Genomic DNA, 72,089 nt, shown 5'->3' on the forward strand with positions numbered 1-72,089 from the left:
CATCCCCTGGTGGATCTCTAGTTTTCTTAACCACGGATAAGAAAGGGTTTTGAGCTTGGGGCAGTGTGGCATAGGGGCCCAATCCCTGCCACTTAGCCAGTTCCTTCATTTCTGTGGACTTCCATTTCCTCATCTGTAAATGTGAGGATAAGAACACTATCTCCCTCCTAAGATTGATGTGGGGAATAAAAGCTGTGCCATGTACTAATCCCACCACACAGAAGGTGCTCAGTAAATGTCTGCTTACATAATTAGCAGTAGAGATAGCAACATCACCTCTGGCTTTAAGATCTTTGATTCCACAATCTGCTCTGAGCCCTGAGAAAAAGGGGCTTCTGTACCCTCCTCCTCCCCCACTGGTTCAGACTCTTGATTCCCTCTGGGGCTGGCTTTGGACAGTTGCACTCAGGTCTCTGGGGTAGACTGGGGATGTGTGTCTGTTTCCTTTCTCAGCATCTGGTTCCAGGCACTTGCAAACCTGTGACAGCTGAAACCAGGAACTAAGCACCCAGAACAGTCTCACGCTGAGAGTTGGGGCCAGTCCTTGGGACAACTGTGAAATATATGATCACAGGGTGCAGAGATGGAGTGGGCCTCAGACGTCATCTGGTCCCTGATCTGACCACCCTTCCAACCTGTGGAGCTACCCTTCCTCTTCACCAGCTCTGTGTGAACAGCTGTCTGAAGACCCACCATCTACAGCTTGAGGTCCATGGAAGCAGCCCTCAGATGACTGTCGGCTTGAGCCCTGCCTGCCCAGACCCAATCTGTGACCAAGCCATTGTACAAAGGCTTCAGCTGCAAACCTCACCCCTCTACTAGAGACCATGGGGAAGACATCCATCCTAGCAAACTCATTCTCCTCATGCTCAGCCAGGAACCACAGTCTCTTCAGGTGTCCTTGGGCTCCCAGGCTCCATCCCCACACTGCTCTGTTCATTTGCTTAGTTGGCCTGCCCTGCTTCCCCTATCCATTTATCTCCACCTCTCCCTGACAGTAAGTGCCTCTGTAACTTTGGCCTTTTCATTGGACACTCCTTTCTCTCTGCCTGCCTTCTTCTTGGGGCGGGGGTGGAGTTGGGGGGTGCTGCTCTTCTCACATACCATTCTCAGGGTCAGAGGATTAGTCTGCAGTCCTCCTGGCTCCCTTAAGCCACACTTACATTCCCTTTCATCTGATAAAAGCCTTGGCTCCTTCACACTCACATCATTCACTCCACTTCCCATCCCTGATGCTTCCTTGGGCTTCTGGTCAACCATTTGCTCACTGACCATCTTGGCTCCTGTAGTTCTTTCCACCTCAGCTTCTTCCTGATTCCTAGGCCCTTCATCCTCCGTGAGGGTAACTTTTCCAAGATCCCAATCTCAACCTCATTGCCATGAACACTTTCTTACCTCAGCTACCCATTCCTTTCCCATAACAAAAAGGGCTGCTGCTGCTAAGTCACTTCAGTCATGTCCAACTCTGTGTGACCCCATAGACGGCAGCCCACCAGGCTCCCCCGTCCCTGGGATTCTCCAGGCAAGAACACTGGAGTGGCTTGCCATTTCCTCCTCCAATGCATGAAAGTGAAAAGTGAAAGTGAAGTCACTCAGTCGTGTCCGACTCTTAGTGACCCCATGGACTGCAGCCCACCAGGCTCCTCCATCCATGGGATTTTCCAGGCAAGAGTACTAGAGTGGGGTGCCATTGCCTTCTCCAACCAAAAGGGCATAACCCCCCAAATTCCAAATTCTAGTATCTCACTCCCTGGTCGTAATTGTTTCTCCTTCCAGCTTACTTTCTTAAGGTCTCCTGCAACAATTCTTTGACCTCATCGTGCACCCAGGCCTACAGGGACCAGTTCTTCCCCACTACCCGTCAGTGGCTTCACTTCCCTTTCTGTCTCAGGTTCCTTCACTGGACTCACTCCCTTGAACACACCTCCAACTCCCTTGCTCCTGTTGGCCTCCTTTGCCCTATACCTTCCTTGCAATAACATTTGGCCTCAGTGCAGGGCTCTTGTGTTTCTAGAGCTTCTGAAAACATATAATTTCCTTTGGACATCTGGGTGGTCACTACGCTGTAGGGCAGGTAGGAGAGCAGGAATTTCTATTCTGTCTTATGTATAAGGTACTAAGGCTGAAAGAGGTGAAGTGCCTCTTCCAGATTCGTCTAAAGCTGAGCCTCAAACCCAAGTTTCCTGGCCCCAAGGCCACCTCACCTCTCAAAGGCAGCTCTTCTAGAGTAGGTTGGGATTTGGATACTTGGTGATGAGTGTGTGAGTGGGGGAAGAGCACCCCAACAGAGGGGAGAATGTTCCCTAGTGATGGTGGGGGCAGGAAAGGTGGAAGTCTAGAGAGATCAGGCCCATGGTGTTCCTTACAGGCCTCACAGTGGCTGAGAATTCTCTCACAGGCTGTCTTGCAGAGGTGCACCGGCCATGAAATGCAAAACCTGATGCCAATTGGTAAGGCACACTGTCTGAAATAGAATTCCTCCAGCTTCCTGGCCTTCTGCAAATCCCATTTCTTTCCTTGTCAGAGCTACGGGGCTGAGGGCCCTGCCCCGCTCTGCACATCAAAGACACCGCCCATTTTCCCCACACATCTCTCAGAGGCTTTTAACCAGCCTCTGACAATAAAATCGCTTTTAAATAAAAACCAAGACTCAATATTCGGCAGGAAAGGGATTAACAGGACCAGTCAGGGGATGACATCATGCTATTTTTGTTGGCACTTACCCAGCTCAACTGTGAGGAGTCTGGGTGTGGAGGGAGGAGATACATATATACATACATATATTTTTTTTCTTTATTTTTCTTTTCAACTGACTTGGCTGCTCTGAGTCTCGGTCTGGAAAATCTGGGGAGCTAGAGGGAGCTGGCAGGGCTTGGGATGATCCTCTGTCAGGTCAGGGCATCTGCCAGCTGGAGGGAGGTGAGCACACCAGGTCTGCGGGGACAGAGCAGAGACGGGTGGGCTTTCTGATGTGTCATTTTCCTGGGGCCTCAGGCAATGGGCAAGGAAAGGCCCCATTTGGTGATCAGGCCCTCAGCTTAGAGAAAGGTGCCCTCCAAAGTGGGCAAATGTACAACCAGTGGTAGAGACAGATTGATCTAGAGAACTAGGGCCTGGCCCATCACCCACAGCCCTCTGGGTGATGCCAACAGGCCATGCCAGAATGACAGAGACCTGAGGGCCTTGGAGGACACCTGCTCCACTGGTTCCCAAACTTAATTTTTTTTGTTGTTAAGGAACTCCAGCTTTAGGTGGCCCACTGCGTGCTGAAGACTGAAAGAAGACAAGCTACAAGGCTTGGAGCCTTCTGGCTGTACTCCCCTGGTTCCTGGGACTCCCTTGGAATCTAACACCAAACATACAAACCCAACATTTCTGAGCATTCATTTGTGAACACTTACTTAGTGCTTCCTCCATGCCTGACATTTCTCCAGGTATAAGGGGCACTCTGGTGAGCAAAACCAGGCACAGTCCCCCCAAACCCACCCCATGAGGCTTACCTTTTGGTGTTGATTCATACTCGTTAAATAAATAATGACAGAAATAAATGTTAACTATCTCCACCCCAACATGCTTGAAGAAATTCACTTGTTTCTTTTGTGCCAGATTCTCAGTACTCCAGGCTCTGGACCACCTAGCCTTTCCAATCTGGTCCCACACTTCCCTCCCACCTAACCCCCAGCACCATCCAGTCCTCGATGCATTTTTCCAGGCTTAACTTGTGTTTCCTACCTCCGGGCTGCCCCCGCTCCTCTTTTCTCCTTTCTCTCCCACCAGACATCTCCAGTGTGCCTGGAAAACCCCGGACAGCCCCACATGTCTGAAGTCTCTTCCACTGAAAGTGACCTTCCAGCCCTCCTCATCACCACTGCCTGGCCCTGGGAGAAGGGGTGCTGCCAGCATTGGCTGAGGAGCAAGAAACCTGGATGGGATCCCCATCCTGCTGCCAAGATCTCAGATGAGTCACCCAAGCTCACAGAGGAACTCACCCATGAACTCACCTCAAGTCCAGACGTGTCTGATCATCTCAGGTGTGCCCAGCTCCTCACCTGGGGAAACTCCTTGAAGGCCAGGGTCCATTCTCTCTTTCATCTTCTCCCAGTGCTTTGAGCTCATTTGAAGCCAAACATGACACTTGTCCATTGGCTATGCATCTTATTGGGTGCTCCTGGGCCCATGTCTCTCACTTGCTCATTTGCTGCTCAGAGCTTTCTTCTCCTGGGAAGACTGAAGAAGCTCCTGCTGGGGTCTCATTCAGACCCCTAAACATCTGTTGATCACCTTTTGCTCTCCAGATCCTGTGCTCGGACGGCATCTTCTCTTCCCTTCAAAGAGTATAGGACCTAGGCGAGGAAGCAGGCAAGTAAAACCACAGTGCTGTTGTTGTGGACTAGGTGGATCAGGGATTCCAGCCAGCTGTAGGCCCCCTCCCTCCTCCTTTCAGAAGGTGGCATTGTTGAAACTATAGGGGTGATCACAAGGTTGGGTTATCCCCCTGTCCTCTCAGGCCCTCCCCTAGTATTGGCATGTCTGCTTCCTGGAACCCTGAGTTACTGGGTATTTGAGAGACTATGAGTCCCTCTCCTCTGAGGCCAGCAAGTAGATGAGCACTCTTTTGTGACCCCATTTTATTGGGCTTCCTGAAATAGCCATGTCAGACTGAACAAGGCATAAGTTGAGTTCTCTACTGAAGAAAAGACCCTGATGCTGGGAAAGATTGAAGGCAGGAGGAGAAGGAGACGGCAGAGGATGAGATGGTTGGATGGCATCACTGGCTCAATGAACATGAGTTTGAGTAGGCTCCTGTAGTTGGTGATGGACAGGGAAGTCTGGTGTGCTGCAATCCATGGGGTCGCAAAGAGTCGGACACGACTGAGTGACCGAACTGAACTATTGAAGAAGTTGTGGCCACTTTGGCATTATAAAGTAGAAGAAGAAAAGTCCTGTTTCTTATTTGTAAATTTATTTTACAATGTTGTACAGTACATTACACACCCATACATACACAACTGGAACAAAAGTGTCATAAAATCACACTTGTCTCTTTCCCCTGGCTATTCTTGTACATGCAATGGACTCTGTACGTTCTTTCTTTCTTTTAAAATTTCATTGAAGTGTAGGTGATTTACCATGTGTGTTAATTTCTTCTGTGCAGCAAGGTGACTCAGTTATATATTGTTGTTGTTCAGTCACCAAGTCATGTCTGGCTCTTTGCAACCCCTGGACTGCAGCACGCCAGGCTTCCCTATCCTTCACTATCTCCTGAAGTTGGCTCAGATTCATGTCCATTGAATCGGTGATGCCATCCAACCATTTTATCCTCTGTTGCTCCCTTCTACTCCTGCCCTTAATCTTTCTTTTTAAAATAACATGATTTTTATTCTGTTGTTCAAGTCCCTCCAATTTTTAAACATTTCATTATTTAGCATGCATTACTTGTACTTTTTTTAAAAATAGATTTTAAGGATAAAGAAAAAGAGTGCTTATTTGATTTGGACATTTTATGTTTAATGGATATATTACCATTAACAGGCAGATGAGAGTGAGTGAGCCTCAGGAGAGGTAAAATGATTTCAGGGCCCTTACTATAAATGAAGATATTTGACAATGGAATTCTGAGAAGGTGGAGGGAAATACATGTGTGTGTGTGTGTTTTAGAATCCATTGATAAAGGACTTGTCCCAAAGTATGACAATGGGAACAGAATTGGCTTGATCTTCTCAATTCAAAGTCACAAATAAACCATAATGGAAAAGAATATAAAGAAGAATGTATGCATATGCATAATGGAGTCCCTTTGCTGTACAGCTGAAATTAATATTGTAAATCAACTACGCATCGATAAAAGTAAAAGCTAAAGTCACCATGGTGCTTGTGGGAAGTGTCCTGAAGGACTTCAAGGTCATGATTTGGAACATCCTGTTGGGAGGATGTTTAAATTACACTCACCTGGAGAAGCATCTGACGTGTTGGAGACTCTAGTGCCATACTGTACACAACGATGAAGGCTCATCAGTTTTGAAAGTAAGTTCGGTGACCTTCATCTTCTTGACCACTCAGGTTCTGAGGATTTAGGTCTATTTCTTATTCATTTGGATTTGCTCCTGAGTTTTAAAGGAAAGGCACTTAAAATAAAGTCCAAAGCAGAGGTCCCAATGACCTTCTCTTACACTCAACCTGGTTCCCCGAACCCTGAGCTTCCCCCACACTTTAGCAAGGGTCCAGGTCATCCCATCTCCACCTGGCTCCTTGGGAAACCTCTTCCCCTTGCCACTAGAAGTTTCCAACTCTCTGGCTCATCCTTTCTAGCCCCTCCTGATACTCTGGCCTTGGGACATTCATTCTAAAGGATTACCCTTTCAGCTATTTGCTCAGCTTTCTCTATCCTTTCCTCTCCAGGCTCTCTTGTGGCCCTTCAAATCCTGGGGCCCAGCAGGAACCAAGGAGGGAAAAGTTCCATATACTGTAGTCCATGGTCACCAGAGGACATGGATTCTTCTCTTTGGATTTCTTCTTAACATTTCCATCAATGTGAGCTGCATGCATGTGGGTACTGTGATCTAATAGCACCATGAAATCATGAATATACTCTTCTCCCCTAAACAGTAATTAATGTTGGAGAGATAGTACTGTTTAAGCCACAGAAGAGAAATTTAGCTGTTCAGTGGGTGCTTGAGACGGCCCATACCAGCTTGCAAAAGGTGACTGATACGTTTTCTGGCATTTGCAAGTCAGTAAGCAATGGCACCCCACTCCAGTACTCTTGCCTGGAAAATCCCATGGATGGAGGAGCCTGGTAAGCTGCAGTCCATGGGGTCAATAAGAGTCGGACAAGACTGAGCGACTTCACTTTCACTTTTCACTTTCATGCATTGGAGAAGGAAATGGCAACCCACTCCAGTGTTCTTGCCTGGAGAATCCCAGGGATGGGGAGCCTGGTGGGCTGCCATCTCTGGGGTCTCACAGAGTTGGACACGACTGAAGCAACTTAGCAGCAGCATAATAAACACATTTTATTGAAAACAAAATTTAATAAACACTAAAAATATTTTACTTCCTTATTGTTTTATGACACTTAACATCTGTGTTCTTGCAGTTACTCACATCTACTGCATTTATCCGGTGTTAACTTCATGGCAAATTATGTCCTAATGCATGAGAACAGAAGAACTCTTGTAGTCTGTGGAATCAGAGAGATTTGGGCTCAAATCCTGGCCCATTAATGACCAGAAATGGTTTCTTTTCTTCCACTTTATTTTCCAGTCTCTGAAACAGGTTAGTGAGCAATAGCACCTCCATCACAGGGTTATTGTGAAAATTAACTGATATAATTACAAGCCAGCTGACTCCGAGAGGACAGGTATGCTTCCCTTTACCCACCTCTGCTCCTCCCTGCCCCTGGGATTCTGTAAAGGACGAGGAGGCTGCGCCATCCGCAGGCAGGGCCCTCAACCCTATGTCACAGCTCCTGTCCTCACAGCTCCCTGCTCCCACCTCTTAGCCCTTCAGTCTTCACTAGCAATGCTTCACATCACCCATCCTGGGGTGCTGCATTCTCCACCATACTCTGCCCACACTTCAAAAAAATATTTTTTTGGTTATACACCATAGCATGCAGGACCTTAGTTCCCCTACCAGGGATTGAACCTGTGCCCTCTGTATTGGAAGGCCAAGTTTTAACCACGAGACCACAAGGGAAGTCCTTCTGTCCATAAACAGTCCTGCTTTGTAAACAGCTGCTTTCTTTAACTCTCCTCAAATTAACCTGACATGAGGGTCCAACCTACTTCTTGCGGGGCCTTATGGAGAAACTGAGCACAGCACCTGGCACCTAGTAGGTGCCTCACGAATGGAGCAGAAAACTCTGTTCCTTGTTAAAGGGATACCTGGCATATTAATCCAGCAACACTCCCTGATGTAACGTGCACTTATCTGCATTGACAGAGGAGTCACTGGACCTCCAGGGAAGTTCTGCTACTTATCACATGTTATTACTATTTTTTTTTTATGAAGCACCTGTTGCGTGGCAGTCACTGAGGTCTCTGGGGATTAACCTCTTGCCTATTGGTTTCAGCAGGGGAGGGGCTTGCTGGTGTTTCCTCTCTCATGACACCTACAGGCAAACTCACCAGTCTCAAGATGATGTACCAGTCAGAGCTCTCACCCAGGACTGAGCAGTAAGTCATTATCGGGAAAAGTGGGTTCCACTCACTGTGTGTTCTCTGGGGAGGACACACACACAGGGGTAGGTGGCCCTGTCAAAATGGGCCTTTTTCTGGCCCAAACCTAGGTGTGAAGCTGTATGCCAAAGGCTCTCTCCCTAAGGGAGAGCCTTGGATGGGGGTGGAAGGCTGGGTTCTAGTGCTGTTTAGCTGCTGCCTTTCTGCGGGTGGACAGTGATGGTCTTGGTTTCTTTCTCTGTAAACAGATGCTTGGTGGATTAGTTTTCTGAGGCTGCAGCAACAAAGGACCACATACTGAGTGGCTTAAAACAACAGGAATTTATTCTCTCACAGTTTGAGAGGCCAGAAGTCCCAAGTCAAGTTGGCAGCCAAACATCTGAGCTGGTTCCTTATCAGTCAGATTTGCCATGCCTTGTAGGTGTGTGTATTTGAGTATAATATGTTGTTAAAACTAGACTCTTACCCATCAATTTTGGATAGTTAATCAGTTATACTTCTGGACTCCTGCTGACACAGCTAAAGTCAATTGTGAAATACTTAAAGATCTAAATAAAACAAGATAGACTTTCAGTTAATCAGCATGCTGATTAAAAAGAGAAAAGTTGTCAGCAGGGTCATGCTCCCTCTGGAGTTTCTATGGCACATCCTTCCTTGTTCTTCTGACTCCTGGTGACCCCTGGTGTCCTTGGCTCATGGTAGCATCCCTCCAATCTCTGCATCTGTCTGCACTTAGCCTTCTTGCCTCTGTGTGTCCTCTCTCCTTCTTCTAAGGACACCAGCTATTGGATTTGGGACCCATCCAGATCCAGTATGATCTCATCTTGAGTTTTAATCACTTACATTGCAAAGACCTCATTTCCAAATAAGGTGATATTCTGAGGTTCATGGTGGGCATGAGTTTTGGGGGGATACTATTTAACCTGCTAGAGTTGTGTTATAGGCTTTTAGTAGTTCTTACCAGTTTCAGCTCTTTGGAAGTTGGTGGGTATGTGGGATTCCCTAGTCAGGCACCTCTCCTTGGTTGGGACTCCCCTGCAAAAGACTGGGCGAAGCAGGATGTCCTCTGAGCTCTGTGGAGAAGAACCAAGAATTATTGGTGGGACGAATTACCAACAAGCAGCATGACTACCACTCAACAGCAGATCACATTCCCCTCTTCTTTTCTCTACTGTCACGACTTGGCCCTTCCACCCTCCTCTCCCTCCCCATTCCCTTCCCCATTCTTCCTACTGGCCCCTATTGGAGTCTGTCTGTGTGCAGGGCACCGAGCTAGGCACACCCATCATTTCTCTTCCTCCCAGTGGTGCAATGAAACTCGTAACACTACCATCCCCACATAAGTTATAAACCTGAGCATGTGTACAGCTATGAAGTGGCAGACCCAGAATCTGCCCATAAGTCTGACTGATTCAAAGATCTCATGCTCTTGCCACATACCTGGATGCTTAAGCAGCAGGGAAACAGGACTCAGCTCTGGCTTTACTTGGATGACACTTGTGTTCAAGGTGACATTATGAAACTGGCAAATTAATTTATAGAACTTCCCTCTGAGTTGTCGTCCTCATCTTTTCTTTTCTCCCTGTGCCCCCAACCCCCATGGTGGTGTCTAGGACCCCAGAGTCTGCTCTGGCCCCTTCACTTTCTTAGGTCCCTCCCTCCTACCCAGGTAGCAATGTCTGATGGCAGCATATGGTGCTGCCCACACCTCACCCACAACCCTCCAAAGGTCTCTGCGTTTTCATTAGCATGTGGGCCTATGTGTGTGGAAACCCATTTTCTCTGCTCACTTTTCCTACCTTGTCCCTAATTCCTTCTAAGGGAACGCGGGCTCTGCCTATTTGACCAGGATAGACATTCCTGCTGCGCTTTTAGAGCTTTTACCATAATAGTGTGCGGTCTAAACTTTTATTACACAGTAGTTCTTTCTGGGGGTTTCCCTGGTGGCTCAGTGGTAAAGAATCCACCTGCCAGTGCAGAAAACGGGGGTTCCATCCCTGGGTTGGGAAGATCCTCTGGAGAAGGAAATGGCAACCCATGTTCTGGAAAATCCCATGGACAGAGGGGGAGGAAAGGCAGGCTATGGTCCATGGGGTTGCAGAGAGTTGGACATGTCTGAGCACAGCACAGTTCTTCTTTGAGCTTAAATATAAACTTTTTATAGTTTTTTTTATAAAATTTAAATACATACTATCGGAGAAGGCAATGGCACCCCACTCCAGTACTCTTGCCTGGAAAATCCCATGGATGGAGGAGCCTGGTAGGCTGCAGTCCATGGGGTCGCTGAGGGTCGGACACGACTGAGCGACTTCACTTTCACTTTTCACTTTCATGCATTGGAGAAGGAAATGGCAACCCGCTCCAGTGTTCTTGCCTGGAGAATCCCAAGGACAGAGGAGCCTAGTGCGCTGCTGTCTATGGGGTCGCACAGAGTCGGACACGACTGAAGTGACTTAGCAGCAGCAGCAGCAGCAAATACATACTATAGCCAACTCCTAAACAACAATACTTATGGAAACAGGGATTTTGTGTGCTTCATAGTTTTTCTAATACTTTAAACAGTTTCTTTTTTTTCAGCCTATTGTCTTCTGTATTCAGTGGTGTGGGGGTCACCGTTTGGTGAGTGATGATGAACTTAGTGGTGCTACCATGTCCTGCTGCCCAACTGAGGCACCCTCCAAGGATGCTGGGTTTTTTCTTGGAGGGTCATATCAGTAAAGATCAAGAGCAAAAGTTTGGGGGTTCATACACTGATGTAACTCTTTTGGAAATCAGTCTGGAGATGTGTATTAAGAGCCTTATAACATTTAAATTTATATTTCTAAAAAATAATTCCTGAGATATAACAACTCTCAAAGAAGGAAATATCTGATTTCATAACTCCATTTATAATAGCAACCATTTAGACATTGATCTAAGGTTCCAATGATTGGGACAAATCATTTGTGGTGTATCCTTAATGGAACACTATGCAACTACCAAAATGATGCTTATTCTATAAATTAAGTGAAAGAAGCAAGACATACACAGTCAGGATAAATACACAGGATAATCATTACTATGTAAAATAAAATTTGCATAAAAGACTTGCAAGAGATGTTGCTGAATGTTAGCAAAGGTGTTTGGAGAGTGGGACTACAGATATTTTCCCCTTGATTTTCTACTTTTTAAAAAAAATAATTTCCAAGTTTTAAAAAGTAAGCTTAAGAAGAGGGGATTAAACCACTGATAAAATATTTATGTATCTTCTAGTTCCACCCTGTGAACAGAGATAGTGCCATTCAGTCCAAACTGAAGTCTCCAAAGAGAAAATGAGGCATAACATGGTATGTAAGTGTGTGAATGTGAATGTGTGCGTGTGAGTGTGGATGTGTGTGAATGTATGTATGAATGTGTGTGTGTGAGGGTGCAGGGGTAAGTCGTATGAATGCCTCCCACTACAGATCAACAGGGAGTCCCCAGGGAAAGGAGACCCCAAACCCAATCCCCAAATGTCCCATTGCAACCTGCACACCATGGCCCTGGCAGTACTTGTAAACACATTGTCCTCTAAGAGCAGTGCCCAGCTGACATCTCAAGTTACTTCCCAGGGCCAGGGGAGAGAGTGGAGAGATTCTCCAGGGGTGGGGTGCCTCCTCCTGGATGTCTTCAGACAGTCCCTTTGGCCATCAAGTTTCTGAAAGGCCAACAAGTACCAGGGGGGCCCCAAGGTAGGCTCTGAGTTAGGCACGTGGGAGCAGAAAACAGGTGTTGAGATGAGAACAGGTGTGAACTAATGAGAATAGAATAACCGTAACAACCAAGGAGCTACTCTTTACTGAGTGCCTATAATGCATACAGTAAATGTGATACCAATTTTATCTCTTTCAACCTTCATAACCACCCTAAGGGACAGGATTATAGCCCCTATTTTGTGATGAGAAGACAGATTCAGAGAGGTTAAGTAACCTGCGCAAGGTCACACAGTTGGAACTCATACGCAGGTCTCACTCACTCCAATTTTTTCAAAGCTGCTGCCCTGACTCCATGGAAGGGATCTAAAGCTATTCACCCTCTCCCCTGCTTTACAGGTCTGTTGAAGTGTTGGGTAATTGGGGGTGGTAATGAGTCAAGCAGTGGCTTTTGGGGGATATAAACCGCAAGTGCTGCTTTCACTTGCTTAATTAAGTCAAGTTCATCTTAGCCTTCTACAGGCTGCCAACATGCTCAGCCTGGAGAGAGCCAGCATCCATGGGAGGTGCTGAGATGCTGATGTATATGTATGTGATCTCTTACGGCCTCAAAGACCAGCTTACATGTACTTTATTAAGAAGGTAGTCATGTTGATTACCTTAATATTAATAAGAACTATGGTTAGGAGCCCCCTTTCTCCCTGGCTCCCTTTCATGCATCAGGTTTCAGCCTGCAGTGCATAGTTGTGGTTAAATTTTCAACCCCTAAAACAGAATAGAAAAGACGATGACAGCTATAACCACCGGCCTCACACACACACACACACACACTCTCTCTCTCTCTCTCTCTCTCCTTCATGCCATAACCATTTGCTGAAAATGCTGACTTAATCATATCAACCTAATTGCTAGGTTGAAATAATGATAATGATGATGATGATGATAATAATAACAGAATTGCTTTCAAATTGTTTTGAGCAATGTTGCAACATCAAGCTGCCATCCTCATGCCCCAGGAAAGAATTTGCATTTTAGGATTCAGTTCATATCAGGCAAATGACTCCAGGAAGGTAAATGCAGTCTTTAATGAGGTTTTTCTTGCCTAGAGTGAAATCTTACTTCTTTCTGTAAAAGCAGGTAAATGCCAATTTTCTAGGCAGGATTTGGGCCCAAAGTCCAAATTTGCAATTACCAGAGGGTAGATTGTGCAATGAAATCCTGGGCTCTGATTTAAAGTGGCCTCCTTGCATTGTAGCTGTGGTTTCAGTGGGGGCCATGACCTGGTGGGTATATGGCTCCCTGGCTCTCTCTGACATGGAAATGGTTTGAGCTTCTGTGGCACACCTCTGGAAACCAGAGTTGGGGGGCTTCCTTCCAGCCATGGCAGGTAGGCCACAGTCTGAAATGTTCCAGGTAATTAAAGACATAAGGGTGGAGATGAAAACCCCAGTGGTCCTTCAACAAAAACTTTCTGAGTGCTGACTGTGTGTGGCTCTAGGTAGTGAAGAAGGCTACAATGTAGCCTCTACTCTGCAGAGTTTATAGCTGTTGTAAAGGAGAAACGTGTACACAAATAATTATTTGTGATCAAAAAGTGCTCTAGAAAAGAGATGCTGAAGGAGCCAAGGGTAAGCTGAATCAATGACATTTGAACTGGTTCTTAATGTATGAAAAGAAGTTAACCAGATGCAGGTCAGGGTGGGGAGGCAGATGTAGGGTACGCAGGGGAAGAAGGCATTTCAGACAGAGGCAATAGAATAAAATAAAAGCAGGAAGAAATCAAAGGTATGTTAGATTAACATGTATACACAGCTGTATATAAAATAGATAATCAAGAGAGGGTGGGAGGTATGGAGAGAGTGACATGGAAACATACATTCAGTTCAGTTCAGTTCAGTTGCTCAGTCGTGTCTGACTCTTTGCGACCCCATGAACTGCAGCACGCCAGGCCTCCCTGTCTATCACCAACTGTCGGAGTCCACCCAAACCCATGTCCATTGAGTTGGTAATGCCATCCAACTATCTCATCCTCTGTGGTCCCCTTCTCCTCCTGCCCTCAATCTTTCCCAGTATCAGGGTCTTTTCAAATGAGTCAGCTCTTTGCATTAGGTGGCCAAAGTATTGGAGTTTCAGCTTCAACATCAACCCTTCCAATGAACACCCAGGTCTGATCTCCTTTAGGATGGACTGGTTGGATCTCCTTGAAGTCCAAGGGACTTTCAAGAGTCTTCTCCAACACCACAGTTCAAAAGCATCAATTCTTTAGTGCTCAGCTTTCTTTATAGTCCAACTCTCACATCCATACAGGACTACTGGAAAAACCACAGCCTTGACTAGACAGACCTTTGTTGACAAAGTAATGTCTCTGCTTTTGAATATGCTATCTAGGTTGGTCATAACTTTCCTTCCAAGGAGTAAGCGTCTTTTCATTTCATGGCTGCAACCACCATCTCCAGTGATTTTGGAGCCCAAAAATATAAAGTCAGCCATTGTTTCCACTGTTTCTCCATCTATTTGCCATGAAGTGATGGGACTAGATGCCATGATCTTAGTTTTCTGAATGTTGAGCTTTAAGCCAACTTTTTCACTGTCCTCTTTCATGTTCATCAAGAGGCTTTTTAGTTCCTTTTCACTTTCTGCCATAAGGGTGGTGTCATCTACATATCTGAGGTTATTGATATTTCTCCCGGCAATCTTGATTCCAGCTTATGCTTCCTCCAGCCCAGCATTTCTCATGATGTACTCTGCATATAAGTTAAATAAGCAGAGTGACAATATACAGCCTTGATGTACTCCTTTTCCTATTTGGAACCAGTCTGTTGTTCCATGTCCTGTTCTAACTGTTGCTTCCTGACCTGCATTAGTTTTCTCAAGAGGCAGGTCAGGTAGTCTGGTATTCCCATCTCCTTCAGAATTTTCCACAGTTTCTTGTGATCCACACAGTCAAAGGCTTTGTCATAGTCAATAAAGCAGAAATAGATGTTTTTCTGGAACTCTCTTGCTTTTTCGATGATCCAGCAGATGTTGGCAATTTGATCTCTGGTTCCTCTGCCTTTTCTAAAACCAGCTTGAACATCTGGAAGTTCACAGTTCACATATTGCTGAAGCCTGGCTTGGAGAATTTTAAGTATTATTTTGCTAGTGTGTGAGATGAGTACAATTGTGTGGTAGTTTGAGCATTCTTTGGCATTGCCTTTCTTTGGGATTGGAATGAAAACTGACCTTTTTCAATACATTACCATTTGTAAAATAGGTAGCCAAGGAGAATTTGCTGTATGACTCAGGGAACTCAACCCAGGGCTTGAAAACAACCTAGAGGGGTTGGATGGGGAGAGAGGTGGGAAGGATATTCAAATGAGAGGGGACATGGGTAAACGTATGGCTGATTCAGGTTTATGTTTGGTAGAAACCAACACAATACTGTAAAGCAATTATTGTTCAATCAAAAATAAATAAAAAGAAAAAATAGATAATCAGCAGGTACCTACTGTACAGCACAGGGAACTATACTCAGTATTTTGTAATAACCTATAAGGGAAAAGAATCTGAAAAAGGAGGAGATACATACATATGTATAACCGAATCCTTGTGCTATACACCTAAAACTAACATGATATGGTAAATCAATTGTAGTTCAATTTAAAAAAAAAAGGTATTTGAGGAATAATCTCATCCAGCACTACTGTAACTCTATCTGCTCTAACTTTCAAGGCTTCCAACTGCATCAGAGCCCCATTTTCTCGGTATATCCCTGTGCTACAGGATGGTGTGGGGTGGTAATTGTGTTTATGTGGCTCTTTGCTATATAATACCTTTTTGTCATTCAGTTACAAAATATTTAAAAATTTCCATGATTATTGTTTATTTGACTCATTAATTATTTAGAAATCTATTTAGAAATTTTAACACCTGGGTTTTGTGTAGAAATGTTTTGGTTTCTGACATAACTTTATTCCACCGCACAGAGTATGTGGCCCATACACTATCAATTCTTCAGTGCCGTTTGATATTTCTTTTATGGCCTAGGGTACATGATTAATTTTCCAAAAATTTTATTTAAAAAGCTATTTATTCTTTACTTATGAGATGTAAGGGTCATAAATTTGACCCACAGTTCAAATCTTCTACAGCCTTTCTAATATTTTTGTTTGGACCCTTTCTGAGATAAGTGATTAAAATCCATCACTATGATGTGGATTGTCAATATTTCCTTATAATGTCAGTTTTTGCTTTATGTATTTTGAGTCTATGTTGCAAGATGAGTATAGGTTCAGGATAGTTATATTTTTGGGGTGAACTGTTCCCTTTATCAAGACCTTCTTTATTGCCAAGTTTCTGTCTTCAGGTCTATTTTGTTTCAAATTAATACTGCTAAATCAACTTTCTTTTAGTTAATATTTACTTGGTATATTTTTCCTAATCTTTTGCTTTCAACTTTCTTCACATGTATATTTTGTGAATAACTTTAGCTAGATTCCAGTGCCTAAAACTGGTAATTATTTCTTGAACGAGTGAATGAAAAAAAAAGTAAATCCAAACTGAAAATTTGTCCTTTAGCAGATAAGTTTAATCTGTTTGCATTTGTTGTTGTTACTGATATATTTAACTAACCTCTATCGCTTTTTGTTTTCTAGTTACTTGTGTCTTTTTCCTTTTTTGCTTTGTTGCCGTCTACTGGATAGATTAAATATCTTTTCCTTTTTTTCTAGCTTCAAAGTGATTCTTTTACTCCTTAACTGAACAATGGCACAATCACTTTTCATCTTTGTGTTACCAAGAAGAAAACAGAGAACAACTATCTATCAACTGTCTTTCGATGGGCACCGTGTTAGACATTTACTATGTACTTTGATCAGCACAGAACTCCTCTAAGCTCAATATGAGTATCCCCATTTTGCAGACAGGAAAATGGAGACTCAGAGAATTAAGTCACTTGTCCAAGGCCCCACAGCCAGAGACCAGCAGATCTGGGACTGGAACCCATTCTGGGTGACCCTGAAGGCTATGCACGTCCCCCTGCAGGCAACACTGCTGGCAAAGACTAACCTCAGACACCGAAGGGCAATTATCAAGGTCTTTCTTAGTCCTCACAGTTGTATTCTGATCAGCAGACCTCGTTATTGGTGTCTCAGTGATAATTCAGAAATGGAAATAAATAAACACAGGCCCGAGTACAAGTTCTCAGCAAGAGAAAGTCAAAAGCTGAGACGTGAGCAGAGCTCTTAAAACCCTCCAAAATGAAATCTTTCAAAAGCTGGATTACTCCTGTCAATATTTTTTTTAAAACAATATCTCAGAGTTGACCACTTCCTCGGTTTGGGAATGTTCTTTCTTTTCCAGGGCTTCCCTGGTGGCTCAGATGGTAAAGAATCTGCCTGCAATGTGAGAGACTTGGGTTCAATACCTGGGTTGGGAAGATCCCCTGGAGAAGGGAATGGCAACTCACTTCAGTATTCTCGCCTGGGGAAACCTATGGACAGAGGAGCCCAGTAGGCTATAGTCCATAGGGTTGCAAAGAGTCAGACATGACTGAGTGTCTAACACTTTCTCTTTTCGTAGTGGATAGCTGTCCACAGCCAGAGCCCCTTAATAAACACACACAAAGAACTGTCCTTCTTCCCACTATCTCTAAACACTGGTCTTTGGGTATTTGTTCTTTCTTCAAGTATTTGATTTCCTCCCTCTAGGAAGAAGGGCCATGAAGTCAGTGTTGTAGGAAAGTTGGGACAGAAGCTTCTGAGGCAGTACTGCATGCAGTAAGCTTTCAATGAGGTCACCCATGGAGGAGGTAGGGGCCATGAATCAGATTACCCACAATCCCCTTGGCTCCCAGCCTTCCCATTGCAGTATACAATGCCCAGTGGAATGATAATCTTGAATGTCCCACTGATTTTGCAGGGGTACAGGTGCATCTTTGTCTGAAGGACTGGCAGTTCCTTTTCAAGATGAGAGTGTGAAAGAATGTGACCAAATTCCTGAAATACCACTGAGGGACAACAGGCATGCCCAGCAACAGCACTGGAGCGGGTGGTTCCCAAGAGTGCAGCCCAGGGCTGGCCACAGGGCCTTACTGGGCTCTGCCTGGGATTTCATCTCTAGTGGAGGCACGTGACAAAGATTGGCTTTTGAGAGGCATTTTTCAAAATGCAAACCACCTGAATCAGTATTGCCTAGGTGGGGGAAGGAGAGCAAGTGAGCTTTTTAAAATGCTAATTTGGGGCCCCAGCCAAGACTTACTGGGTCAGAGTCCTATTGGATTCTGCATCCTGGGGGACCCCAGGAATCTGCATTTTCAATAAATGGTCCAGGTGATTTGGTACTGAGTCTAGATTGTTCTTCAAGGGCTCTCTGCAGGTGTCCGAAGCTTCTGGTGGGGTTGCCAAGCTGGTGGGAGCAGGCTTGTGGGAAGTGGACAGGAGTCCTGAGCCCCACTTTGCTTTCGGTTTGCTGTGTGTCCTTGACCAACTCACTTCATCGCACTGGGCTTCAATTCCTTGCCTGTTAAATAAGAGCCTACAGAGCTTTTAAATTGAGGGACCAGGTGAAAACTAAGAACTCGGGTCTCCATTTTGACATATGAATTTGAAGTGAGAGCAGGACTTCTGTCGTTTACTTGCTGAGTTCATGTCCAACTCTTTCTGAACCCATGGACTGTAGCCCACCAGGCTCCTCTGTCCATAGCAACAATCGCCAGTCCCTTCTCCAGGGGATCTTCCTGACCCAGGGATCAAACTCAAGTCTCCTGCACTGGCAGGCAGATTCCTTACCACTGAGCCACCTGGGAAGACCTGAGAGCAGGACTTCTGAAAGGAAATAATACTTATGGCTAATTTTTATTGTGGGCTCACTGTGTTCCAGGCACTGTTGGAGAGATTGATGTATATGAGCTCATTTTCTTTTCCCCACAGCCCAAAGAGGTAGGTATGTTCCTATTCCCATTTTACAGATAAAGAAATTGAGGCAAAGAAACATTAAAGTCATGGAGGAGGCAGAAATGAGTTCCAAACTCAGACAGTGAGACTCCAGAACCCTTGTCCTTAACAACAGAGTTATACCATTCTCAGCCACAACTGTCCTGCTGGCAATCAGAAATACCGGACACAGTTAAGAGGCCTGATCATCAGGCAAATGTGGCAGTTGTCTAAACAGAGGCGACAGGTGCAAAGCCAGAGAAGCGTGGAAAGAGCATCAATAAACATCTGTGACTAATCAACCAAAGGGGACACAGCCTTACCACTTCTACAGGATTGTAAATGTGACTCAGATGGTGGGAATTTATAGCATCATGACAGGTGAGAGGGGGATCTGAAGGGGGAAGCAAGGCCCATTCTAGAGCCCCCTCTCCCCACCACCACCTGCCCAGAACACTGTGGGGTAATAGCTTCAACTACACCCTTTTCTTCATAGAGGTCCAAGGGCACAGATGGGTCCCAGCTTGTTCCAAAGACACATTCAGGAAGTTACAAAATGAGCATGAAGCCACGCCTCCTTCATCAGAAGAGACTTGGCTGGCAGGTAACACCAGGACCTGATGTAGCAGCAGGCAGAGATTGAGCCAGAATATGATCGTGGGTAAAGCAAGTCCCTGAGGAAGGTTTGGCTACAGGGAGTGCTGTTTCCTGCTGCTGAGTGAGTGAGGGGCTGCATTTTCCATGGGAGTGAAGGACCTCACCAGGGACAGATGCCATTCCCGGACTTTCTCATCCTTGCAGCTCTCCCTGGGGAGGGAGGGACGCCTTGCATGGAACCCAGGGATCTTTGGGAGTCAGACCCACCTACTTTCCCAACCCCATGCTCAGCCTCTGCATTCCAGCCACATCTATGCCCTTTTACACTTTGGTATCTTTCCTCTGACTAATTAAAAAAAAAATTAGAATACTTTTTCTTACTCTGGCAGTCTGAATGCACTTTATCCTTCAAGACCTGTCTCAACTCCTCTGAGAAGCCTTCCAAAACTGCAACACTCCCCCTCCTCGGATTTCCTCTCTCCTCAGAGCTCCCATCACAGCGGTGGCAGACCACTAGCACACACTTGTCCTTTGGCATTGCTAAGAGTTTTTCATGTGTCCTTCCTGTGAACACCAAGCTTCTCCACAGAGAAAGCTCTGTATCACACTCAGAGAGAAGCGCTCAGTCAGAGACACATAATTTTGTCATCCCAATGCCTGGTGAAGGCTCAGGAGACGTGGTTCAATCAGTGAACACCTGATTCAAGAAGGGGGTCCGAATTTCTGTAAAAATGGGCCTGTAGTTTATGGGGACCTTTAGACTTTATTCTGGGAATAGGGAAGGACAGACACCTGAAGAGCCTGGCCAGATGCCACGTGTGCAGTTCTCAAAGAAGTGCCAGATGTGGGTGCCTCTAGGCCGCCCATGGCCACTTCCCCTCTTGGGTCCCCAGTCCTCAACTCACCATCTTCCTGTCTGTCTGTGAGCCCAGGTCTCTCCCTTTGTTCCAGTTCTGGAAATTACTCCATCTCTTCTAGGAAGGCTCTCTTGCTGAAATGGGATGAGGGAGACAATGTGAGCTTTCAAAGCTTCAAACAGCCTTCCCCTCCCTGACATTTCAGATTAACTGGCAGAGTGAATTTGGGAAAGCCCAGAAGAGGCCAAGTTTTGCCTCTTAGCCCCATTAGAGCAGCTGACACCCTAAACCCTTCATTAGAATCTCCTGGGCCATTCTGGACCTATTGGATTGGAATCCTCAGGGCACTGGCCAGGAACCTCTGTTTTTCTATTTTTCACAAGTACCTTGGGCACTTTTTTTTCTTAAAATAACCATCAGACAAGTTAGAAAAACCGCTGTGTTAGAGTTTAGCTGCCAAACAGATAAATAAACTTCTGTGAGCTCATTATGTGAAAGTGGTATGTATTCATCATCTACATAGTGAACATTTGTTGAGCACTTAGGGGCTTGGCACACTTTTAAGCCATTTACATGTATTAACTCATTTGTTCTCTTTAACAACCCTGTGAGGCAGGCACTGTTATTACCTTCACTTAACAGATGAGGAAATTGAGGCACAGAGAAGTGAAGTAACTTACCCAGGGTCCCTCAGCTGGAAAGCAGAGAGCCAGGATTAAAATCTAAGCAGTCTGTGCCCGGAGTTTATACTCTTAACCTATGACACACAGAAGATTAGCATTATTAGAGCAGGGGCATGCTGCTACATGCTGTAGACAGTGAGTAAACATTCATGGAAAAGAGGAATTGGAAGCAGACCTAATGGAATGTTTGATTTATTAGCCTTTTCACTCAGAGACTGCCAGGTCCCCAACATCAATAACTTGTTCACTTTTACAGCATCCGCAGGGAGAAGCTCTGGAGCCAGCAGTGCTCTTTTGGTTCTGCAGTTGAAGAAACCAAGCCAAGGAGGCCCAATAGGCAGACTTCAGCATGGAAACCAACCTCCATCCAACTGATGAATGGGAGTCTACCATCTAATGCTCTGCAGCCACAGACCCAGCTATGGGTCCCTTTCTTATTACACAATTGACTTAAGGCCACAGGAATCTAGTGCAATAAATCATTCATGAAAATATGTAAATCAGATAACCAATAGGATGTCAGGCTAAAGCTGGCTTCTATTGCCATGACACCTCACTCTCACAGGCTTGGTCAGTGGTTGGACTTCACTGCTCTGGACCTTAGGACAGTATTCCTGCCCACCTCCTCTCATGTCCCCTGGTGAATCCAGATGAATTCTAGAATGTGTTCCAGCTGCTGCTAGCTGGAGGGAATCACATCCAACTTAGGAAAGTATTGAGATTGGGACAGGGTAATCTCAGCTCCACGAAAGCCCACAACTCCATTGTCTGGGCAGAGACTGCGGGCCCTCTCTTCCTTCTCTGGGTTGTGGAGAGAATGCCTGAGTGGAGGTGAGAGATGGAGAGGATGTGGAGGGCGAATGAGCTCCCCAGCAGGGCTGGCTCCCTCTGTTGGGCCATGTACCTGGGGCTACTCCGGTCATAGGCAAGAAGCAGGAGATAAGTCTCTCCTAACTCCCCTGAGATCTCTGGGGCTGGGGTGGGGAGAGGGAAGGTGGTCTCACCAGTGAGAGCTGGCCTACGGCTGTACACCAGGCCCCATCCTATAATTCAGTGCAGCAGACAGCTGCCTCTGGGATGTGACTAAACAGAATAAATTGACTAGACTCCTCATGGCACCTCAGCTGTCTCTGTGCCTTATTTGTCACCACTATGACCATTCAGCCCTCCCTGAGGAGGCCCCTTCAAAATGTATCTTTAGATCTGAGAGGGAAGCCCTTGGTGGTGATGAAGCCAGGTGTACACCTCAGCCCCTGTGTTAGGCATCTGGGATGGAGCAGATGTGGGCGCTCAGAAGGGGACCTGGAGAAGAGAGTTGCAGGGATATAGGAAGGAAGCAGGGGAAGAAGAAGTGAAGAAGCAGAGTTAGAACTTCACAGCTGTGTCCCTATACTGCCCCAATCTTTCCAGCAGAACACTGGTTTACAACTTTGGCTGCACATCAGAATGAAGTGGGACATGTACCCAAGACAGCCTCTTCCCATCAAAACCCAGATTCTGACTTCAGTGGTCATCAGTATTCTTTATGGCTCCCTAGGGGGTTCAGATGTAAGCCAGGGTTGGCCCTGCCCTCACCACTACCCTGAGGGTGTTTGTAGGCTTCACAGGCAGGCTGCTGCATCATTTATTCCTAGGCTAAATGTGGGCCCAGCTTCAGTCTGTGGGAAAAAGCAGTTTGTTTTTTAAAAATCCCTCCACATGGGGAGAATTTGCATCCCTAAAGTTCTGTGACTCTAGCCTGTGAGCTCTGTGAGGTAGAGACCACTCCTGCCTTGTTTTCTTGGGACCTCAGCATCTCTTACGGATAGCTTTTTAGGGGGTTTCCCTGGTGGTCCAGCCGTTAAGACTCTGACCTTTAATGCAGAGGACTCAGGTTTGATCCCTGGTTGGGGAACTAAGATCCTGCATACTGTGAGGCAACTAAGCCCAAGTGCCACAACTGCTGAGCCCTCAAGCTCCAGAGCCCACACTCCACAACTAGAGAAGCCCGGGCAATGCAAGGAAAGATCCCACACGTCACAACAAAAAGATCACGCACGCTGTGTCAGTATCTGACACAGCCAAATAAATGTTGGAAAAAAAAAAAAGAATGGCTGTTTGGTATCAGAGTTTGCTTCAAACCCTGTTTTCCTGAAATCTTTTGAGTTGGGGAAGCTCATTGCTGCAAATGATCCTTAACTTCTTCAACAGAAAAATGGGTTTAGCAACAATGAAGTTTACCTCACTGTGTTGTGAATATTGAGTGGGGTTGGTATAGGAAAGAGCTTGGGAAAGCCTGATTCAAATGCAAATTGTTTCACTGCCCTCTGGCTCTAACAAATGAGCTATTCATCCTTTATAAACCTTTTCAAATATCACTGTTCTGTGAATTCTTCAGAATATTAACCACACACTGTACACAGAATTCTATAAGGCACATATCACTCTATATTCAGCATTGATGTTAGTCAGTGGCTCTTGAGCTCTTCCTCTGCCAGGCTCTGGGCAAAAGGTTCACTGCAATGATGTATTTTTCATTCCAGGCAAGAGAATTCGAGCTCCTGAAGGGCAGAGGCCATACGGTGAATTAATCAATCTTGCACAGTTCCTAGAAGGGTTTTGCTTCTGGGAAATTTTTAGCAACTAAGATTATGTGTTTTTCAGTCTTAAGTAACTCTTGGGGATTTATAGAAAAAGTGGGATTTTGGAGTTGGGAGAAGAGAGAGCAAAGGGAGTTGGGAGAAGAGCAAGCAAAGGGAATGGTGAGTGGGGGCAGATGGCTTTAGGATGCAGGCAAGGGATGGAGAAGCAGGTGACTTCTCCTCCACATAAGGTCTCTTGAACAGTCTGGCTGCTTTGGAAGGAAGACATCATTGGTGGAGGGCCAAGGCGATGAAGCCCCAAGAACTTATGAGAAGATTAAAGAAGAGCCAGTTAAGCATGGTGGAAAAGTTAACAGAAGACAACCCTGAACTGGATCCCATCTGAAGGTTCACAGTTTTCTGCACTCTTGAGATCCCAAAGGGACCCAGTGGAATGAGACAATATCTCAGAATCATGAAACTGAAAGGCATCAGCTTTAACTGGAAGAAACAGTAAGTGTCTTATTGTGTAGGGTAACAGCAACAGAGTTTAATTGATTATAAGCCTTTGATGAGAACTTTTGATGAAATAGGCTTTCCAGCAAAACCAGTGTCAACACTGACAAAGACAGTTCCAAAGTGCATTCCTCAGACATGAGCTCTATAAGATGTTAATAGGAATTGTGGGGACCTCCCTGGTGGTCCAGTGTCTAAGGCTCTGTGCTCCCAATGCAGAGGACCCAGGTTCAATTCCTGGTCAGGGAACTAGATCCCACGTGTTGCAACTAAGACTTTGCATGCCACAACTGAAAATACTGCATAACTAAGACCCAGCACAGCCAAATAAATAAATAAAAATAAATAAATAAATAAATATTTAAAAAAAATACGAATTATGTCAAATAGGGACTCCTATGGTCAATCAGTTTGGGAAATACTGGGTTATACATGTTTAAACCCTAGTTTCCCTCTTTTTTCTTTTTTTAATTGCAGCTTGTCTCAGAATCTCTAAAATGGGACTATACCTTGTGAATCTCCAAGAGGCATATGTAATATTTTCCAAATTAGTTCTAGCACAGAACTTCTGGTCTCTTCCCTTTCCTGTAGCACAATTCATAGCAATAGTATTCCACAGAACAGATTTTGGGACATGCTGCTATAAGCTAAGCTCACTTGTACAAAAGGCAGCTATAAAAAATTCTAGACAGAACATCAATGAATTAAATTAAATTCAAAAATTTCTCCAGGAAAAACTAGTGATATGATTCTAGAGATATAAAGATATTTAATATTAGGAAATTAAAGGTAATTCCTAATATTAAGAGGTAAAATTTTAAAATATGATAATCTCAACAGATAATGAACATATATCTGAGAAGTTTCTATATCCCATCTTTATTTAAAAGACTAAAGACCCAGATTAGAAAAATAGTTCCTTAATGGGATAGAAATAATCCATAGTAAATTAAGAAATATTATTGATTTTCCTGATATTATTAAACATGGTTTTTTAAGCTATACAATGATTCACAAAACAAAATTACACATATGGAGGAGAAGATAAAATTATCATTATTTGCAGATGGTATAGTTGTCTTCCTAGGAAAAAAAGGGAATCAACTGATAAAGCATTAGAATCATTGAGAGAGTAAGAGATGCAGGATAAATTTTCCAAATCAATTCAAATTAGGAGAAGGCAATGGCACCCCACTCCAGTACTCTTGCCTGGAAAATCCCACTCCAGTACTCTTGCCTGGAAAATCCCATGGATATAGGAACCTGGTAGGCTCCAGTCCATGGGGTTGCTAAGAGTCGGGCACGACTGAGCAACTTCACTTTGACTTTTCACTTTCATGCATTGGAGAAGGAAATGGCAACCCACTCCAGTGTTCTTGCCTGGAGAATCCCAGGGACAGGGAATCCTGGTGGGCTGCCATCTATGGTGTCACAAAGAGTCGGACACGACTGAAGCGACTTAACAGCAGAGAAAATAGATGCTTCCAACAAAAACTTTAAAATATTAAAAAAATAAACCTCAAAAAGAATATGTAGGACCCATCTGAAGGAAACCTTTTCACTTTATTGAAAGATATTTAAAAGATCTGACTAAATAGATAGCCATACAATATTTACGGAAAATCTGAATATTGTAAAAATGCCGATTTTACCCAATTTATAAGTGCAATAAACTTGCAGTCCAAGAAACTATGGCTTATTTGTTTATCACAATGAATCTAAAACTTATAAAGAAAAAGGGTTGAGAATAAATTTTTAAATCTATTTAAAAAAACATCTTTTGGCTACACTGCGTGGCATGTGGATTCATTTCCTGTCCAAGGATTGAAGTTGCACCCTTTGCATTGGAAGCATGGAGTCTTAATCACTGGACTGCCAGGGAAGTCCTGAGAATAATTTTTTAAAGGTTGAAATAAAAGTGATGATGGAGAATTCAAGCCATCAAGGATTAAAGTCTCTTATAGAATAACGATAATTTAGTGAGTGAAACTTGCTCAGTCATGTCCGACTCTTTGTGACCCCATGGGATAGTCCATGGAACTCTCCAGGACAGAATTCTGGAGTGGGTAGCCTTTTCCTTCTCCAGGAGATCTTCCCAATCCAGGGACTGGACCCAGGTCTCCTGAACTACAGGTGGATTCTTTACCAGCTGAGCTACCAGAGAAGCCCAAGAATACTGGCTGCTGCTAAGTTGCTTCAGTCGTGTCCGACTCTGTGCGACCCCATAGACGGCAGCCCACCAGGATTCCCTGTCCCTGGGATTCTCCAGGCAAGAACACTGGAGTGGCTTGCCATTTCCTTCTCCAATGCATGAAAGTGAAAAGTCAAAATGAAGTCGCTCAGTCGTGTCCGACTCTTAGCGACCCCATGGACTTCAGCCTACCAGGCTCCTATATCCATGGGATTTTCCAGGCAAGAGTACTGGAGTGGGGTGCCATTGCTTTCTCCACGAGAATACTGGAGTGGGTAGCCTATCCCTTCTCCAGTGGATCTTCCTGATCCAGAAATTGAACTGGGGTCTCCTGTATTGAAGGTGGATTCTTTCCCAACTGAGCTATCAGGGAAGAACCTTATAATAATGTAAGCACTGTGGTATTAGGGAAGAATTGGCAGGCACAGTAATGAAACACGATAACCTTGAACCAGACCCTAGAATGTATGTGTATCATACACATGTATGATACATCCATGCATGCATATACACATACATATTAAGACAAAGAACTGGAAGGAAATATATTGAAGAGTTAATGGAGGTTTGTCTGGGTGGTTGGATTATGGGTTTTGACTTTCTTCTTCATATTTTTTATACCTTTCAAATTTTCTGTGATGGACATGTGTTCATGATCTAATCATAAAACAACAAACCTGTGTGTGTGTGTGCACGTATGGTTAAAGACTGCACACACCTCAATATGGAAATCCCCTGGGGAAAAGTCCCCTTTTTGTTGCCATTCCAGTCTCTGCCTCTCCGGTGTGAGCTGCTTTGAATGAGGAGGGGGTGGGAAGGAGGGATGGGGTGAGGGGGACCAGGGCCTCTGGAGAGAGGGAAGGGTGCAGAGCAGAGCAGGGGTGGTTGGGATGAAATCTGCCAGCTTCACAGTTTTGCCCTAAACTAGGAATTACAAAGTCAAGAAACAACAGAAAGGAGACAGCTGTTTTCCTTGGCAGAGGAGCTTTGCTCTGAGGTTATAACACTGCCCTGAGAGTTGTAATAAATGATGGTGAGTGGAGAAAGTGATCCTGACTTGATCTGCAAAAATTGCACCTTGGGATTTCAATAAAGGTTCCAACTGGCAATATTTAGTAGGGTGTTTGTGGAAAAGTTGTCCTTAAACCTGGGGTGGGGGCTCTGGAGTTGCTGTAAGTACCCATGGGCATCTGGGCTCTCTGACTGAAGAATTGCTCCAAAAGCCATGCATGGGGATGGAGAGATATTATAGAGACCTTTGTTACTATGGCAACTGCTCAGTGGACCACCCTCCATCTGCCTAGGGAGTGGTATGTGGTCCTGATAGTAGGGCTATCAGTATTCTTGTGGAGAAGCAGATGGGTCTGCATTCAAGTCCTGCCTTGGATAAGGGAGGGTGGCTGATCACGTTCCTTAACTTCTGCTGGCTGTGACGTCTCCCTCTGTGGCACAGAGACAGTCACCCTTATTTCTCCTTACCCCCGCCCCCTACCCCCAATTGGAGCTTTCTGAAACACTAATTAGGAATTCAGATTTGGCTGAGAGGGAAAGGAAGAAGGAAAATGAAAAGCATAGGTAGCATTTGAGCAATAATCCCCTCTGTGACCCCAAACAAACTTTGTCAAAGGCTGTAATTTCTGAAACAGCAGCCCTGGAGGTGGTGGCTGGGCAGTCATTTGAGGGTGGGGGTAGGTAAGAAGGGAACACTCGGGACGCTGCTTCAGGGTCATGGGACGCTGGTCATGGGACTGTCCTTTGGTTAGAGAATCACAGTTTTTACAACTGGAGGAGGGGGCACTCAGTCAAACAGGGAGAGATGAGGAGCTCAATAATTAACACTGAGTTAACATGGATTCTAAAATGAGGTCCCAGCACAGGGTTCTTTGCAGTGTGACTTTGGTCTGGGAAAAGCCAGATAAAGGCGCTATCATCACTATGAGGCTTCCCCTTTCTTTCTCACAGTTGTTCAGAGCTAGTAAATGCCAGAGGAAACATGATTTGAATCTTCCTTGGTTTTAATTTTATTTAATTTTGAAATACAATTTCAGGAAAATGTCTAAGTCAAGATGGCTTTGTAGGACAACCCTTTCAGAATTCTGTTTTCAAATGCTGAGGAAAGAAAGCCTAGATATAAGTTCAGTTTAGTTCAGTCGCTCAGTCGTGTCCAACTCTTTGTGACCCCATGAACCACAGCACGCCAGGCCTCCCTGTGCATCACCAACTCCCGGAGTCTACCCAAACCCATGTCCATTGAGTCAGTGATGCCATCCAACCATCTCATCCTCTGTGGTCCCCTTCTCCTCCTGCCCTCAATCTTTCCCAGAATCAGGGTCTTTTCAAATGAGTCAGCTCTTCGCATCAGGTGGCCAAAGTATTGGAGTTTCAGCTTCAACATCAGTCCTTCCAATGAACACCCAGGACTGATCTTTAGGATGGACTGGTTGGATCTCCTTGCAGTCCAAGGGACTCTAGATATAAGGGAAACCCCCAAAATTCACAGGAACATTTAACATCCCATTGTTCAGTGAACAGCACAGGACACACATATATGCACTGCTATGTATAAAATAGGTAAACAACAAGGGCCTACTGTATGGCCACACGGAACTGCATTCCATATTCTTGTAATAACCTTTAAGAATATGAAAAAGAATATGTGAGGCTTCCCTGGTGGCTCAGGTGGTAAAGAATCTGCCTACAATGCCGGAGTCCAGGGTTCCATCTCTGGGTCGGGAAGATCCCCTGCAGAAGGGAATGGCAACCACTCCAGTATTCTTGCCTGGGAAATCCCATGCACAGAGGAGCCTGGTGGGCCATGGGGCCACAAAGAGTCAGACGTGACTGAGTGACCAACACTTTACATATAAAAGCAACACAATGTTGTAAATCAACTATGTTTCAATAAGAAAAAAACGCAGAGGACACAAACCTTCGAGGCGGGATAAATGAGCTGGGGCACGGAGCTCTGCGGCTGGGAGCAGGAGGGGGAAAGAGGCCATTCCCTCTCCTTTTGAGAAATGGTGAGTAAAAGTACCCTGCGTCAGGGAGGGACAAAGCCAGGCCCCCTGTGCGTGACCAGGGAGGGCCCCCAGACCTGTGAAAGGAGGCTGAAGGCAAGTAGCACACTGTGCCGGTACTGCCTCCCTGAAGCTGCGGGCCAAGGGAGGCAGAGGAAGCAGGCCTGGCCGGGTAACCAGGACCTGGGCAATGTCAGCACCTTGCCAGAGTCAGCCCCAGAGAAAACCCAGAAACACCCATATTAGACTCGGCTGTGAACTGGGAGCCCTGGGTCAGGGCAGAGGCAACAGGACAGCCAGAGGGAGAAGGGGTGACCAGAGAGGGAGGAAAAATGCACAGTGAAACACAGCAAACTCCAGCTCCAGAGCCATTTGCAAACCTCAGTTCCAAACTAGGAGGCAAAGGGATGTTAGAAAAGAGGGTCACCAAGCAGGAGAAGTGTTTCAAAAGGGATACAAAGGGAAAGAAACTTGAAAACCCAAGACTTTTGTAAAACAAAAAGCAGGCAGATAGGAGGCAAGAGAAAGACGGGTATAAAGAAAAAACAGCTATAAATTCTATCATTGAAAATATAGTTACTGATAAACTCAATAATCAATGTCAAGTTTAGTTGGGTGTAGATTCACTTTGCTGTACAGCAGAAAATAACACAACACTATAAAGGAACTATACATCAAAAAAATGTTTTTTAAAGAAATTATATGAAAAAAAAAGAAAAGAGAGCACTGAGGACCTCCCCCAGAGGGAAAAGGAATGATTGAGACATATAGGCTTAACTAAGAGACACTAATATATATTGGATAATATTATATCCTAATATTATATTAGGATAATAACAATTGGATAGGAATTTCAGAAGATGAGAACAGAGAAATGGAGAATTATTTGAGGAGATGATGCAGGGAACCCAAAGTCGGTGCTCTCTGATGACCTAGAGGGATGGGTAGGGGAGGGAAGTGGGAGAAGGGTACAGGAGGGAGGGGACATGTGTGTATCTATGACCAATTCATGTTGCTGTATGGCAAAAACAATCACAATACTGTAAAGTAATTAAAGGCAGAGGAACCAGAGATCAAATTGCCAACATCCGCTGGATCATTGAAAAAGCAAGAGAGTTCTAGAAAAACATCTATTTCTGCTTTATTGAGTAGGCCAAAGCCTTTGACTCTGTGGTTCACAACTAACTGTAGAAAATTCTGAAAGTGATGGGAATACCAGACCACCTCACCTGCCTCCTGAGAAATCTGTATGCAGGTCAAGAAACAGCAGTTAGAACTAGACATGGAACAACAGACTGGTTTCAAATTGAGAAAGGACTATGTCAATGCTGTATATTGTCACCCTGCTTATTTAACTTATATGCAGAGTATATCATGTGAAATGCCAGGCTGGAGGAAGCACAGCTGGAATCAAGATTGCTGGGAGAAATATCAATAACCTCATATATGCAGATGACACCACCCTTATGGCAGAAAGTGAAGAGGAACTAAAGAGCCTCTTGATGAAAGTGAAAGAGGAGAGTGAAAAAGCTAGCTTAAGACACAACATTCAAAAAACTAAGATAACGGCATCTGGTCCTATCACTTCACGGCAAACAGATGGGGAAACAATGGAAACAGTGACAGACTTTATTTTCTTGGGCTCCAAAATCACTGCAGATGGTGACTGCAGCCACAAAATTAAAAGATGCTTGCTTCTTAGAAGAAAAGCTATGACCAACCTAGACAGCATATTAAGAAACAGAGACATTACTTTGCCAACAAAGGTCTACCTAGTCAAAGCTATAGTTTTTCCAGTAGTCAGGTATGTATGTGAGAGTTGGACTATAAAGAAAGCTAAGCTCTGAAGAATTGATGCTTTTGAACTGTCGTGTTGGAGAAGACTCTTGGACTGCAAGAAAATTCAACCAGTCAATCCTAAAGGAAATCAGTCCTGAATATTCATTGGAAGGACTGATGCTGAAGCTGAAACTCCAGTACTTTGGCCACCTGATGCGAAGAACCAACTGATTAGAAAAGACCCTGATGCTAGGAAAGATTGAGGGCAGGAGAAGAAGGGGACAACAGAGGATGAGATGGTTGGATGGCATCACTGACTCGTTCGACATGAGTTTGAGCGAGCTCCGGGAGTTGGTGATGGACAGGGAGGCCTGGCATGCTGCAGTCCACAGTGTTGCAGAGTCAGACACGACTGAGTGACTGAACTGAACTGAAAATAAGATACATTAAAAAAAAAAAGAAAAGAAAACAAACACAAAGCAGGACTCCACCAGGTAGGCCTGTGGGGAAGCTCACCTTTTCCTTCAGCAGATGTTGTTACTGGCACTATCTCATACAGTGCTCACAGCCACCTTCTGGGACTGATGTGAGATTTCCTGTTTTCAGATGAGGAAACTGGGAGACTGGCAGGTGGGCAGGCTTCCTTAATATCATACAGTTGCAAGTGGTGGAACTGAATGTCCATGTCAGGCAGAAATCTCCAAGTGGAGACAGGGTGACCACCTTGTCTCAAGGTGCCCAGGATCCTCCTGGTTTTAGCATAGAACATGCATTATGTTCTAGGTGTTATGGAGACATTCAGTCTTGGGCAAACAAACTGGGATAGTTGGTCACCCAAGGTCAAACGCACGGACTTTAGAATTTGACAGACCTCGTTTTGAATTCCACTTCTACACTGCCTGACTGTGTGTTCCTGGGCAAATTATTTAACCCTTCTAAATCTCAATTTATTATCTGTAAAACAGTAAGAACACAGGCAATGTGCGATTAAATGGTGATTCATTTAAACCTCTTAGTTCCGATACCTGGCACCTGGCAGGCAACCAGTAAACGATAGCTGCTGTTAGACAAAAATGTTGCTTGCCATTCCAGTAAACAAGGAAGGTTGTCCACCATCAACCACTGCCACCATCCCCGATGGTGCACCCTGAGGGGAATTCAGGACAAAGAAAAACAAGATCCTGGTCCGAGATTGTTTATGTGTATCAAAGGAATAATTTCAGGGAGTCCAGACTCTTGCATCTTCCCATAAATAGAAAAGCACTAAAATCATTAACCTGAGATATCTGTTTTTGTCATAAGCAATCTTTTGATGCTTGACTATTTTTTTTTTTTTCCAGCAAAAACTCCTGTACATCTTGACTCCTCCCTTATCTCTTTGGAACAGTTCTTCAGCGCTATTCAAGAGGCTGATTCCCAGGTTATAGTCCCCTGAAAAAAATAAAACTCTCAGCTTTTAGGTTGTGTGTTTTTGTTTTTTTTAATTGACAATTACTGCACAATTTGTGTGTGTCTCACTATGATGCTCCATCTGTATAGACTCCAGCCAGCTCCCAGAGGCTTTGGATGCCAGGATTAAGGGTACAGATAACATCCCTTAGGCCAGCAGTCCTAAAACCTAACGGTACATTGGAATCAGCTGGGAGCTTTCTTTAAAACCAGGACACAGCCTCAACAATTCCGAATCAGATTAAAAAAAAAAAATTCTGATTCAGCATGTCTTGAGGGAGGGCCTGCTGGCTCACAGTAAGAAATCTCTGAAAACTGTTTATATACCCTGAAACTTTAGAAGACTGTAGTCAGTGTCTTGGCCGGTTTTGCTGTCTATGAATGTTTTGAATTGTGGCAGGCCTTAGCTGTGGTCAGATTGGCAAAGTTAACTCAAGGTTAAGTCCTCTCTTAGCCAGGACAGGAGAAAAGGCCATTGTTTTTTGTTTGTTTGCTTGTTTTCTTCCTGAGGCTTGAGCTTGCAGGAGGGTGAAACTAAGAAGCATCTTGTTGATGCCCCCAAAGATCTCTGATGTGCATGATTCCTGCTTCTGTGTCCCCGGGCTGTGCTTCCCAGACCACACTCCTGGCAGTCAATCTAGGCTCCCACCTCTGCTTTTAGAAGGCATTCCTTCTCCACGACCTCATCAGAGTCCATTCCTCCTTAGGCCAGGACTTTCTGCCACCCATTCTTCATCAACACAGGCCCCTCTGGCAAACAGAGTGCGCACCATACAGTCAGTGTTCTCCAACTCTGAATCAAGATGGGGACCTGCTCTGGGGCATGAATCACCTTCAGAGATGGTCTGGTTTAGAGCAGATTTCTGAACTGTTTAGAGATTGCAAAACAGCAAACAATATCCTTTTATCGAAAATATCTGTGAACCTTTTCTCAAAGCAAGTCATCAAACTGAAAAACCAAATAATTCCTATTGCCACCTCTTGCCCTTCAAACTGACATAAACAAAAACAAAACCATTATATCAGACTTCATTGCAATGAAGAGGTAGTGCCTCATCTGGTTTTACTAAGAAGATTCATATAACTTTCAATAATTCCTTCTCTCATGGCACACCTGGGCATTGTTAAGGGAACAAGCATTCTGTTAAATGACAGTTTAGAAATGCTGCATAAGTGAGGAAACTCCAAACTGAGAGGTAGAGGATCTCTGGGTTTGTCACCAATGGATCCAATGACCTTTGGCAAAGACCTCACTTTCTGGGCCCAGGTTCTCCTCCATGAGAGGGGGCAGGGTGTGGTGGGAGGTGACTGGGGTAGGTTTAAGTGGGATTAGTTCAGAGCTGTGTTGTCCAGTGCACTAGCCACTTTAAATGTAAGTTAATTTAAAATTAAATAGAATTAAAAATTCACAATTTCAGTTACACTAGCCACATTTCACGTGTTCAAAAGCCATGAGAGGCTAGTGGCCACCATATTGGACAGTGCAGATAGAACATTTCCATCGTTGCAGAAAGTTGTATTCACATCACTGGTCTAGATTAGAAAGTATACAATTCCATTCTCCCACTTTTTTCATAGCGTGCCCCTGGCAGACATTCCTAATCGATCACAGAAGTCTTTCCCCTGGGTCTTGATATGTCTTCACTATCTTTCTCAGAGATCCCTGAATATGGTGTGAGAGAGATTCTGTGCTTCCAGGGACTAGATCTGAGTTCTTAACCTCTTCCACGCTATAGCCCCTTTGGAAGTCTAATGAAACCTATGGATTCCCCTCTCAGAAGAATGTTTTTAAATGCATAAGACAAAATACCAAAAATTACAAAAGAAAGCAGTTATGTTGATATAGCTTTCAATATAATTGAAAAAAGAAGAAATACTTGATATAATAATAGATATGCTTCTTTACTAATGTATCAAATAAGATCCAGTGGCAGGTAAGTTTTACTTATAATGTTATCATTGTACTGTAATTTTGAACCAATGTTGAAAGAAAATGATTATTGTGAGATTTTTGCAATATTTATATTGAGATATAAACAATGAGTACAACTTCTTTGGTGAAAAATTAACAGATGGCAGCACTATTGTGGGGTGTTATCTTTATTCATAATTTAAGAAAATGCTAAATTTCAGTGAGTAATGAAAATAAAGATTGAAACTTTCCATCCAAATGCATGGACTCACTGAATTCTATCCACAAATCCCTTAGAATTTCCATGGACCCTGGTGAGAAGTCTCTGAAGGAGAGGACCTATGATGTCTCTCAGATTTGCCATTTCGTTGCCACATAAAATGCCCTTCTCCAATTTGTTCATGCCTTTATGGAAGGTCAGTGTTCCAAGACTACAGTCCCTGATGGTGATCTCCCTTCTTCAAGAACATTTCGTACAGTTGGGATGACACTGAGTAGGGTGATAGTGAGGTCTGTTAGAAATGGAAAGGAGAGGTGAATGGGGAAAGAAAAAGGGGATCAGGGGAAACTGGAGAGATCCTTCTCACCTCTGTCACTCCCTTGGTGAAGATAGGAAGACAGGGATTAATTGCCACTGAGGACTGCAGCTGACCACATTCCCTCCACAAAGAACACGAAATGAATACCATGCACTCAATGCATGAAGCTAAAAACCAAATGGTTGGCATCTGGAGATGACACCACATCCTCTTAGTGTCCCCCTCCCCAAAGGCCTCTTACATCTTGACCTTCAGTACATTTTGGACAGTTTTATGTCTTTTTCAAAACAAATGGAATGACCATTAGTGAAAAAGGAGTTTCTACAAACACCAGTGACAGTGAGGGGATAAATATTTATAGCCTGGGCTCTGAAACCAACATATTCTCATTTCTACAGTGCCCGGAGCCAGATCTATGCCAGTGAAAATTAATTTACACAAGAATTTCTTTTCAGTTTATAAGAAACATGTGCCTACTACTTTCTTCTGGGAATTCTGACAGATCACAAATTCAGTCAAACTTACAAGAATTAGCTGGCTGCAGCAAAAATCAAACTTGATTTCCCATTAATCAACATTTCATGATCTTGGAGCCAAGCAGGAAATCTATCTACAGTTTCCCCTCTGGCAGAATGAGTTCCCATGGCAGCCAAGAAAAGTCCGTCTCTTTCTCTAACAGGGCCACTCTGGTGTGTTTAGAATGCATTGTTTCATTCCTTCAGCCTTTTGTCATTCATTTACTCATTCACTAACTTGTTTTAAAAATAAGTACTTTGAGTTACTGTGTTTTCAGACCAGGATTAGACATTAGAGGGATGACAATTACCATTTTTTGGGCACTTTTATGTACCAGGTACAATATGATACCCTTTTCCATCTGTTTCCACATTTAATTCTCACAATTGCCCTATAATGTTGGAATTATTATCTAGTCCTAGATATGAGGAGGAGAAGGCAATGGCACCCCACTCCAGTACTCTTGCCTGGAAAATCCCATGGACGGAGGGGCCTGGTGGACTGCAGTCCATGGGGTCGCTAGGAGTCGGACATGACTGAGCAACTTCACTTTATTTTTTCACTTTCATGCATTGGAGAAGGAAATGGCAACCCACTCCATTGTTCTTGCCTGGAGAATCCCAGGGACAGGGGAGCCTGGTGGGCTGCCGTCTATGGGGTTGCAGAGAGTCGGACACGACTGAAACAACTTAGCAGCAGCAGATATGAGGACCTCGAGGCCCAGAGCAGTGAAATAATTAACTAGTTAATTGACCAGACATTAATAAGTAATTCCCTAGAATGGAAAAACAAAAATGTATATGATCCTGAATCTCCAGGGGTTTGAGTCCAGATGGGGAGACAGTATCGATAGAGCTACAGTTAGAACTATAGGCATGAGAAATAAGAAAATAGAATATAAGATAGGCTGATTACATTTTGAAATAGAAGAGATAAGAAAGATACAGGGGACTTCCTTGGTAGTCCAGTGGTTAAGAATCTGCCTGCCAATGATGGGGGACAAGGGTTTGATCCCTGGTCCAGGAAGATCCCACATGCCATGGAGCAACTAGGCCTGTGAAATGCAACTTCTGCACCTCTTTGCTGCAGCTACTGAAGCTCACAAACCTAGAGCCCATGCTCTGCCACTAGAGAAGCCCAGGCAGTACAACCAGAGAGTAGTCCCCACTCCCCACAATTAGACAAAGACTGTACAGCAACGAAGACCCAGCACAGCCAGATAAATAAATACTTCAAAATGCTTTAAGATGGAAAGATATGGGGATCATTGTGAACTAGGAAGGTCAGTAAAGGTAGGCTTACATCAAAGGATGGAAAGACTTGGCAATTGGGAAAGGGTTGAAGGATGACATTTCAGGCAGTGGGGTGGTGGTGAGCAAAGGTCCAGAATCAAGAAATCAGATGCAGTTTGGAGATGGAGTAGAGCATGCCTTGAGGGTATAGACCTGTTACAGTGAAGATATTAATTAGCATAGTGCCTTATATGTGTGTCCTGCCTGCTAAGTCATTTCACTTGTGTCCGACTCTTTGCGACCCTATGGACTGTAGCCTGCCAGGCTCCTCATCCATGGGATTCTCCAAGCAAGAATACTGGAGTGGGTTGCCATGCCCTTCTCCAGGGGATCTTCCTGACCCAGGGATCGAACCTGAGTCTTCTGCAGCTCCTGCTCTGCAGGCAGATTCTTTACTACTGAGCCACTGAGTGAGTGAAGTCGCGCAGTCATGTCTGACTCTTTGCAACCCCATGGACTGTAGCAACCTACCATGCTCCTCTGTCCATGGGATTTTCCAGGCAAGAGTACTGGAGTGGGTTGCCATTTCCTTCTCTAGAGGATCTTCCCGACCCAGGGGTTGAACCCAGGTCTTCCACGTTGTAGGCAGACGCTTTACCATCTGAGCCACCAGGGAAGTCCACTGAGCCACTGGGGAAGCCCAAATACTTGATGGGGGAACAATCAGAAGCATAAGAGAATGAAAGAAGGTGTGGCTGGGAATACAGCTGGCTGGATGCAGTCAGCCTGAGTTACAGAGGGCTTTGTCAGGAGGAATGGTGTGTCCACTCATGGGAACACATTGAAATCCATTCCCCTGGAATCTAAACCACACAGGACTTTGGAGATAGATTTTGGTCTGGATAGAAGGGGATCATATGCTTATTCCTGATTCTTTATTTGTAAAGCATACATTAGAGTCAAATATATTAACATCATGAAATCAAAACCCAATCTATAATGAAGAGCTCTGGTAACCAAAAAAAAAAATTTTTTTTAAAGTATAATCATGTACAAGAAACCCAAACATTCCATGATAGAAGAGTGGTAAAGTCAATGATGGGGCAAGATTGGAGACAGGGAGACTAGTTAAGAGCTGCTGAGAGCTTGACAGTAAGGACTGGAGAAAACAGAATGGATTTCAGAGATATATTGGAGGTAGAATCCCCAGGACATGGTGACTGATGAATTTGAGAGATAGAGAGGGTGGTGTCAGGAATAAGTAGGGACTGCATTTTTGACTTGGGTAACTGAGTGGATAAAGGTGCTATTTACTGATGGGGGACATGGGAGGAGCTGGTGGAAATGATAAATCTGCTTTCTTCCAGCTGAGCTTGAGACCTCACCAAAGATATTCATCACACAGTTGGATATATGGGTCTGAAGCTGAGGAGAGACATCTGAGCTAGAAACATAGATTTAAAAAGCACTGGCTATGCCTGGTAAATGAAGGTGTGGAAATGGGTAGAGTTGCCCTGGCAATACGTGTAGAGTGAGAAGTGGTCTAAGAGGCTTGAGGAACTCCAGCATTTAATAGATGGATACAAGAATAGGAGCCCAGAATGGAGACTGATAAGCAGCTGCCAGAGAAGTAAAAGTAAAACCCAGGAAGGGAGATTTTTGGTTAACAGCATCACATGGTGCTAAGAGGTCAGAAAAGAAAGGGGCTTACCAAGGTCAATTGGATTTAGCAAAAAGATGGTCATGGGTAACTGTGGAAGGGACAATTTCCATGGAGTAGTGGGGACTGATCAAGTACTGTGAAGAGCAATCAGGAAGTGAGAAGTTTAGCCAAGCTGTTTAAGAAGCTGGGCTGTGAAGGTGATAAAAGAGATAAGGTTAACAGCTGAAGGGGAACAGAGGATAAGAAAAGGTTTTGTTAAGATGGGACAGACATAAGCAACTTTAAATACTCCAGTGGAGTTAGTAGTAAAGAACCCACTTGCCAATGCAGGAGATGTAAGAGATGTGGATTTGATCCCTGGGTCAGTAAGATCCTCTGGAGGAGGACATGGCAACCCACTCCACTATTCTTGCCTGGAGAATCCCATGAACTGAGGAGCCTGGTGGGCTACAGTCCATAGGGTCGCAAAGAGTTGAACACGACTGAAGCGATTTAGAACACACGTACACAGGAGAAGAAGCAGTGGAAAGGACATGGAAAAGATTTGGAAGGACAAATGCTGAAATGGTAACAGTGATTATCTGTAGATAGTGGCATCAAGAGACTCTGAATGTCCAAAAACAGATGGAGTTTTGGTACTGTCTATCTTGTTCATATAGAATTCTCTAAAACATGTCAATTTACACATAGCTTCACTCAAATATGCAGAGATTTGATGGGAATATCCTGGCCCTGACTGTGTCAGAGAGCAGAGGAAGCATTTGCAATGATGGGAGCCAGCTTCCATCATGGCCCCCAATTATCTACACCTCCTGATATTCAAGCCTTTGTACGAGCCCTCCCTGCACTGAGTCAGGGATGGCTGTGTGGCTAATATATATTGTAAAATGACAATTAGGGCCAAGAACAGGTCCTAAAAAGCACTGGCACTTCAGCCCTGGTCTCTTCTGCTTGTTCTGGATGAAGCCAGCTGCTGTATCTCAAGGACACTCAGGATATCCCACAGAAAGGCCCACGGGGAGGGAAAAAGGCTGCTGGGCCAACATCAACTCACCAGTCACAGGAGTGAGCCACTTTGGATGAGGGTTCTCTAGCCCCAGTTAACCTCTGGGTGCAGCCCCGAAGTCCAGCTGACACTGGGCTGCAACTTCAGGAAGGACTCTGAACTCGAGCTTCCAGCTGAGCCATTCCAAAATTCCTGACCCACAGAAACTGTGAGAAATGTGGAATGATTATTGCTGTTTTAAGCTGCTGCATTTTGGGGGTGATTTGTCTTGCAACAATAAATGACTAAAGCAGGCACCTTGCACATTTTATGGGGCCCACGGGAGGTTTCACCTACCAGACAACAGTGTGGAGGCAACGGCATTTCACAACGGATGTACTGATCGTGTTAGATTTGAATAATGGGCCAGATGCTCAGACATTCTTTTGTGTGTGGAGCACCACCTCTCCTATGCTGCTGCACCACAAAAGTGAGCAACATGGGCTGTTTTGCAGATATTTAATGCCTAAGTGTTGTACATGAGTCAGATATGACTCAAAGGTGTGTGGAGGCTTTCTGATACCATAATTTCAGGATGTAATTTTGGTGGAAGTGGACTTGAACAGTTTCAAATTGTATAATTAATGGCATTCCGTTTCCATGACAACTACTAATTAATCCTGTCTGTTAGTGTGAACTTTTAGCCTGTGGGAGTTTAGATCCTCCTCACTGACATGGGGGAGCAAATTACATTAGACTTTCATTTTTTAATAAAATGATTGGTGGTGGAAGGAAGGAAGGGGCGGGGTGGGGGTGGGGGTGCTGCTCCTGGGAGCCCACAGACCACGAATTCAGCACCTGAGCTTATCAAACCTCCTGAAGTCAGAGGACGGCTCTCTCCCACCTGTTTCCCCATTGTCAACCCACCACCTGGCACATAATGCTGGCTCGTGAAATATTCGTTGAACAACTAGCAGCTGAATAAACCATAGTTCCATTCCTCCTCCCCCGCTCACCGTGCCCTTGGAATTTAACAGACACTCTTTAGAAGGTTTCAACCTGTCCTGCTTCTGCAAAGGGTCACTGAGGGCAAGCATTTCACATGGGAGCTGAAGTATTCTTCTGGAGCCACTATGGCCCTCCCTTTCCCCTCTCCCACCTCCTCATGGCCCAGGAGGGTTTGAAAGTGGGTTCCTCCCATAGAGTCCTCTCCTCTCTGGGAGCACAGCGCCTGGCACACCATGGGTCAGGTGGACATCACCACCTGGTTGAATAAATGGAACACTGGCTGGAAAGTCAGTCACCAGCAGCCATGGTGGCAGAGTAACCAAGCAGGACCCTACGTAACCTTCCCAGAACAGCCTCCCCACCCAAGTCCTCTGCCTGCCTCTTGTCTGTAGAAAAACCGCAGCCTCCTAGGCTTCCCCAGGTTCCTAAGAGTGCATTTAATTGGAGAAGTTAAAAAATGCAAAAAGAAAGGAAAACAGTCAAGCGAGACAGAAATAAAAATAGTTTAGGCATTAAACAAAGTCAAGGACCTTTAGTTCTTCTTCAAAGACTAGAGATAATATTCTGAGCTGTGTCCTTTGAGCTGTTTTGTAGAGACTGAAACCCCCTACCTTGTAGAAGAAATCATCTAGAGGCTGACCACAAGCACGTAGACCCCAGACGGGTTGGAACCAGAAGATTGATGATGCTGATGCCTGATTACCTCACCACCAATCAATCAGAAGAATGTCCATGAGCTGATCACACACTCCACAACCCCTCTCTCTCACCCTGTCTTTATAAAGCTTTCCCTGAAAGCCTTCAGGGAGCTCCAGCCCTTTAAGCACTAGCCATTCTGGACTCCCTGCTTGGTGCCTGCAATAAACACTGTACTTTCCTTCACCACAAACTGCTCAGTAGGCAGGTGAACCCAAGTTTGGTCTGGTAACAGTAGAAGCTGGAAGATGTCTGAAAGCCGAGTGAAGAAACTCAAGTGAGATACATTCTTATCCAATAGACCCTCCTGGTTTCATTCTGTGGCCCAGGGGTAGAATGTAGCAGCTGGGAGACACTGCGGCTTTCCAAATTAGCTTGACCAAATCTGCTACTGTCCTTTGAAGGGAGGCAAATCTCCCTCAGGGCAGTTAAAGGATTTGTGCCTGGCCCTGGTCACTGTGGTCATTTCCAGAAGGAAACAAAAATAATTTTCTACCCCCACATCTGGCCAGTGTAGGGCAGGGAAATCACTTGCCAAGCCAGACAAAGACATTCCTGGCTTGCTCTGGGGCATTCTTTGAGCTCATCACCTGGGTCTGATGACAAGAGGAAGAGTTGCTGCTGGGGGACACAGGGAGCCAAGGAGCTTTCACGGGCAACAGGGAGGATCTAGTTCATACCACTGAGGCCACCAGCAGCTCTTTAACTTCCGTGATGATTTGTGGGTCTACCGGAGAGATGGATGGCTGGAGATTGGCAGAACACTTGTCCTGGATTTGGGTAGATTGGGGACACAAGGCAGCCTGTTGCTGCAATATCTGTACAAGAACACTTGTTTCTGAAACGAGATACTTTATTATAACCAGCTCTTCTTGCCTCTCCATTTAGAAATGATGGAGGCAGCTGGTCCTGAGAGAGGACAACATAACACAGGAATTAGAACAACTGTGTGTCCAGACCAGCCCAAAGGCTGTGGGTGAGTCTGGCAAAGTGTGTTTCCGGTGGTCTCAGGTACCCCTCTGTGGAGCATATTTCGACCCCACAGAGGCTCCTGTGTTCACTCCCTCCTTCTGCTCTATCAAAAATCTTCTCCCCATAAAGGCTCTGATATCAGTCATGGACACTGTAGTGAGAATTAAAGCCACACAAGGCTTTTCTCTGAATGTGCCTCTGATAAGTTAGTCTCATCTGTGAGAGGTGGTCTACTTTGGTTTCCCAAAGGCCACAGTGCAAATCAGGCTTAATTCAAATAAATTCTGGTGTTGATGCTTTATCTATTTTGTTTTGGCTGTGTTGGGTTGTCGCTGTGGTGTGTGGACTTTCTCTAGTTGCAGCTCCAGGGCTCTAGAGTACACAGACTCAGTAGTTACAGTACCTGGCTTAGTTGCTCCTCTGCATGTGGGAATCTTAGTTTCCTGACCAGGGATCAAACCCATGTCCCCTGCATTCGAAAGCAGAGTCTCAACCACTGGACCGCCATGGAAGTCCCTGGTTTTGACACTTCAGAAAAAAGAAGCTAAATAGTTTTTACTTTTTTGGAGAACTTTCAAAGTATGCAAGCTTTATTTTTTACCTTCTTGTAAATTTGGGAAGTAAGCTGGAAAATTATTTTTTCTTCATGCTAGCAGAGAAGAAACTGAGGCAGAGAACTTAAATGATGTGCACAAACTCAAGGATGCATTCATGGGCTGGGATCAGCATGAAAGGACTCCTAACTGAGGATAAGGGTCTCTCCAGGGACCATATATGCCTATGTAGCCAAAGACAGCTCCACATACTGGTTCTCTCTTCCATGTGCTAAACGCTTTATGACCAACTACCACTTATCCACACAACAGTCTTAGGAGGCGGGCAAGAAGGCAAGAAGAGCTGGTTCCCCCTTAAACAGATGTAGGCATGAGTGCTCAGAGAATTTAAGCAATTTCTTACTGCCAGAATTTTTTCACTCCAAGTCTCTAACTCCTAACTGTTCCTTCTGCTCTTAGAAGGCCATTTAGAGCCTCCTCCAGCCCCTCTTAATACCTAAGTAGAGGGGGATGGGAATTACACAGGGGGCTGGAGCTCTGAGGCCTCCAGCTTTGATGGGGGGAGGATTCCTGGGGACCTTTTCAAGTCTCCAGGGGACGGCAAGTTCCTATGGATGTGAAGATCTGCTGCATGTGCGCTCCGTTGCTCAGCCATGTCCAACTCTTTGTGACCCCATGGACTATAATCCACCAGGCTCCTCTGCTCGTGGGATTCTCCAGGCAAGAATAGTAAAGTGGGTGGCCATGTCCTCCTCCAGGAGATCTTCTCGACCCAGGTATGGAAACTGTGTCTCATGTTTCCTGCATTAGCAGGCAGGTTCTTTACCATCTGAGCCGCCAGGGAAGCCCAAAGATCTGAGTTGGATGGGGAAAAAATCCAACTTTAGCTTTTTGAAACCACATACCATTTTAGTGATTTATTATCCTATAAAGGCTAAGAGGGCAAAAACAAAATAGAGGAACAAGTGGCTCCCTATAGAGAAAAGGGACTGGTCCCTGCCGCGTTGCTTGTTTATACAGAATGGGACAGCAGATGGAATTCCTCTCCTAAATGCCTCAGGCGAGGGTCTCGGAGCCTCTGAATTCCAATCCTGTGCTGTCACAAGACAGGGAGTCTTGTAAAATCAAGAAAGGACTTCAGTGTCTTCTGCTTCACAACCCTCTCCCCACCTCCAAAAGCCTGTTGACTAGGAAAGAAAGGTCACAGAACTTCTAGCAAAACTGCCCAGCAATTCACTGAAATAGAGCTTCTCCCAGCCATCTGCTTTCAACCCTATAACACCCAGTATCCATTTGTACGAGGTGCTGTTTATTTATTTCACACATTCAAATATATACATATTGTATACAAATCATCATAACAGCTAATATTTGGTGACACTTACTCTGTCCCCAAGCACTGTTCTAAGAAACTTGCATGTAAGAACTCATCTCATCCTCATACTACCTCTATGAGGTAGGTAATTTACAATGCTCTATAGATTTCCCAGGTGGAGCTAGCAGTAAAGAATCCACCTGCCAATTCAGGAGACACAAGAGACGTGGGTTTGACCCTTGGGTTGGGAAGATCCCCTGGCGAAGGGAATGGCAACCCACTCTAGTATTCTTGCCTGGAAAATCCCATGGACAGAGAAGCCTGGTGGGCTACAATCCATCGGGTTGTAAAGAGTGTGTGTGTGCGCGCGCGCGCGCACACACACACACACACACACACACACACACACACACTTACAGATTTGGAAAATGAGGCATAGAGAAGTAAAACATCTTAGCCAGAGATAACACAGAGGTTTGAACCCAGGCCACCCAAATGCAATGGATTGCTCTTACCTTTTGTTAGAAACCATATCCAAGAAGACAGGAAAGCCTGCCTAATAGACATGTGAACAGTGCCTGGGGAGAACAGAGCAGGGCGAGTCCATTTGCTTGAGAGAGGCCAGTGGTGAGAAAGTGGTCTTTCATTGAAGAAGTGGTCTGTGAACTGAGACCTTGAAGATAAATGCTTTTCTGCCCATATGATCGATCAGTTCAGTTCAGTTCAGTCGCTCAGTCGTGTCTGACTCTGTGACCCCACAAGCTATAGCAGGCCAGGCCTCCCTGTCCATCACCAACTCCCGGGGCCTACTCAAACTCATGTCCATCGAGTCGGTGATGCCATCCAGCCATCTCATCCTCTGTCGTTCCCTTCTCCTCCTGCCCCCAATCCTTCCCAGAATCAGGGTCTTTTCCAATGAGTCAACTCTTCACATGAGGTGGCCAAAGTATTGGAGTTTCAGCTTCAACATCAGTCCTTCCAAAGAACACCCAGGACTGATCTCCTTTAGAATGGACTGGTTGGATCTCCTTGCAGTCCAAGGGACTCTCAAGAGTCTTCTCCAACACCACAGTTCAAAAGCATCAATTCTTCAGTGCTCAGCTTTCTTCATAGTCCAACTCTCACATCCATACATGACCACAGGAAAAACCATAGCCTTGACTAGACGGACCTTTGTTGACAAAGTAATGTCTCTGCTTTTGAATATGCTATCTAGGTTGGTCATAACTTTCCTTCCAAGGAGTAAGTGTCTTTTAATTTCCTGGCTGCAATCACCATCTGCTGTGATTTTGGAGCCCCCCAAAATAAAGTCTGACATTGTTTCCACTGTTTCCCCATCTATCTCCCATGAAGTGATGGGACCAGATGCCATGATCTTAGTTTTCTGAATGTTGAGCTTTAAGCCAACTTTTCACTCTCCTCTTTCATCAAGAGGCTTTTGAGTTCCTCTTCACCTTCTGCCATAAGGGTGGTGTCATCTGCTTATCTGAGGCTATTGATATTTCTCCCGGCAATCTTGATTCCAGCTTGTGCTTCTTCCAGCCCAGCGTTTCTCATGATGTACTCTGCATATAAGTTAAATAAGCAGGGTGACAATATACAGCCTTGACGTACTCCTTTTCCTAATTGGAACCAGTCTGTTGTTCTGTGTCCAGTTCTAAACTGTTGCTTCCTGACCTGCATACAGGTTTCTCAAGAGGCAGGTCAGGCGGTCTGGTATTCCCATCTCTTTAAGAATTTTCCACATTTTATAGTGATCCACACAGTCAAAGACTTTGGCATAGTCTATAAAGCAGAAATAGATGTTTTTCTGGAACTCTCTTGTTTTTTCGATGATCCAGCGAATGTCTCATATGATCGATAGCTGCTCCTTAGAGTCTTCATGGGAATGGAGTAACAATGAGCTTATTACTTGCAGTAGTAGGAGCAAGAGCAGCAACGCTACTAACAATACTGATGCAATGCTTAATTTACCCAGTCTTCTGGCAGGGGTCCAAGCTTTGGATCCATAAATCTCCTTGATCATTGAAACCTACCTTTTAAGGGTAACTTGTGTGCTGGCTGCAATTTGTTATGTCATTTAGGGCCCTCAACAATTCTGTGAGAAGGCTCTTAGTATTCCCATTGTGCCTATAAGGAAACTGAGGCTCAGAGGTGTTACTTGTTCACATCAGTAGCCTGGCTAGGATGGAGCTGGGGATTTTGTTGCTCTTTATATAGCTACATTAAAAAGTTATTTATTATTTATTCATTTATTTTATGGCCACGCTGGGTCTTTGCTGCTGTGCATGGGCTTTCTCTAGTTGTGTCAAGTTGAAGGCTCAGACTTCTCATTGTGGTGGCTTTTCTTACTGCAGAGCATGGGCTCTAGGGTGTATGGGCTTCAGTAGTTGCAGCAAATGGGCTCAGTAATCGTGGTACATGGGCTTAGTTGTCCTGTGGCATGTGGAATCTTCCTGTACCAGGGATTGAACCCGTGTCCTCTGCATTGGCAAGAGGATTCTTAACCACAGGGAAGTTCTGGGGCTCAGTTTGAATCTATGTCTACATGACTTTCCCCCTTCCCCTTGGTCCCATTTTAATGAAAATCTTTCTAAAATACGCTTCAATGGCACCTTCCTTAGTAAACATGGAGCAACACAGTCCAGCCTGTTTTTCTTGCTGTGAGGCCAGCCCTCTGAGCACAAGCCATTGTCTGGTGTGTGCTTGAGCACCAGGGCGGGGCCTAGTCACTGCCTTGAGCCATCACTACTTGGCCAGAATTACCCTGTTGCTTTCCACCTCCCCATAGATACTTTGAGGGGATTATTAAGTTTTACGGGGTGACGAAGCTTTATAGCCCTATAAGTAGCTCAGTGTGTTCTGTTCTCAGAGTTGTTGTTTTTTCAGATTTTCACCTTGTGACCTTCTTTGTTCTCTGTCATCACTTCTAGAAGCCAGTTGCCTGGATATCCATTTCTACAACCTCCGCACATTTCCCTACTCTGTCTGGAATTGAGGGTAGAACTGAATCAAGACTGCCCAAGGAAACTAAAGGACTATGTTTAAAATGAAGTAAAATATGATTTGTGCCCATAGTAGAAACAGCCCTTCGGGCTTCCCAGAGACCTTCCTAGTTCGTACCTCAACAACACTGTGTTTTTGGCAGATACAGTGACATTTCCACCGTTTGACAGGTCTGAAAACAGAAACTCAAAGATATTAAGTGGTTTGCTTGGATTCACATTAACTCATGAACTGGAATTTGAAACAAGGTCATTTGAATGCTAGTGGAGGTGATGGAATTCCAGCTGAGCTATTTCAAATCCTAAAAGATGATGCTGTGAAAGTGCTGCACTCAACATGCCAGCAAATTTGGAAAACTCAGCAGTGGCCACAGGACTGGAAAATGTCAGTTTTCATTCCAATCCCAAAGAAGGGCAATGTCAAAGAATGTTCAAACTACTGGATAATTGCACTCATTTCGCACGCTAGTAAGAGGTTATACTCAAAATCTTTCAAGCCAGGCTTCAACAGTATGTGAACCAAGGATTTCCAGATGTAAAAACTGGATTTAGAAAAGGCAGAGGAACCAGAGATCAAACTGGCAATATCCATTGGAACATAGAAAAAGAGGGAACATAGAAAAAGATAGAGAATTCCAGAAAAAACATCTACTGTCTCATTAACTACACTAAAACATTTGACTGCAGATCACAATGAACTGTGGAAAATTTTTAAAGAGATGGGAATACCAGACCATCTTACCTGCCTCTGGTGAAACCTGTATGTAGGTCAAGAAGCAACAATTAGAACCAGACATGGAACAACAGACTAGTTCCAAACTGGGAAAGGAGTACGTCAAGGCTGTATATTGTCACCCTGCTATTTAACTTATATGCAGAGTACATCATGCAAAATACCAGGCTGGATGAAGCACCAGCTGGAATCAAGATTGCCAGGAGAAATGTCAATAACCTCAGATATGCAGATAACACCACTCTAATGGCAGAAAGTGAAGAACTAAACAGCCTCTTGATGGAGGTGAAAGAGGAGAGTGAAAAAGCTGGCTTAAAACTCAACATTCAAAAAAATGAATATCATAACATCTGGTCCCATCACTTCATGGCAAATAGATGGGGAAACAATGGAAACAGTAACAGACTCTATTTTCTTGGGCTCCAAAAGCACTGCAGGTGATGACTGCAGCCATGAAATTAAAAGACGCTTGTTCCTTGGAAGAAAAGCAATGACAAACCTAGAGAGCGTATTAAGAAACAGAGACATTACTTTGCCAACAAAGGTCTGTAGAGTCAAAGCTATGATTTTTCCAGAAGTCATGTACAGATGTGAAAGCTGGACAATAAAAAAGGCTGAGTGCCGAAGAATTGATGCTTTTGAACTGTGGTGTTGGAGAAGACTCTTGAGAGTGCCTTGGACTGTAAGGAGATCAAACCAGTCAATCCTAAAGGAAGTCAACCTTGAATATTCATTAGAAGGACTGATGCTGAAGCTACAATACTTTGGCCATCTATTGCAAAGAGCCGACTTATTGGAAAAGACCCTGATGCTGGGAAAGATTGAAGGCAGGAGAAGGGGACAACAGAGGATGAGACAGATGGATGGCATCACTGACTCAATGGACATGAGTCTGAGCAAACTCCGGGAGTTGGTGAAGGATAGGGAAGCCTGGTGTGCTGCAGTCCATGGGGTGGCAAGGAGTTGGACACAACTGAGTAACTGAACAACAACATTTCAATGCCTAGCTTCCTTCTGTGCCTACCAGGTCAGCTGGCAGCATATAACAATAGTCAGACACTTCTAGCCACTCACCTTTGATTTCACTGGGACAGCGACTTATCTGGGAAGATAGGGTTAAAAGGGTCCTTGGAATCAGGGTTCATGAACTTAAAGAACTCCCAGGTAATTGTCTCAGCTCAAAAGCATCTCTCACATGGACCCTGAAAGCCACTCCATGAGACAATGATGGCCATAGGAAGTGATTTTTTTTTTTTGGATTGGGGGGGAGAGGAACATGCACTAAGCCACTATATATAGCCCATTAACATTCTAGCCATAATTAATTTTTCATTCATGCATTCATATGCCAGGTATCAAGTATCCTGGATTTTAAGATTCAAATGAAATAACCTTAACCTCAATCCATGTGTGATGGAACCCTCCCTCTCCCGCCTAATGTTTCTGTGGACTCTGGTGGGGAAAGGGGCTTGGGCTTTTCACCATTACCTTGGGCTCTGAGTGTCAGCTTCTACTGAATTAGTTCTGTGGATTTCTCACATCTATCCTCTCTGCCTTCTCAGGTCACGCTAGTGGTAAAGAACCTGCCTGCCAATGCAGGAGACACAAGAGACACGAGTGCGATCCCTGGGTCAGGAAGATCCTCTGGAGAAGTAAATGGATGGCAACCCACTCCAGTATTCTTGCCTGGAGAATCCCATGAACAAAGGAGCCTGGCAGGCTACAGTCCATGGAGTCGCAAAGAGTCAGACACGACTGAAGCGACTTATCTCACACACACACACACACACGCCCCCTCTGCCTTCACTCCAGATGTGCAACACTGCTCCACTTCTTTGATTTCCCATAAACTCATACAAGGTTTCTATCAGTGCAGCATGTGTCACTGAAGATTGAGGATATGGTGAGAGATGGCTCCATCATACCCTATAAACCCCAGAGTCAAATATCAAGTTCTTCTGCTCTTAAAAAGTCCTGTGGCCATTTCTATTTACTTGGGTTCCTGCCATGTACATAGACTTTCCTCCCTTCCTCTTTTCTCTCCTCTGTCCCCCCAAATTCTAGTTCACTACCTACAGTAAGTAAGTAATCCTGTTTTCTCTAACCTCTCTCTCATCATATAACATTTTCTCCTTCCATTACACTTTCATCAACTTATTTATTCAACAAAGCAATATTCACCGTAAGGCATCACACCAGGTATAGCTGAAGATGCGAAGATAAATTTGACATGGATCCTGAGCCCAAGGAACTGATAATCTAGTAGAGGAGATAAGATACACACTGGATAATCCAGAACATGAGGTAGAAAGTGCTAAAAAGTTGAAGCATGTAAGGAGAGAGGCCTCACGTGCCGTGGGTGACCAGTGACCAATGACCAGGCTGCAGATGGACTTAGATCCTTCCTGAGAGGGGGAAGAAGAGGTCTACAGCCTGAGGCATGGCATTGTGGGTAAAGAGCAATAGTTGGGGACCAGGGGGAGCTGAGGGTGTGGCTGGAAGGACTTGGGAACCTGAGATGCTGCACCCAAAGAAGGGATCAGGGCACAATATTTCTCCCTCCTATCTCCACCTCCCAATCCTGACTCTCCTTCAGGCTAGGCTAGAGCAGGGTATAAAGGGGAGTATGTCCCTCCTCTGGATAGCATGGGTTGGACCACTTAGACTCTTCAATAACAGCAATGGCCAAGGTTATCACTCATACTTCTGTGTGTGTAATTATTAGAGGAAGAACCTGGCACACAGTAGGTGCCCAATGACTATTTGCTAAATGAATGAATGGAGGATGAATAGGACTGAAGATGGCTGTTTGGGTTTGATGTAAGATATAAATTATCCTGGTGAAAAGATAGAAAGGTGTAAGACTTGGGATCAGAGGTTGTGAGATCTGGATTTTAGTTCTGGATTTAGTTCTCTTCTATTTCCTAGCTTGGGCAGGAGTTCACTTAACCCATTCATTCATTCATTCAATGAACACTGAAAGTATCCACTCAATGTCTAACTCTAGGTAACGAAAACTGAATGCAGAGCTGAAGTGTTATTGTACAGACAGAAATGTACCAAATGTTGAAATAACTGTGTACATTTAGAAAAGAGAATTTTACAAATATTAGGATAGAGAGGCACTCTGAGATCCTTCCCAGACAGTTTCAGGATTAAATAGGATGAGATGACTCTCGCTCAACCTCCCTTTGTCCAGCCTATCTGGGCAGTCTAGTTTAAAATAATATCTTTGGAGTGCATTTAAATTATTTATATCCTGTGATTTGCAAGTAGTGAATGCTGTTTCATTCTGACAAGTATCACTGCACTAAAGAGTAAGATGTAGAACACATGGGGCACATTGAATGAAAAAACATAGACTAGGCTTCCTTTGATCCTGTCCACTAATAGAGCCCAGGTGGGCTTAGGAGGAGCTCACACCTTGAAGGGGGAGGCAGGCTCCAGTCTGACTGCCAAGGAGAAGCATGTGTGCTGTGCATGGACTGAGGAGGCAGAAAAGAGACCCAACTCTGCTTCCGTGTGCTGGGGTGAAACAAGAGCATTCATTCCTTATTCTAGAAACATCCTGGGACCCAGCTTCCATTTTTACTATATATGTGTATGTGTCTATATAATGTCATAGATTTGCATAGAGGAAAAGACTGAACGGACATATAAAGAATGTTATTAATAGTATCTGTCCCTTGAGTTCTTACTATGTGTCAAGTGCTTTGTAAATATTATTTCAGTTGATCCTATAACGAACCTACGTGGTGCAGTGTTCTCTCTGGTTTAGATGAGGAAAACAAGGATCAAGAGGTAGGCTCACTTGCCTGAGATCCCACCAGAATGGGCAATGGAGCTTCTCTACTGATGCTGGGCCTGTGCTGCCATGAACCACCTCCTCAGTAGTAGTATTAGTGACATGTAATCTCTGGGTCAGGGGATGTTGGGTGGTTTTTGGTTTGTTTTTAATTTTTTTTGTGATGCCATGAGGCATGTGGGATCTTAATTCCCCGACCAGGAATCGAACCCACACCGCCTGCATTGGAAGTGTGGAGTCTTAACTACTGGACTGCCAGGGAAGTCCCTGTTGGGTGAATTAAATGTTCCTTTTGACTTCCATATTTTTAATTCTTTTCAGTGAGTAAATATTGCCTTTGTCATAAGGAAAAAGCAAAAGTGTAATTGAAACCTCTCTTTTCCCATTCTTTAGAACCATTCTAGGGAGTCATTCAACTTTTCCTGCATCCTTCTTCTCAGCATTCCTGAAGAGCCAGCAGCGCCCAGGCCTCTGCCAGGAATCGGGAACCAGAGTTGTCCTCTAGAAAGAGCTCACAGTTTCATAAGGCCTCTTCTGTCACAGTGTGGGTGTCACCGCTTCAGGTGAAAGAGTCAGGACCCCCAAGGAATTGTGTCAATCAAGGCGGGTCAAGATGGGATGGCGGCCACATTACTTCAGTTAGTAAAAACACATGTGCAAGATTTTAAATGGCCAGATTCTAGTGTTAAACATCACTTCCATTTTCAAAAAGTCCAATGAAAACAGAAAAAAAAAATGTGACCAAGGGGGAAAGAAAATGAGAGCAGAATTACAGAAGACCAGCCCGGAGGAAGGTAAGTGTGAGCATACGTGTAGGAGGAATCAGAACAATTGTAGGCAAACGCAGGTGTAACTACAGTAACAGATTTGAAAAACTAGAAGAAATGGTAGCGTATAAATAGATGTGATGAGATGAAAAACTTGAATAGGTCAACACCGTCAACTTATATGTGAAACCTGAAAAAGTACAAAACCAAAATCTAAGTAATCTAATTTGTGAATAGAGATACCAATATACCCTTACATATTGGGGATAAATCCTTGGGTCAAAATGTATTATTCTTTTGATTTAATGCTAATATTTTATTTAGACTTCTATATTCATCAACAAATTAAAGGAAGAAAATGTGATCAGATCAATGGAGGTTGACAAGGCATTCAGTAAAATTCAGCAGCCTTTCCCAATAGAAATCCTAAGAAAAACAGAAGGAACTATTAATATATTAACTATAGTTAATATAATTAAATATCAAAAGACAACGAATACTACAAATAGTGATTTGTTAAGACACTTCCATTTAAATCAGGAACACTGTCCCCATTATTGTTAAATATTGTTTTGGAAGTTTTAATGGGTACAGAAAGAAAGGAGAGTGAAATAATTTGTAGAAAATTTTGGGGGAAAAAGAGATAAAATTGCCCATTTTGTTGATGGTATAGTTATATCTAGAAAACCTCAGTATTCTAGAGTTAGTAAAAGCAAACAAACAAACCCCAAAGTAACTCCTCCCTAATAAGGAAATTTGGCACTTGGTACCATCACTTCATGGGAAATAGATGGGGAAACAGTGGAAACAGTGTCAGACTTTATTTTTTTGAGCTCCAAAATCACTGCAGATGGTGACTGCAGCCATGAAATTAAAAGATGCTTACTCCTTGGAAAGAAAGTTATGACCAACCTAGATAGCATATTCAAAAGCAGAGACATTACTTTGCCAACAAAGGTCCGTCTAGTCAAGGCTATGGTTTTTCCTGTGGTCATGTATGGATGTGAGAGTTGGACTATGAAGAAGGCTGAGCGCCAAAGAATTGATGCTTTTGAACTGTGGTGTTGGAGAAGACTCTTGAGAGTCCCTTGGACTGCAAGGAGATCCAACCAGTCCATTCTGAAGGAGATCAGCCCTGGGATTTCTTTGGAAGGAATGATGCTAAAGCTGAAACTGCAGTACTTTGGCCACCGCATGCGAAGAGTTGACTCATTGGAAAAGACTCTGATGCTGGGAGGGATTGGGGGCAGGAGGAGAAGGGGATGACGGAGGATGAGATGGCTGGATGACATCACTGACTCGATGGACATGAGTCTGAGTGAACTCTGGGAGTTGATGATGGACAGGGAGGCTTGGTGTGCTGTGATTCATGGGGTTGCAAAGAGTCGGACATGACTGAGCAACTGAACTGAACTGAACTGAGATAAATATGTTAAAGTGTAGGGTTTTTATTTCTAAACTAATAGTAGACTAGCCATAGGAAGAAATGGAAAATAACTCATTCATAACAGCATCATAGTTATAATAAGTTTAGGAATCAATTTGAGAAAACAGGTACAGGAATTACAGGAAGAAAACTTAAAGTCTTAAAGAGCTGAACAAATGGAAGCACATCCATATTCTTGGATAGAAAATATAATAAGAAGGTAGTATAGTTTTAATTGGCATCTCGATGGCTTGCATGTCTTCTGGATAATAAGGCTAGAGGGCTTTACAAGATATTAAAACATACCACAAAGCCTCTGCAATCAGAGTCAGAATAGTCCTGGCACAAAAATAGATGGATAGAACACTGAAACAGAAGAGAAAGCCCCAGAATAGTCACAATGCATGTGACTGTAATATTGGGTTGGCAAAAAAGTTTGTTCAGATTTTCTGCAGGATATTATGAGAAAACCCAAATGAACTTTTTGGCCAACCCAATATGTGACAAAGGTGAGATTTTATCTCAGTTGCAAGTGAATATTTCTTTTTTTTTTTAAAGAAAATTATTTATTTACATTATTATTTTTTTACGGCTGCACTGGTTTTTCGTTGCTGCCTCAGGCTTCTCTAGCTGACTGCAGCCAGCGGGGGCTATTCTTTGTTGTGGTGCATGGATTTCTCACTGTGGTGACTTCTGTTTTTGCAGAGCACAGGTGCTTGGCACATGGGCTTCAGTAGTTGTGACGACAGGCTCAGTAGCTATAGCCCATGGGCTTAGTTGCTCCATGGCATGTGGCATCTTCCTGGACCAGGGATTGAACCTGTGTCCCCTACATTGGCAGGCGGATTCTTAACCACTGGACCACCAAGGAAGTCCCTGAATATTTCTTTAATAAATGATAATCGCATCATTGGCCATCCATATGAAAGAAAATAAAGTTGGATTCTATTCTTCTCTTACACTGTATTTACAAATAAATTCTAGATTAAAAGCTTAAATGTAAAAAATAAAACAAAAATATTGAAATCTAGGAAAATATATGTATAGTCTAGGGAATAGCAATACCTTTTAATCTAAGGCAATAAACCTGAAAGCTATAAATGAAAAAAAATAGATTAATTACTACATGAAATTACAATATTAAATTTGAAATAAATGTATGATACCATAAACAAGATGAAAAAGCAAATGTTAAAGTTGGGGTGAGGAAACAGATACACAGCTCATATGACAGATAAAGGATGAAAATTTATAATAGAAAATTCTTATTAAATAAAAAGGATGAGTAGCTCAATAGAAAAATTACAGGGCAAATCCAAATTGATTGATAAACAAATGAAAAGATGCTCAGCCTCACTGCCTCATTACCAATGTAGAAAATGCAAAATAAAGTAACAATGAGAAGGACTACCCTGGTGGTCCAGCGGTTAAGAATCCCCATTCCAATGCAGGGGACATGGGTTCGATCCCTGGTGGGGGAACTAAGATCCCACATACCATGGGACTCCTGAGCTCATGCTCTCTAGAGTCTGTGCACCAAAATGAAGACCCCACACAGCAATCCCCCCCACCAGAAAACAGTAACAATCAGATATTGCTGATGACTGGAATTGGGAGATAGTGGGAATTTCTGCTCATATACTGCCAATGCCAATGGAAATGTAAGTTATTAACTTTTTTTGAGAGGAGAGAGAAGCAATATGGCAGGACCTATTACAAGTAAAAACACACAGATCTTCCAACCCAGCAGTCTCACTGCTGGGTGTGCTTTCCACAGGAACAAAAGTATCAGAATGGAAGACTAGGCACGAGATAATAATAACTGCAGCCTGCATTGCAGGGTGACACAGTTATGTGAATACAGTCCTTGGAGGTGGGTGTAACACGATGGCATCGAGAGAAACACATGTGTAGTGGCCAAACATGGGAGATCGGGCTACAGTCTCTTGGTGGACAAACAACTGAGTGCCCAGGGTCCACACATACCATGGAATATTGGGCAGTCATGAAAGGGAATGAGCTGGATCTATACTAACTGGCTCAGAGGGATTTCCAGGATATATCAGGGAAAAGAAAGGCAAGGTGTGGAGAGATATATACAGCAAAGTCTCAGTTTTTGTGAAATATACTATGCTTCCAACCCCCTCAGGTTTGAATGAACATGAAGAAAGATACTTGAGAATACATGTCAAGGAGGGAGGCTGGGGAGGTAAGTTCAACCAAACCAAACCAAATCGAACCAGATGAGATCAGATCAGATGTGATCAGAAGAGAGTAGACCAAACCAGGCCAAATCAAGACAGATCAGATCAGACCAAATCAAACTAAATCCAGCTAAAATCGATCAAACAGAACACATCAAACCAAACCAAACAAAATCCAACTAAACCAAATCAAACGAGTGAAACCAAAGCAAGCCACACCATACCAAACGACACAGACCAGACTAAACTCAACTAAACCCAACCAAGTCAGTCAAGTCCAGAACAGACCAAACTAAACTAAACCTAAACAAAAACACATCGTTGAAATGTCTGTGATTAAGCATCATGTGTGACATCCCTTTCATGTTAAGGTATGTGCGTGTCTGTATATGATGATGAATGAAATGATGGTTACTAAATGATCAGTGGTAACAGCTCAGTGTGGCGAGAACTCAGGTGATTTTTATTTTCTTTGTACTTTTTTGTGGTATTCAATTAAAAAAAATTATAGTATAGAATATATGTTATTTACCTAATTAGGAAAAAATTAGAAATCTTTTCCACTGTGGTAAAGGTTTCCTTTGAAAAAAGGAAAAGGGTTGCAGGGAGAAAAGAAACCTCTTGATTCAAGTTAGCAAAAGCTTGCCTCCGGGTTCTTCTGACTTAAGTTAGGAGGGGACTCCATCCCAGAGCTTCTGGAACACAAGCAGGACCGCTGACTGCTAAGTCCCCAAGGAGCCTTGTGCCCACAACAGTGAGTTTCTGGGCTCCAACCACATTGCGGTGCCTCTTCTGCATCAATTTGGCTTCTGCTCTGGGCCTCTTCCCAGGAATTTCGAAGGAGAGAGAGCAGAGCAAGCTGGTGGACGGTCCCTCTCCAGGACAGGAAACCCAGCCCTGCTGCAGAGTTCATGAAACAAAAAGGGAAGTTCACCATGGCACAGGGCTAAGTCATACTGCTGGATAAGAAGGATCTCTCATTACACTGGCGTCATTACTCAGACTTCTCTCTCTCCAGACCCCAGACTGCTCTGAAACATGTGGCCTTCCACGGAGGCCCACGGGATTGAGAAGAGAGTGGGCTCATGACTCTACTTTCAGTTGTCTAATATCTAAAGCACAGTTCAGACTCTCATCTGGATCCCTGTTGGCTGGGCCTCTGGTGGAGCTTTCTATAATCCCCAGCAGCTCTAACTTGGGTGGGGGACATCCTTTACCCTCCTCCTCTGCACAGTGACTGATGTTGGAAGGGAGAGTCCCAAGGCCACAGCTCAGCACTGCCTGTCTTGTTTCATACACAGCTTGGGTTTCTGTGGGCTCTCTTTGTTCTTGGCTTTGCCATCCTTTTTTTTTGTATGCTCCTGACTCTCCCTGATGATGGGAAAGAGTTCTGTCTCAGGGTTAAAACGTGAAAACATGAGCAAATTGCAAGGACAGACAGATAGACAGACATGAGAACTAAGTTCAGGAAATGCCTTTCCAGTACTTTTTGAAGTAACCCTCTTGGCTTTGGGAGATATTGACAAAGTTCACCATGGTGCCTTGCACTAAATAGTTGCTCAATAAACACGGATTAGCATAAGGTCTGTGTCTTCCTATACTGTGTGTGAGAGGCCATGTGTGGAACCACCCACCTCACTCACATGTCAGCATGGGCTCATTTAGTGGATTAACACACAACCAAGACCACCTGTTACAGAAGATCCCTTTTGACTCCCAGGGATTCCCTAGGCACTGATGGAATGAGACAAGGGAGTGTATATTTTTAAAGTCTGGGACAGTGAGGAAGCCAGGAGGGAGAGGTAGATGCTACAGAGAAAGATGGACAGGAATGGAGTCAAGGAAAGGGGAAGAAGGCCATTCAAGAAAGGTTGGAAGACTGTTGAAGATAGACAACAGTAATGACAATAATAGTAATGGGATAGTGGCCATTGGTGAGGTGCTTCCCAAGGACTTGGGAGCTAAAACACTTCCGACTTGTCCTGCAGGGGATGTTGGTGGGGTTCCTTTTTACTTTACTTCTCAGTCCCCAGGCTCGGGAATGGATCACTGGGCCAGGGCCACATGTCCTCAACCCAGGTTCTCAGCAGCCATGGCAGAAGGGCGTGCTCTTCAGCAGGAGATTAGGGTGATGGGAGAGCTGGAGGAAGCCTCTGGGGAGGGCTGGAAAAGCAGGGCAATGAATCAGCTATTGCAAAACCAGACAAGGGGGCTGAGCCTGAATCCCAAGCCCTGGGCCAGGTCCTGTCCCCGCAGCTCCGAGTTGGCCTGGGGAAATGAGCTCACTACTGGCTCCTGTCCAGGTCTGGTCAGCCTAAAATCAGGGCAGGTTCAGGATGCTGCGTGGTTTCCTGCTCTGGGCATTCTTGCCAGCCCCCATTCCCCAAACTGACCCCAGCAAGGCCCACTGGCCTGCAGAGGGTCAGGTTTATCTCCTCCAAGAAATCTTCCAGGCTCCCTAGAGACAAGGCTTCCCCAAACTCTGGGTTTCTGTACATCTTGTTTTCTGACCCTGGAGATGGTTGGATGGCATCATCAACACAAAGGACATGAATTGAGCAAACTCCAGGAAATAGTTAAGGATAAGGAAGCCTGGCATGCTGCAGTCCACAGGGTTGCAAAGAGTCAGACATGACTTAGCAACTAAACAACAACAGCAAGCTGTTTCTGGGCAGGGCTTGACACCAGTCCCTTTCCTGGTCTCCACAGCACTTGACAAGCTGTCTGGTACACAGGGGGGTCCTTAGGGAACATCTGAGAACCAGCTTTGAAGTCAGAGAGATTTGGGTGCAAATCCTGCCTCTGCCTCTACTCAGCTGTATGACATGGGCCAGAGGCGTTTTCTGAGCCTCAGTTTCCTCATCTGTAAACTGTTGACAAATATTTTTTAGGACAGTATGAGTATTAAATAATTTGGCAATCAAGGTAGGGAAAACCACTAGACCATTCAGGTGTGACCTAAATCAAATCCCTTAAGATTGTACAGTGGAAGTGACAAATCAATTCAAGGGATTAGATCTGATAGACAGAGTGCCTGAAGAACTACAGATGGAGGTACATGACATTGTACAGGAGGCAGTGATCAAGACTATCCCCAAGAAAAAGAAATGCAAATAGGCAAAATGGTTGTTTGAGGAGATCTTACAAACAACTATGAAAAAAAGAGAAGCGAAAGGCAAAAGAGAAAAGGAAAGATATCCCCATTTGAATGCAGAGTTCCAAAGAATAGCAAGGAGAGAAAAGAAAGCCTTCCTCAGTGATCAATACAAAGAAATAGAGGAAAACAATAGAATGGGAAAGACTAGAGATCTCTTCAAGAAAATAAGAGATACCAAGGAAACATTTCATGCAAAGATGGGCACAATAAAGGACAGAAATGGTATGGACCTAACAGAAGCAGAAGATATTAAGAAGAGGTGGCAAGAATACACAGAAAAACTATACAGAAAAGATCCCAGATAATCATGATGGTGTGATCACTTACTTACAGCCAGACATCCTGGAATGAGAAGTCAAGTGGGCCTTAGGAAGCATCACTACAAACAAAGCTAATGGAGGTGACGGAATTCTAGTTGAGCTATTTCAAATCCTAAAATATGATGCTGTGAAAGTGCTGCACTCAACATATCAGCAAATTTGGAAAACTTAGCAGTGGCCACAGGACTGGGAAAGGTCAGTTTTCATTCCAATCCCAAAGAAAGGCAAGGCCAAAAATGTTCAAACTACTGGATGATTGCACTCATCTCACACACTACCAAAGTAATGCTCAAAATTCTCCAAGCCAGGACTCAATAGCACATGAACCGTGAACATCCAGATGTTCAAGCTGGATTTAGAAAAAGCAGATGAACCAGAGATCAAATTGCCAACGTCTACTGGATCATCGAAAAAGCAAGAGAATTCCAGAAAAACATCTACTTCTGCTTTATTGACTATGTCAAAGTCTTTGACTGTGTGGATCACAACACACTGGAAAATTCTGAAAGAGATGGGAATACCAGACCACCTGACCTGCCTCCTGAGAAATCTCTATTTAGGTCAAGAAGCAACAGTTAGAACTGGACATGGAAAAGACTGGTTCCAAATCAGGAAAGGAATAGGTCGAGGCTGTATATTGTCACCCTGCTTATTTAACTTATATGCAGAGTACATCATGAGAAATGCTGGGCTGGATGAAGCACAAGCTGGAATCAAGATTCCTGGGAGAAATATCAATAACCTCAAATATGCAGATAACACCACTCTTATGGTAGATAGTGAAGAAGAACTAAAGAGCCTCTTGATGAAAGTGAAAGAGGAGAGTGAAAAAGTTGGCTTAAAACAGAAAATTAAGATCACGGCACCTGCTCCCATCACTTCATGGCAAATAGATGGGGAAACAGTGGAAACAGTGACAGACTTTATTTTTGGGGGCTCCAAAATCACTGGAGATGGTGACTGCAGCCATAAAACTAAAAGACACTTGCTCCTTGGAGAAAAGTTATGAACAATCTAGACAGCTTATTAAAAAGCAGAGACATTACTTTGCCAAAAAAGGTCCATCTAGTCAAGGGTATGGTTTTTCCAGTAGTCATGTATGGATGTGAGAGTTGGACTAAAAAGAAAGCTGAGCACCGAAGAATTGATGCTTTTGAACTGTGGTATTGGAGAAGACTCTTGAGAGTCCCTTGGACAGCAAGGAGATCCAACTAGTCCATCCTAAAGGAAATCAGTCCTAAATATTCATTGGAAGGACTGATGCTGAAGCTGAAACTCCAATACTTTGGCCACCAGATGTGAAGAACTGACCAACTGAAAAAGACCCTGATGCTGGGAAAGATTGAAGGCAGGAGGAGAAGGGGACAACAGAGGATGAGATGGTTGGATGGCATCATTGACTCGATGGACCTGAGTTTAAGTAAGCTCCAGGAGTTGGTGATGGACAGGGAGGCCTGGTGTGCTGCAGTCCACGGGGTCACAAAGAGTTGGACATGACTGAGCAGCTGAATTGAACTGAACTGATACACATGGCTCCATTCCAGCAAAGGTCTGATTCATGTAAAAGGTAGCATATGATTATTCTTTCCTCAAAAAGAGTGGGGCATATAGCTACGAGCTCTGAGAACACACTTAACAAATTTTTATTTTATTATTTTCCTTGCTATCGAACAAATTCAGAGAGGAAATTAAAATGCAGAGAAGAAAATAAATGCATTTGCTACTTTTTAGAATGAATTAATTTGTAATTAAAAAAAAAAAAACCACTCTCACACATCTGTCAAGCACAGCATGAAAGAAAGGAGTGATTTCTGGGTTGTTTTCCCAGGAATGGAACCAGCCTCAGTAGAGAGTGACGGGCTCAGCCTGCAACTGGTCAAGAAAACTCCAAAATGTGTGAAGTAATGTCTGCAATTTCTTAGCACAGAATAAGGAATCTAGAAGGGTTGATAGGGGTTTCCCTGGTGGCTCAGTGGTAAAGAATCCGCCTGCCAATTCAGGTGACACTGGTTCTGTCCCTGGCCCAGGAAGATCCCACATGCTTTGGAGCAACTAAACTCATGTGTCACAACTACTGAGCCCATGCAGCGCAACCACTGAAGCCTGCGTGCCCTACGGCCTGTGCTCTGCAATAAGAGAAGCCCCTGCAATGAGAAGCACGAGCACCGCAGCAGAGTAGTCCCCACTGTCCACAACTGGAGAAAGCCCATGTGCAGCAATGACCACCACCGCAGTCAAAAACAAAGCATATAAGTAAATAAATCTTAGGGAAAAGAAGAAGTGTCAGTGACATCGGTATCCCAACAACCTACTCAGCGGGCATGAGCTGAGACCGTGAACAGTTGCTGGGGTCTTTCTGCTCCGCAGTGGTGACAGCTGACTTGGGGCCCCGAGTCCTGGCTCCAGAGGCAGAAAAGAGAGCAGGAAGGACAGAAATGCCCCCAAGCTCACCCCGGGGGGAGGTTCATTTTTGAAAATGAGAAACAGATTAGGAAAGCTGTAATGCATCCATAGCAAGGTGGTGTCTCTGGGGAGTCCCAGGGCCACAAGTCCACGGTCTGGAGGGGTGCTTGGGATCCCTGACTCAGGAGTTCTCACAGAATGTCCCACAGACCCTCTAGGGTCCCTGAGACTCCTTCACAGGGTTTGAGAGGCCCAGACAATTCTCATGTCCATACCATGGCTGCATGACACTTGCACTGCTGGTGCAAAAGCAGAGGTGGGTGTGAAGGTGGGCACTGGGCGTGAACCAGCCATCATCTTCGCCAGAATGAAAAGGAAAAACAGAAAGAAAATGCCATACAGATGTAGAAATCAATCTTATTGGTTACCAAAGGGAAAGGAGCAGTGATAAATTTGGAGTTTGGGATTAATGAGAAAGGAACAAAGGAAGGAAGAAAATGCCAGTTACAGTTAGAAACATCTTTGATGAAGCAGTAAAACTATTAATTACATCTCAGCTCTTGAGCAGTTTTTTTAATTTTTAATATCCCAAGTGATGAAATGGGATATATGCTGCCGTGTACCCAAGTCCACTGGTCATTGTCTCCAGGACAAACAGTTGTGCCACTATTTGAGTTGCGAGATGAACTAGTCACTTTTTTTGTGGAACATCGTTTTGACTGCCCAGAATGACTGACATACAAACTCCAGTTCTTTACGCTTGTTGTATTCGGCACACAGATTCCTGAAGCTGGATGAAGTGGATTTTCATCACTGGCCAAAAGAGCAATAGGAGCTAAATTTATTCTCTCACTCTAAACAAACAAATGAAAACAGCCAGGCAAAAATATAGAAAACAATGGTCTTCAGATACTAGACAACAGACAGTGTAAGTGAGCAGGACCCTATAATAATGCCTTCCCAGAATAGACCCCCAGCCATGTCCTCTACTTGCCTTGTGTCTGTAGGAAAACTTTAGTCAAAGAATAAATTTAATCAGAGAAGTGAGAAAATGAGGAAAACGAGGAAAACAGTCAAGCAAGACAAAATAATGATACTTTAGCCATTAAACAAAGTCATGAGTTCTTCCTCAAGGACTATAGATAATATCCCGAGCTATTTTGCAGAGTGAAACCCTCACCAGATGGAAGAAGTTAACTAGAGGCTGACCACAAGCACGGAGACTCCACACTGGTTGGAATCAGAAGGTTGATGAGGTTGACCCCTGATTACCTCAACACCAACCAGTCAGAAGGCTGTCCACAAGCTGATCATGTACCCCACAACCTCCCTCCCCTCCCCTGTCTCTATAAACCTTTCTCTGAAAGCCTTTGGGGAGTCTGGGTCTTTTAAGCACTAGCTGCCCTGGACTCCTTGCTTGGGGCCTGTAATAAACACTGCACTCTCCTTCACCACAACAGATTGACTTTACCAAGTCTGGTTTGGTAACAACAGCTTGGGACAGTGATTCCCAGAGAGAAGTGAGTCCCAGCTCACTGTCAGAAGAGCTTCCAGGCCACATAGTGGGGAGGACATGCACAGAGCAGCCATCTCTCCAGATTGAAAAAACAGAGCTGCAGATTCAGAGGGGCCCAGGTAGCTAGGATGTGGAGTGCAAAGCACAGAGAGGAGAGAGAACTCCACAGGTTTGTTATCCAGTCTTTGATTAACAGAGATACCCACAAGGGCCTGGGCCGAAGATCACTGCTCCTATTAAAAGGATTCAAGACAGCAGCAACTTCACATAGATGAGGTTGTGAGGAGCATGGAGGGCCCCCTAAAATGACTCTCTAGGTGTCTTTGTCCTTCACCCCAGCATCTCTAACCTTTCAGGACCCAAATTAACCAACAGGGCTGAGGCTCAGGAGTGAAAGAGGCAAGGGGAGGGGAGAGGGTTTGCTGAGGACGGAGGCCTGCGTTTTGCACCCCAAAGTGTTCTGGAACTCACTCTGGCCATTCCCACTTAGAAGGGGGTGGGGGTGGATTTACGAGGAAGTTAGTGAGACTGAAGCTGTAGGGTTCCTAACAGACAAGCCCTGGGCATGGCCTCTGTACATGTTTTTGTGAGCCTGCCCATGTTATATTTTTGTCAACTTTATTTTTCTTCAAAGGGGCTCTCAAATTATATAAGCTTTGGGGTTCCCCTGTCTGTGGACTGTGTGGCACACCCTTTATGCAACACAAAATATCCCATTAACAAACCAGCTCATTTTTATTCATTCATCTATTTAACAAAGGTGCCCAGGACCATCTCTCGAACACAAGGCTGAGCAGGACAGCTGTGGTCTCTGTCTTTATGGAACATTCAGTCTAACATGGAGAAGGCAATGGCAACCCACTCCAGTACGCTTGCCTGGAAAATCCCATGGACGGAGGAGACTGGTAGGCTGAAGTCCATGGGTTCACGAAGAGTCAGACACAACTGAGCGACTTCACTTTATTTTTCACTTTCATGCATTGGAGAAGGAAATGGCAACCCACTCCAGTGTTCTTGCCTGGAGAATCCCAGGGGCGGGGGAGCCTGGTGGGCTGCCATCTATGGGGGTCACACGGAGTCGGACACGACTGAAGCGACTTAGCAGCAGCAGCAGTCTAACATGGGAGAAGGGAGTTAGTAATCAACCATGGTGATGTCACTAAACAGGTGCCGAGTGTAATGAAGGGGTGGAAGGCTGTGAGCAAGGCCCGCAGACTCTTCTGGAGGGTGGAGGTCAGGGGGTCTTCCCTGGAGAAGTACCAGGCCAGGTAATGGTGACTGATGGGAGGGGTGATGGCAGGCAGAACAGGCATCTGTGACAAAGCTAGGAGGGCGAGGAGCCTAGCCAGTGGGAAGAGCTGAGGATGGCTAATATGAGTGCTAGGGCCTGGGTGGGGTGGGGGTGAAGGATGAGGCTGGCGTGCTCAGTGGGGTCAGTCCCACTGGCTGCTGCCAGTTGGTATTAAGGATTTTGACTTCTCAAGTATTTCTTTTCAGAAAGACTCAAAGCTAGGACCAGACTGTGTTGGCAGGGTTTCAGCCCAAATCACAGGCTCTCTTTATGATTCCTTGTAATTCTGCTCACATCAAAGTCAAAATTGCCTGCATCTGGACGGCCACTCTCTCCAGGCCAAATTACAGACCCTGATCGTGAAGTGTCCAATGGCAACTCATCACTTCCTCCCACAGCCCCAGCCCTGCAGGCCCAGCCAGAGCCCAGCCTGAAAGAAGAGCCAGAGTGAACTGGGGCCAGGCCAGGGTATGGACTGACGGACGGCTGCCACAGAGGTCACCTGGGTGACCACACCTCAGAAGAAGCCATCTGGGACTGACCTTGCCAGGGAGTATTGGTACCCAGAGTAAACTGCTTGTAAGCCTCACCCTGCAATTTGCCTGTTGTGTTACCACCCCTCCCCAACACACAGACACAACCAGGTCACAACGGTCCTTAAGCCATTTCCTGGGAGCCCACAAAACCTCCAGTCACCCCTTAAAGAGACAGCCTCTGTCATGCAGTTAGGCTAACACATGGTCCTTTGAGATCAGCTTAGGGAAGGATTGAGGTGGGAAGACGTAGTGGGATCCAGCATTCAGCGAGGACCTGCCTGTTTTCTGTCAGACATTGTACTACTGGGAACTGGCTGCGTTGTGAATTCAATCCTCACCTGCACCTGGTAGACACCTGTGTCCCACAGTAAACTCAGGACTCTTGATTTAAGCTTTGGCTTTCATTCATGAGGTGTTGCGCTCAGAAGGAACACTGGTCCTACATCCAAATATAAAGAAAAACAATTTAAATTGTTTCTGTTTTCTCTTGAAAAACATCTAAATGGAAGTGTTAGTTGCTCAGTAGTGTCCAACTCTTTGCCACCCCACAGACAGTAGCCTGCCAGGCTCCTCTCTCCATAGAATTTTCTAGGCAAGAATACTGGAGTGGGTAGCCATTTCCTTCTCCAGGCGACCTCCAGCATCTAAAGAGACTGTATATCCAAAAAGCATAACCAAATGTTTAGAACTATGGGCACACACACATCACACACCCCCTCATGAGAACAGAGTGGATGCTCCAAGACCTCTCATCATCCCATCTCAAAACACCCCAACCTCTCAGGGAACATGTCTCTCTTTCCTCTCTTTTGACTTCTCTTTTCCCCTCAGGATGGATGGTTCTTGGCGCCTCCCACCAACAATCAATCTAGCTTTCTCGGTCCACTCAGTGTCCACTCAACTGGACAGGCACAGCCTCCCACCTCTTTCCAAAGGTCTCTGCCCCAGAGCCACACTATTAATTCTCGTGAAGCCTTTGATGTTTGGAAGGAGGGAGGGGTGTGGCTGGTCTTGTAACTCTAGATTTATCTGCTGGCCGGCAGGCCCAGGTACCCCCTGGAGTCTGGCTCCTGTGTCCTGCTGACCTGCAGGCTGAGACAGTGGGAAGGGAGGGGGCAGAGCTGGTCCATCTCGGGAGGGGAGGCAGGTGGTGGCTGGAGCAGCCTTCCCTTCATCAAAGCATGCGGGCTGGCTGCAGTTTACAGGAGACAAAGGCCCCACCTCTGTGAGGCCTCTGCTGAGTGAGCCAAGGGGATCAGTACAGACAGAAACAGACAGAAACATCCATGCCATTGATTCTTTTTCTGCTGAAGATGAGAAGAAACAACCAGAGTTCTCCACAGCTGCCAAAGCGGGAGGGGCAACTGCCTCGGGTGTGCTTCCTGTCCTGCTCTGATTACCCTGTTTCCCCTCGATCTGATAAACCCCTCGGCGTCAGTGGTTTATCAGTGGCTGTGGTTCAGTTTCTTTCTTTCATGCCACTCTGCTTACAAATACTCCTTGATCTCCCTGGCAGATTCACTTGGGGAATTTTTACCAAAATGGCCCCCCAGTTGCCAGACCAATTAAATCCAAACCCCTGGGGTATGACTGGGGCATCCGCATTTTGAAAAAACTCTCCCCAAAGCTGGTCTGATGCATGTACATCAGTGAAGTTAGAACATTCCCTCACACCATCCACAAAAATAAACTCAAAGTGGCTTAGAGACTGAAATATGCAACACGGCACCTTAAAACTTCTAGATGAAAACATAGGTAAAATATTCTCTGACATAAACCATAGCAATCTTTTCTTGGGTCAGTCTCCCAAGGCAAAAGAAATAAAAGCAAAAATAAACAAAGGGGAGCAAATTAAACTTACAAGGCTTTTCATAGCAAATGAAACCAGAAATAAAACAAAAAGACTAACTGTGGAATGGGAGAAAATTTTTGTAAATGATGTGGTTGACAAAGGATTGATTTCCAAAATCTACAAACAGTTCATACATCTCAATATCAAATAACAAACAACCCAATCAAAAAGATGGGCAGAAGACCTCAATAGACATTCCTCCAAAGAAGACATACAGATGGCCCAATAGGCACATGAAAAGATATTCAACATTGCTAATTATTAGAGAAATGCAAATCAAAACTATTGGTTGACCAAAAAGTTCCTTCAAATTTTTCCATAACATCTTACAGAAACCCAAATGAACTTTTTGGCCAACCCAACGCAATGAGATATCACCTCACGCCAGTCAGAATGGCCATCATCAAGTCTATAAATAACAAAAGCTGGAGAGGGTGTGAAGAAAAGAGAACCTACTTACGCTGTTGTGGGAATGTAAAGTGGTGTAGCCACTATGAAGAACAGTATGGAGGTTTCTCAAAAGCCTACAAAGAGAGTTGCCATATGATCTAGCAATCCCACTTCTGAGCATATATATGGAGAAAACCATAATTTGAAAAGACATATGCACCTCAGTGTTCATAGCAGCAGTACTTACAATAGCCAAGACATGGAAGCACTTAAGTGTCTATCAACAGATGAATGTATAAAGATTATGTGGTATATATATATTTACACGCACACACAGAATATTCAGTTCATTTCAGTCTCTCATTCGTATTCAACTCTTTGCAAGCCCATGAGCTGCAGCACGCCAGGCCTCCCTGTCCAACACCAACTCCTGGAGCCCACTCAAACTTATGTCCATTGAGTCACTGATGCCATCCAACCATCTCATCCTCTGTTGTCCCCTTCTCCTCCTGCCTTCAATCTTTCCCAGCATCAGGGTCTTTTCAAATGAGTCAGCTCTTTGCATCAGGTGGCCCAAGTATTGGAGTTTCAGCTTCAGCATCAGTCCTTACAATGAACACCCAGGACTGATCTGCTTTAGAATGGACTGGTTGGATCTCCTTGTGGTCCAAGGGACTCTCAAGAGTCTTCTCCAAGACCACAGTTCAAAAGCATCAATTCTTTGGCACTCAGCTTTCTTTATAGTCCAACTCTCACATCCATACATGACTACTGGAAAAACCATAGCCTTGACTAGATGGAAATTTTTTGGCAAAGTAATGTCTCTGCTTTTTAATATGCTGTCTAGGTTGGTCATAACTTTCCTTCCAAGGAGTAAGCGTCTTTTAATTTCATGGCTGCAGTCACCATCTGCAGTGATTTTGGAGCCCAAAAAATAGTCTCTCACTGTTTTCACTGTTTCCCCATCTATTTCCCATGAAGTGATGGGACCAGATGCCATGATCTTAGTTTTCTGAATGTTGAGCTTTAAGCCAACTTTTTCACTCTCCTCTTTCACTTTCATCAAGAGGTTCTTTAGCTCCTCTTCACTTTCTGCCATAAGGGTGGTGTCATCTGCATAACTGAGGTTATTGATATTTCTCCCGGCAATCTTGATTCCAGCTTGTGCTTCATCCAGCCCAGTGTTTCTCATGATGTACTCTGCATATAAGTTAAATAAGCAGGGTGACTTGACATACTCCTTTTCCTATTTGGAACCAGTCTGTTGTTCCATATCCAGTTCTAACTGTTGCTTCCTGACCTGCATACAGGTTTCTTAAGAGGCAGGTGGTCTGGTATTCCCGTCTCTTTCAAAATTTTCCAGTTTATTGTGATCCACACAATAAAGGCTTTGGGAGTCAAAGGCTTTGGCATAGTCAATAAAGCAGAAATAGATGTTTTTCTGGAACTCTCTTGCTTTTTTGATGATCCAGCAGATGTTGGCAGTTTGATCTCTGGTTCCTCTGCCTTTTCTAAAACCAGCTTGAACATCTGGAAGTTCACGGTTCACGTATTGCTGAAGCCTGGCTTGGAGAATTTTGAGCATCACTTTACTAGCATGTGCTGTTGCTGCTGCTGCTGCTAAGTCACTTCAGTCATGTCCGACTCTGTGTGACCCCATGGACGGCAGCCCACCAGGCTCCCCCGTCCATGGGATTCTCCAGGCAAGAACACTGGAGTGGGTTGCCATTTCCTTTTCCAATGCATGAAAGTGAAAAGTGAAAGGGAAGTCTCTCAGTCATGTCTGACTCTAGCGACCCCATGGACTGCAGCCTACCAGGCTCCTCCGTCCATGGGATTTTCCAGGCAAAAGTACTGGAGTGGGGTGCCATATTAGCGTGTGAGATGAATCCAATTGTGCGGTAGTTTGAGCATTCTTTGGCATTGCCTTTCTTTGGGATTGGAATGAAAACTGACTTTTTCCAGTCCTGTGGCCACTGCTGAGTTTTCCAAATTTGCTGACATATCGAGTGCAGGACTTTCACAGCATCATCTTTCAGGATTTGAAATAGCTCAACTGGAATTCCATCACCTCTCATAGCTTTGTTCATAGTGATGCTTCCTAAGGCCCACTTGACTTCACATTCCAGGATGTCTGGCTCTAGGTGAGTGATCACACCATCGTGATTAACTGGGTTGTGAATCTTTTTTGTATTCTTCTGTGTATTCTTGCCACCTCTTCTTAATATCGTCTGCGTCTGTTAGGTCCATACCATTTCTGTCCTTTATTGAGCCCATCTTTGCATGAAATATTCCCTTCATATCTCTAATTTTCTTGAAGAGATCTCTAATGTTTCCTATTGTTTTTCTCTATTTCTTTCCATTGATCTCTGAGAAAGGCTTTGTCATCTCTCCTTGTTATTCTTTGGAAATCTGCATTCAAATGGGTATATCTTTCCTTTTCTCCTTTGCTTTTAGCTTCTCTTCTTTTCACAGCTATTTGTAAGGCCTCCTTAGACAGCCATTTTGCTTTGTTGCATTTCATTTTCCTGGGGGATGGTCTTGATCCCTGTGTCCTGTACAATGTCATGAACCTCTGCCCATAGTTCATCAGGCACTGTGTCTATCAGATCTAGTCCCTTAAATCTATTTGTCACTTCCACTGTATAATCATAAAGGATTTGATTTAGGTCATACCTGAATGGTTTAGTGGTTTTCCCCACTTTCTTCAATTTAAGTCTGAATTTGGCAATAAGGAGTTCATGATCTGAGCCACAATCAGCTCCTGGTCTTGTTTTTGCTGACTGTATAGAGCTTCTCCATCTTTGGCTGCAAAGAAGATAATCAATCTGATTTCAGTGCTGGCCATCTGGGAATGTCCATGAACAGTATGAAAAGGCAAAAAGATAGGACACTGAAAGATGAACTCCCCAGGTCGGTAGGTGCCCAATATGCTACTGGAGATCAGTGGAGAAATAAGAAAGAATGAAGGGATGGGGCCAAAGCAAAAACAATACCCAGCTGTGGATGTGACTGGTGATAGAAGCAAGGTTCGATGCTGTAAAGAGCAATATTGCATAGGAATCTGGAATGTCAGGTCCATGAATCAAGGCAAATTGGAAGTGGTCAAACAAGAGATGGCAAGAGTGAATGTCGACATTCTAGGAATCAGTGAACTGAAATGGACTGGAATGGGTGAATTTAACTCAGATGACCATTTTATCCACTACTGCGGGCAGGAATCCCTTAGAAGAAATGGAGTAGCCATCATGGTCAACAAAAGAGTCTGAAATGCAGTACTTGGGTGCAATCTCAAAAGCAACAGAATGATCTCTGTTCATTTCTAAGGCAAACCATTCAATATCACAGTAATCCAAGTCTATGCCCCGACCAGTAATGCTGAAGAAGCTGAGGTTGAATGGTTCTTTGAAGACCTACAAGACCTTTTAGAATTAATACCCAAAAAAGATGTCCTTTTCATTATAGGGGACTGGAATACAAAAGTAGGAAGTCAGGAAACACCTGGAATAACAGGGAAATTTGGCCTTGGAGTACGGAATGAAGCAGGGCAAAGGCTAAGAGAGTTTTGCCAATAGAATGCCCTGGTCATAGCAAACACCCACCCTCTTCCAACATGAAATCTTAGTCATAAAAAAGAATAAAATCATGCCGTTTGCAGCAACATGGATGGACCTAGACATTAACATGCTAAGTGAAGTAACAGACAAATGTTGTGATATCACTTATATGTGGTCTAAAAAATGATACCGATGAACTTGTTTACAAAACATAAACAAACTCACAGACACGGAAAACAAAACTACCAAAGGGGAAAGGGACAGTGGAGAGATAAATTAGGAGTTTGGGATTAGCAGATAGATGCTGCTGCTGCTGCTAAGTCGCTTCAGTCGTGTCCGACTCTGTGCGACCCCACAGACGGCAGCCCACCAGACTCCCCTGTCCCTGGGATTCTCCAGGCAAGAACACTGGAGTGGGTTGCCATTTCCTTCTCCAATGCATGAAAGTGAAAGTGAAAAGTGAAAGTGAAGTCGCTGAGTCTTGTCCGACTCTTAGCGACCCCATGGACGTAGCCCACCAGGCTCCTCCATCCATGGGATTTTCCAGGCAAGAGTACTGGAGTGAGGTGCCATTGCCTTCTCCACAGATACATGCTACCGTATATAAAATAGATAAACAGCAAGGTCCTACTTATGCACAGGAAGCTATAGTCAATATCCTGTAATAAACTATAACGGGAAAAAATCTGGAAAAGAATGTATATATAGATACCTCTGTCTATCTATCTATGGCTTCCCAGGTGGCGTGTTGGTAAAGAATCTGCCTGCCCATGTAGGAGACACAAGAGATGCGGGTTCGATCCCTGGGTTGGATTGATCCCCTGGAGGAGGGCATGGCAACCCACTTCAGTACTCTTGCCTGAAAAATTTCATGGACAGAGGAACATGGCCGGCTATAGTCCAAGGTGTCTAACAAAGAGTTGGACATGGCTGAGCAGACAGGTATATATGTGTATATTATATATAGACCGGAATCACTTTGCTCTACACCAGAAACTAACACAACACTGTAAATCAACTATAAATAAAATAAAAACAAACAATAAAAACAAACAAACAAAACTCCCCCTGGGGTTTCTAAGAGAGCCAGGATTGAGATTATGAGACCCAGAAACAGTCAGACTTGGGAGGCTCCTTAGCGCTTATTAGGGGCCCAGGCCCCTGGGGCACACTCCTGAGCTGGGGACCGAACTGCTGGATCTGGGGGCAGGGTTGCATCTTGTTCAGCAGAAGGTGCTGGCAGGACCTGGTATGGGCAGGAGCTATAGGGCTTCGTCGCTCAGAGAGCAGCACTGAAGTTCAGGCTAATCGGCAGCTTTTCCT

This window comes from Bos indicus, chromosome 10 (assembly GCF_029378745.1).
Source record: "Bos indicus isolate NIAB-ARS_2022 breed Sahiwal x Tharparkar chromosome 10, NIAB-ARS_B.indTharparkar_mat_pri_1.0, whole genome shotgun sequence".
Taxonomy (NCBI): Eukaryota; Metazoa; Chordata; class Mammalia; order Artiodactyla; family Bovidae; genus Bos; species Bos indicus.